Source organism: Oculina patagonica, chromosome 2 (assembly GCF_052425735.1).
Source record: "Oculina patagonica isolate OP01 chromosome 2, crgOcupat, whole genome shotgun sequence".
Lineage (NCBI taxonomy): Eukaryota > Metazoa > Cnidaria > Anthozoa > Scleractinia > Oculinidae > Oculina > Oculina patagonica.
Window position 1 is genome coordinate 32,212,778 of NC_135759.1, and position 71,351 is coordinate 32,284,128.

At 37.9% G+C, this 71,351-nt stretch overlaps 6 protein-coding genes across 8 annotated transcripts in view; 2 read left to right on the top strand and 4 right to left on the bottom strand.

Moving 5' to 3' along the window:
• LOC144644198 (microfibril-associated glycoprotein 4-like) overlaps positions 1-1,149 on the top strand; it is a 3,574-nt gene extending 2,425 nt beyond the window's left edge. Inside the window, exons 2-4 of the mRNA XM_078503625.1 lie at positions 1-34; positions 448-724; positions 836-1,149. The exon at positions 1-34 is cut by the window's left edge and continues 70 nt beyond it. Of these exons, the coding sequence (XP_078359751.1) occupies positions 1-34; positions 448-724; positions 836-1,113 (589 nt within the window). The 3' untranslated portion in view covers positions 1,114-1,149. The remainder of the gene's footprint in view (positions 35-447; positions 725-835) is intronic.
• A 1,614-nt stretch (positions 1,150-2,763) lies between these two features.
• Positions 2,764-17,418, bottom strand: LOC144644231 (sodium- and chloride-dependent GABA transporter 1-like). 2 transcript variants are annotated; one of them, XM_078503674.1, is made up of 15 exons: positions 17,098-17,418; positions 11,938-12,072; positions 11,393-11,543; positions 10,613-10,702; positions 10,024-10,156; positions 9,667-9,801; positions 9,232-9,335; positions 8,651-8,775; positions 8,027-8,139; positions 7,744-7,872; positions 6,728-6,827; positions 5,955-6,055; positions 4,905-5,078; positions 4,109-4,182; positions 2,764-3,642 (listed from the first exon to the last, which is right to left on the bottom strand). In XM_078503674.1, the coding sequence occupies exons 1-15, from the start codon at positions 17,336-17,338 to the stop codon at positions 3,624-3,626; spliced, it is 1,824 nt and encodes a 607-aa protein (XP_078359800.1). In that variant the 5' UTR covers positions 17,339-17,418; the 3' UTR covers positions 2,764-3,623. The 2 variants fall into 2 exon arrangements, with proteins under 2 accessions (XP_078359800.1, XP_078359801.1); XM_078503675.1 differs by lacking the exon at positions 17,098-17,418 and adding an exon at positions 14,125-14,473.
• Positions 17,419-18,332: 914 nt separating this feature from the next.
• On the bottom strand, positions 18,333-28,666 carry LOC144644199 (sodium- and chloride-dependent GABA transporter 1-like). Its single transcript, XM_078503626.1, has 15 exons — positions 28,306-28,666; positions 27,685-27,819; positions 26,918-27,068; positions 26,042-26,140; positions 25,690-25,822; positions 25,417-25,551; positions 24,966-25,069; positions 24,057-24,181; positions 23,284-23,396; positions 22,504-22,632; positions 21,861-21,960; positions 21,236-21,336; positions 20,427-20,597; positions 19,947-20,036; positions 18,333-19,433 (listed from the first exon to the last, which is right to left on the bottom strand). The coding sequence occupies exons 1-15, from the start codon at positions 28,517-28,519 to the stop codon at positions 19,428-19,430; spliced, it is 1,806 nt and encodes a 601-aa protein (XP_078359752.1). The 5' UTR covers positions 28,520-28,666; the 3' UTR covers positions 18,333-19,427.
• A 7,180-nt stretch (positions 28,667-35,846) lies between these two features.
• On the bottom strand, positions 35,847-49,794 carry LOC144644230 (sodium- and chloride-dependent betaine transporter-like). Its single transcript, XM_078503672.1, has 15 exons — positions 49,376-49,794; positions 45,406-45,540; positions 44,935-45,085; positions 44,101-44,193; positions 43,505-43,637; positions 42,931-43,065; positions 42,406-42,509; positions 42,053-42,177; positions 41,600-41,712; positions 41,224-41,355; positions 40,626-40,725; positions 40,051-40,151; positions 39,420-39,593; positions 38,246-38,351; positions 35,847-37,805 (listed from the first exon to the last, which is right to left on the bottom strand). The coding sequence occupies exons 1-14, from the start codon at positions 49,611-49,613 to the stop codon at positions 38,259-38,261; spliced, it is 1,827 nt and encodes a 608-aa protein (XP_078359798.1). The 5' UTR covers positions 49,614-49,794; the 3' UTR covers positions 35,847-37,805; positions 38,246-38,258.
• A 4,077-nt stretch (positions 49,795-53,871) lies between these two features.
• LOC144644204 (octopamine receptor beta-2R-like) lies at positions 53,872-61,497 on the bottom strand. Of its 2 annotated transcripts, none has more exons than XM_078503636.1 (2): positions 61,468-61,497; positions 53,872-55,128 (listed from the first exon to the last, which is right to left on the bottom strand). In XM_078503636.1, the coding sequence occupies exon 2, from the start codon at positions 55,115-55,117 to the stop codon at positions 54,125-54,127; it is 993 nt and encodes a 330-aa protein (XP_078359762.1). In that variant the 5' UTR covers positions 55,118-55,128; positions 61,468-61,497; the 3' UTR covers positions 53,872-54,124. The 2 variants fall into 2 exon arrangements, with proteins under 2 accessions (XP_078359762.1, XP_078359761.1); XM_078503635.1 differs by lacking the exon at positions 61,468-61,497 and adding an exon at positions 57,616-57,820.
• Positions 61,498-66,115: 4,618 nt separating this feature from the next.
• LOC144641996 (adenosine receptor A2a-like) overlaps positions 66,116-71,351 on the top strand; it is a 15,329-nt gene continuing 10,093 nt past the window's right edge. The window contains exon 1 of the mRNA XM_078501003.1: positions 66,116-66,200. The gene's annotated coding sequence lies outside the window, so the exon portion shown is untranslated. The remainder of the gene's footprint in view (positions 66,201-71,351) is intronic.

Here is a 71,351-nt window from a genome sequence, read left to right on the forward strand (position 1 = left end):
TGGCGAAGGTTCCATGGAAGTGTTTTGTGATCAGGTTAGTGTTCCTGTGTTAAAAAAGGCACGTGACCTTTTTTGAAGTCTGTCATTTATACGGCAAGTGAAATTTAAGAGCCTCGCATTGGAATGTCATAAAATGATTGGCAATGACAATTATTATAATTAACATTACAGGAGAGGTAGCCAGGGCCGTAGACGCTTTGAGGCAAACCGAGCCACTTGCCTCAGTCATTTTTTTCGTTTTTTTTTTCGTTTGGAAGGGGAAAGTAAATATCTAGGAAGAGAATTTATCCATGGTCATTGCCTAAGCCATAATTTTTTTTCTGGCTACCGCCCTGGTAACGTTCGTGGTTTGGAACAGAAGAAAAAAACAATGGAATGCCAGAATAAAAGAGCTTTGCTTCTTTAGATTTCATCGTTTCTATTACATTTTTCTCATTGCTTTAACAGGTCACTGACGGTGGTGGCTGGACGGTGTTCCAGCGGAGACTGGACGGCACGGTTGACTTTTTCCGTGAATGGAAGGAGTACAAAGAAGGGTTTGGTACAGCTGGAGGTGAATACTGGTTAGGACTGGAAAACATAAACCGGCTAACCAATCAGGGACGAATGATGTTACGAGTGGATTTAAGTGGAAAGATGCTGCAGTCCGCGCATGCTCTGTACAGGGATTTCACGGTCTCCAATGAAAAGCTGAATTACACTCTGGGGTTGAGTTCTTATACAGGTGACTGACGGTTTGAATGAGCGTGTGTGGTTGTTTTGGGGGGGGCCCCCTTTTGTTAAGAACGATAACATTAAAACTTCCTCTTAAAAAATAATAATTATTCGTCTTCAGGAACTGCAGGTGACTCTCTGACCTGGCACAATGGGATGCAGTTCACAACACGTGACAAGGACCACGACAAGTCCGCTGACGGAAACTGCGCGCAGTTCTACAAAGGGGCGTGGTGGTACAACGCCTGCCTGTCATCAAACCTGAATGGCGTCTATTACCGCAATCAACAGACATCCTACGCTGATGGGGTGAACTGGAAGACCTGGGGCGGACTTTACTACTCTGCATCTCGAGCTGAAATGAAGCTGCGACCGATGGGATTCAAGGGAAGGCTGTGATGGAAAGCAATCTTAACAAGAGACTGTTTTCAATTGTTTTTTTTGTACCAGTCTGTGTAGGTTGTTTGCAGTGACTTAAACACCTTTGTTTTGCTTGCTTTAAAATCGCACTAACTTCTATATTGTTTCAACTAGTAAGTAGGGATGTAGAATTGTTAAAAAAACAACCTTCGCAAAAATTTTATGACGCCAAATGCCAACTACCAGGTGTGTTATGTATGGTTTTGGTCTTTATAAAAAATAGTTTAGAAAACGTATTGTGTGAACTTGATGTGTTTGTTAATAAAGGATACTCCCAGGAGGTAAATCAACCTTCAATAAGCATTATGAGCGTAACTTCTTGTGCAGCCATTGTAAAGCAACGCTGTTAGGCTTACTCACTGGCATTCAAAGAAGTTAAGTCACAAAGTCTTCTAATAAAAAAGCTATTTAATCCCATTTTTATTTGCCATTCAATTACATGATTAATGAGAAAAGCTGCATTACCTTATTATACAATTACAATATCTACTGTTTCTGTTTTATCGGTTCCCTATCTTTGATAATTATTAAGCCATGTTATACTCAGGCGATCAAAATTTAGTTTGGTTGGTTTCGTTTTCAGCAAAGCCCGCGGGGACAACCTACTACATCGCCATTTGTTTCTGTGTGAACAAGAGAAAAAATATGGCTTCTTTCACAGGCAAAACAGCAATACAAACTCTCTCAGTGCGACTATTTTTTTAGCTTTACAATCGTTTACCTGATCTTCTTCTTTATTTCTGGGAAAAGTTTTTCTGTTGCTTAATTTGAATGTCATGCATACTTTAAATTCTGGAGTTCAAACAGGAAACACATCAAAACTCTTTTAGACTCGAGGGAGCAGTTAGTCCCAATAGAACACGACAACTGTGAAGTACTCAAAAGAGCTAGAAATAATAATCTACAAACAAGACGTACTTACAAAACGTGAAATTTCTACACGCTTTGAACAGCATCTAATAACTTGTTATCAGCGTGACGTCAAATAAGAACAAAATTAACTGATTTCCAATTCACACCAATAAAAACGTTTGTAACATTTGAAATTGTGGTTGACTGACCAACTTCTAAGATCTTTTTGAATATGTTCCACCTTGCACAGACGTTTTCTTCTTGAAAGAGAGCTCTTTATTCGGTTACAATTGGTCTTTGAAAAGAGAAATAATTTTCGTCGCTAGCTGCATGTCGTTGAGTTTTTTGGTGTAAGTGGAAAACAACCCTCATATACCTTACGTTACAGAAAAATTTTACAAAATACAACAAAAATAAGATTTACACGAAGAATTTGGGCAAAATTATTGTCTTCACTGTACACGCTTGTGGTTTCAAACCACCAAAATCACTCGTCAATTTGGCAGTGTAGCATAGCATTGTACAATCAGTTTAGTGAACGTAGATGATACTCGTGATCAGATCGTTACTTTGTAACATCGCACTATGTATAATTTGTTTTGTACTATACAACAGTGTTTAAATTTTTATTTTAGAGTGATTTCAGTTAACCCGTGAAATAGTTATTACACTTTTAGATATTATTAGAGACTAATTCCATTGTTTTCTTTTATTTAGTTTTCACTATTACATACAAACTGGTAAATATTGTTTCACGGGTTAATTGAAATCACTCTTACAACGTAACGCAACAAAAACTTACACTGCGAATAATAAGCTTTTTCGTTTAACAACTTTGAAATCTGACATTACAAAGAAGCGGTATATTAAACGGGTTGCACGCCGCCACAAAACTTATTCCCGGTAGTGAATGCACAGCCCCAAAACGAAATCAAGGAAAATTTTGATGACACAGCTCAGACTAAAAAAAGTACAGTAATACTTATGGCCCACTGCGGCAGAAGAAGGAGATCAGGTGAAGACAGACAGGCGGACGCAACATTTTCAATTTCCATATTGTAAAAAAAAAAATAATGCTGAGTAGGTGTTATGCCTCACCTGTCCCCTTATGGTTAATTGACTAACAAATCATAAAGACAAATATTTTTAGAAGCTTATGCCCTATTCACGCCAACAAACCGTTTTAGTTAAACAGGTTAAGAAATTTGACATAATCCACGACACACTAAAAGGCACTGGTGTTTACATACAACTTATGTTCGATGGTTTTATAGATATTGCACACGGATATTTTATAAGTTTCGTATGTTTTTTCGGGACCAACCAGGACGAACGAGTAATCTGTTCTGGCAAATCATCAAATAATTTGTTTATTATCCCACTTAGGCGAAATTTGTCTTGTAAGTTAACTTCACAGTCGAATTCTCGTGTTCTCTTGACCCTTTATGGACAAATAACGTAATAGATTAATAAATGTAGCTACACTTTTAGCAAAAGCAATCATCATTTAAAGTTTACGATTGAAATCCATGTTAAACCTTTGGCGGGAATACGGCATAAGCAAGCAAGTTTAAAGGTAGCGATATGATAATATTGTAAGAGATTTCCTTCTGATTATAGCATCTGCAGTCACCACTTCACATGACGTACTTGTACCTACCAAAAAATTCAAGGGATCGGAGCAAGTCAGAAAAATTCCAAAATATAAATAAAGGGACAAAAACTTATCAAACAAACAAATAAACAATCAATCAAACAAACAAACAAAGTCAATTCAGGTTATCTAGTAGGGTGAAAAAAGGCAAAAAAGAGAGTAAAACGAGAAACTTTTCAGTTTGAAAAATTTTATTTCCTGGTCTGCTTCTTTGCTTCTAAACAGATATTATCCTCATAGACCTCGTGTGATCCTCGAATGATTGTAGTAAAAATTAATATTTTAATGTTATTGATAAAGTCACTTAAGTCCAGTAAATCTTTTAGTCGTTGTTTCGCTTACACCGGAAACAAGCAAGCAAGCAAACACACAAAAACAAACAAACAAGCAAAAAGATAGACAAGCAACAAAAAACAAACAAACATGTCTGGGTGTGGGGTGAGTATAAATTAAAACGCAATAATTTACCTCGGTTTAATGCCTTCCTTTTCCTCGATCTTGTCTATTATCGCTTTGTCAGGCATTAAGATTGTGTGGAAACGCTGAAAAACCAAACAGAGAAATACCTCTTTTTACAAATTTCTTAATTCTTTTTCCAAATGGTAAAGAGGAAGACGATCAATGATGACGAAGATGTTTTTGTTATTGATTTAGATGGGCATGGCCAAGTAAACAGTGGTAACTATTTGGAGGAACATCATTCACTTTAACACACATCTTAAGCGTTTTGGAGCATTCCTAATTGTGCTGAGTTAAAGGCTGACTACAGTTTCATGCTCTGTTCAGTGAACAGGGATGTTGATTTGGAAAAACAATCTTACGTACAACTCATTGTGCAGTCGCATATTCCTTATGCTGATTGTCCATCAGTTCTCTTGTCGTGGGAAAATTGCTAAATCGCTTGGGAATATAGAATCATGTTGAAACATTTTTGACGAGCAATAGAACAAAACAGAAACCAAACAACTCACCACTAGCCATTTTGGACAATTAAGATGAGCAGGGACAACTGTTTCGTTCCAGTTCTTTTTCGTTTTAATTTGTAATCCGAGGGCCGCTAGTTTGGCAGTATTTAATGTTTGTCGTAACCCTCTTTTATATAAAGTTGATTGTTGATTCTTGTTGTTGTTGTTGTTGTTGTTGTTGTTGTTGTTATTATTATTCAGGAGTCCTTCTGTAAAAATGCTGTCTTTTAAATATATAATTAATGCAGTATAGTCCCCATGCAGCCCTCTCAGAAAACTGGTGATTCTTTGAACGTTACCTCATAAGGGGTCAGGCTTGAGTCCAGCTGTAGATATCGATGAATGGCATACCCTGGAACGCAGAGGATGGCGGATATACACAGCATCCATCCCAGGAACTCAGCCCATCCGGGATATTGGAAATCGCCATACGATATGCCTGCCCAGTCCACACAGAACCAGATGAATATCACCTGGAATAATAATAATGGAAACTGTCCTTAGCCTGCCTTTACTTTTCTAAGTTTGACAAAAAACTGGGAGCAAGATTTGATTATGTATATCAACAAATGAAACTACTTACAAGAATTAGAAATCAGAACGTTACCAAGTTTGGTTATAATTCGGTCGATAGTTACTTATCACGCAGAGACCTATGAAAAATTTTGTGGAGATCCTTGGTACGAGAAGTTCAGTCTGAGAGAGGTGTCCGTCTTATATGGAGTTTAGTTACAGTAAAATGACTTAAAAACAGCAGGAACGGCACCAACACCAGGTGTCCGTCTTATGGAGGTGTCTGTCTTATAGAGGTATCCGTTAAGAGAGAGTTGACTGTATAGTGTTATTGGGCGAAAACACTTTACTCTCATTCTTATACCGCTCTTTAGCTTTCCATCCAGTTGAATTGCTTTGGCAACCACAAAAATGCTGAGGTATATCCAATTGCTGGGAAGTTGCCTGTAATCATCATGTTTTTTTTTTACCCTCGGATTTCAGAGAAGCTTGTACAGCTAATATCTCCGAGCATTTCAACAATCCACAGCACGACGGGCAAAGACTAGACCGCAACACCGGGAACTCCATGCCCTACTCTTTACGATAAGTGTGTGGGTTCTTTGACGTCCTCTGCTAACCATAACACTGACGATGCAGGAGACGGGGCGTACGGTTTATCGCCCTTATCCGAGAAATGGACCATCATCCTATCCAGGAGGGAGAAGCAGTGCTCCCAGCTTATAATGATGAACATTATTGCGTATTAGCTCTCACACTTCTTTCCTACTTATATCCTTCTGAAAACCGTTTTACTACATACACTGTTAGGAACGCAATAAAAAGAACATGCTTACGCCGATGATGGCGGGTGAAATGTACTTCCAGCACAGACGGTAGTACAAATTAGGACGGTGTCCGATCATGTTCTCGATATCTGTGCAGAATTTCTCAGTTCCTGTAAAGCAAAACAAAGCTGTTAACAAGGAAGCTTCATATCTAAATCTCTTTAGCTCCATTCGAGATAAAGGACAGAAAGAGGAGAGGACTTTGCTGGGCGAATAAGAGCTAAAAATGGGTTGGAGGGGAGTGGGGTAAAGAAGTCATAATAATAATGACAAAAGCAGCACGATAACGGTATATTTTTATTGATCATCTACACAGGTTCACATGTACGTTTAGTTTCTGGTATTCTTTAATATGGACTGTTTTCCATTAGGAGCTCTTAATACTGTATAAACCGTTAAAGTGGTACAGCAGGTAACACTAAGAAAGCGTACAAGATTACTTAACATGCAGCCTTTGTGAAAGAATAATAAATGCAGGGCCGTAACCAGACCTTTGCCGTAGACGAGGTAAGATCTTGCTAAGGGGTTCTGGGGGCATGCCCTTAAAAAAATTGAAATCTAGACTCTCTGTAACTCTTTCAGAGACATTTTTGATGACGCACTTCTTTGGAAAAATCAATCGTGTTCAACCGGGGATTATTTCCCCAACCAAACATATTTTGTTTTTAATTTTGGACAAAAATCTAGACGAGGCAAGTTCCTCGTTTGCTTCTTGTTAGTAACGGCCCTGATAAATGTATTTTTGCGATATCTCTTTTTAAGCATTAGCGTAAGTTTCTCACCGTAGAACCATCCAATACCCACAGCCTCCAGGAACGCTATCAAAACAAGTGATATTCCTCCTGCTTGGTAATCAAACATCTGAAACACGTACATTCCACCCTGAAGAAGAAGAAAATAACACAAATCATCACCAAGAAGTTAGAAAATCTGTCTACTTCTTAAGCATAGCGTCAAAATACACCAAATTGAAGAAACGTCGACCCTGTGAAAAGCATAAACCATGAACTATAAGACCAAATGGGAATCTGGGTAGACAGCATTGGTAATTTAGTGATACCGTAAAATTCCGGCTCATCCTCGGTGTAAGAACCTGTGAATCTCACCGGTGACGTAAAACAAAGAACGAACAAAGCAACAAAGAGCGTCAAAAACAATACAGAGCAGGAAAACAATAGCTCCAAAACAGAGAAAAATATCACAGGTTCTTACACCGAGGTAAACCCAAAATTCCGGTTATAAAGACCTCCCCCCCCGCTTAAAAGCCCCCCCTGGTTATAGGCCTCTCTACCTGGAAACAAATAATAACCCAGGGCTTATAACCGGAGTTTTACGGTATTCCAATAATTTACCATCAAGATTTAGTGCCCTACTATTCTGTGATTGGTCTATTGCAGATTTCGGTGTTTCAGAAAACGACATATACGAGTTCCTCAACCGCGGTGTTTTCATTCGCCACTATGTAGACTGCTCTAGCAGAGATGTACCATGTAGTAGCGGAACCAGAAGTAGGAGGAGGAGGAGAGGGGGGGAGACGCCCATGCCATATTAGGGGAAGGGGGGAGGAGGGCGCTCATGCCATATTAGGGGAATAATAAAGCCTTGTAGACTCTCACATTATAATAGGGTTGTTTCCAATCTGACCCCCACCTTTTTACCCATGGCCATCACCTCGTATGAAAGACTAAACCAGCCAATTCATGTGGTTTATTTTGGTCAACGATGAAATTATTTTTGGTTTATCAAGTTTTAGAGGGACGCCAACGCATTTTCTCCCCGAGCAGTTTATGTAGCTTACCTGAGTTACGTGAGCAAGTCCAAGGAGGTAGCTCACGACACAGAAACCCAATGTAATGTAGGCCTTGTAGCGACGGAAGCCTGGTCTCCAGTCTGCTAGTACTGTAGTGACCGTCTCCACACCCACAAACTGTATTGTAGTTAAAAGACAAAAAAAAAAAAAAACAGTAAATAAATAAATAAACGTTAAAGCAAGTACGCGAAAATCAACGACAATAGCAACAGCAAAAGCTAATGCGATCATGTTTGTAATCGAAACAAACAGGTTAGATTAAATCGTTGACCTGACTGTCCAATCCAAGGTTGAACAACATGAAGAAGAAAATGAATGCCCAGAATGGTGAGGCGGGCATTTGTTTGATTCCTTCGGGGTAAGCTATGAACGCCAAACCAGGCCCTGTAAAACAGAATATTGGAGAGTCATTGGTTTATTCAAATAACAGAGGCATATTTAAACACTGAACAATCGGTTCAAAAGCAGGACAGAAGCTATTGGCTTCATGTATCACCTGATATACAGTTCTTCATTTGACTAATGAAGAAGATACTTCTCATCGCATTTTTGAAATTACTTTTTTGAAACGTCAGTTAATCATATGTTAGCAAAAGAACCTTCAAATGGACGATCACACGAGATGAAGTTCTGATTTCCCTGTGTTCCATTTGTTAAACATTACAGTCCAAGTAAAAAAATTATTATTTCGCCAACGTTGTAGAATTGGCATTGCATAGGATCGGGGTTTGTTGCAAGTAGATTCATTAGAATTTGGATTCCACGCTGGCGCAATAAACTTTATGCAACTCTGTGTTGTGTTCGTAGACAAAATCAAAGGGTTGGCCACTTTTGCAGCCATCAGGTCATCGAAGTACATGAATACTACAGCTATACACTTCTTTATCATTCTTACCTCCTTTCACAACGTCAGGCACTCCGACTTGAAGCACGTGACTCATGTAACCCATCATGGTAAATATGACAAAGCCGGCGAAGATGCTCGTGCCACAATTAATAAGGGAAACAATCAGCGTATCTCTATGGAGGAAACAATTATTCAGAAATTAACTGGAATTGCGGAGGTTTTTAAAGACCATTCTATACTAATCATGAAATGACCAGAGAAGACCATAATTGAAAGCTTACGAAAACATCTATAAGCAGTCAAGTGCTGAAGCGAAAACTGGGGTCTAACTGGGCCACACTGTGAGGTGACCCTGTCACCAATATCAGGCTCAGAGGTGGAGCCAGCAGGTCAGAGACGAGAAACGGATGATGGAAGCGGGCTTGACATTGAGCCGTTTAGAACGAAAAACGCATGAGAGAAGGTGAAAGAAGGATTTGTAAAGACTTACGTGCCTTTTGGCGCACAAGGGTGATTGAACGACTTACCCATAAAGATATCAAAGTTTTAACCATAATACTAACTTAAAAGTTTGTTTTGAAAACTTTAAAGTTTTCAGCTGTTACATAGCAAATATTAGGTTCACTTACTTTTCACAGTTGTTGTGAAATTTGTTGTAGCTACCATAGGTTATGAGCCCGCCAAATCCAACGCTGAGCGAGAAGAAGATCTGACCAGCGGCCTGCACCCACACCTATGAGAAGCAAAACATATCTGGTCACAAAAAATGACAAAAAGACGTGATCCAGTTTAAAAAAAATATATAGAATAGAATATCAGCAATACACAGTTTTCGCATGATGTCTATAGAAAAATGGATTATTGATCTTATTTATAGATTTCATGATTATGTTAGGTTCGTTCTTTTATAACATCCACAATTTTTGCAGTAAATATGTTCGGGTTGGACAAGTATTATTGTAAAAGAAAATTAGGTAAGCGATCTAGGTCAGACTGTTTTTGTTTTCTTACAAAATGAATAGCTTATCATATTGAGGCGACACCTGTTAAAAGGAAATTATTACCTGCGGATTTTTTATTTTGTCGAAATCAGGTTTCAGGTAGAAGAGAACTCCCTCTCCTGCTCCTTCTAGGGTGGCCCCTCGAATCAACAGAATAAACAGAACCAAATATGGAAAGGTAGCTGTGAAGTAAACAACCTGAAATAAAGAAAAAAAATGGGGGGACTGAAATAAATGTAATTTATTTAATTCGTTGTTTATCCTTAAAACTATCAGGTATATACGTTTTTATTTTTTAGATATTAGGTAAATACGGTCTATATCGGTTCTTTCACAGCGATTAAAAAAAAATTTATAATCAAGCAATTTACTTAGTACTTTCCGGGAACAGGCGAATTGAAAGATAAAAAAATAAAATACCTTGCCAGCAGATTTAATTCCCTTCCACACACAGAAGTAAACAATAATCCATCCCAGCAGAAGACACATGGCGAGTTCAAACCTCACTTCACCCGCCTCACCAATACCAGGAGTTATCTGAAGCACCGCGCGGCTAAAAGAGAGGCAAGAATTTATTTAGAGGAGCTTCGACATCACGAAATTATCCTGAAATTAAACGAAGCCTTGCTAGAAATAGTATGACAATTAAGAGTGGAGAGAATGGGCTGAAAAAAGTGACTGAAGTCTCGAGTTTGTATATTTTTTCACTGAATCTTGGAAAGCTAAATTAAAATAGCTAATGGGGAGGGGCAATGTTCCCTCGTTCCCAACAAAATTTCCCTCGTGTTCCCTAAAAGTATTTCTTCCCAGTTTTTTCCTTTTGTTCCCATGTTCCCAAAAAGTTAATGGCTATGTTCCCTTGTTCTCTGAAACCCCTGGGAGAGCCTCATTCAAGTGACTGTATTGCGCACAATAAGTACCAGTGGGTCTGTGCTGAGCGCCAACAATATAACGCACTCCTTTCCACTTAAACAACACTACTAATTTGGAATGCACCACTTCGACTTACTTGAAATATTCTTCTTCTGGAGAGACCCACTTGCAGTCGGCTTTACCCAAAAGAACTGTGCAGTTGGGGGCAGATGGACCGCGCTCTGTCCTAAAATACAATGTAAAGTGCAATTCAGTTGGTATAGTCAGTCGTTCGACATTTAACTTCTTCGGCTTACGAAATAAATATATTTATATTCAGAAGTCAGGTGAAGAAAATAAAGACAAGCATCTACCTATGCACTCTGAGGCTGCCACAATATTCGTGAGGGTGGCACAGGTATTTTTTTGTGATTCGTGAAAAGCCTTTATTCCTCGTGAGTTGTGAAATTTTGCCTCATTAGTATACAACTTTGTGTGGAGAAGGCATCCTGCTTTAAACTCCAGAAGTTTCAAGAGCATATGAAACTTAATAATCGGTGAAATTTTCAGCTCTATACGTGTAATATTGAAGGAGATATTAGCTTTCAAAAACTGCAAAATTTCTGGGTGGCAAATGCACTAAGGAGCCCATACATTCTTTGTAAAATTTTGTGTTTTCAAACCCGCGTCAAAGGAAAAGTATTTAAAACATCAGGCTCAAATTTATAGCAGAAGTTAATCGCGTCATGTTCTATCAATAGTCATATCTGATATTTTTGTAGCTCGATCAGAAACTGAAGCGCTTATGCTAATGAGCCAAATATTGTAAACAAAGATTCCCAGAAATTACAGCTGAGTAACACATGTAGGTCAAGGTTTTCCAGAGGTCTATTTATCTAGCGCATGTATAGTGTAGATGAAGACATGTTTCACGTACAGGCACAAATCTGTATTCCAATCCTTATCACATGACTCCCAAGGCAGGTTCTTCTGGAACGATGCAAACAGGTAGTAGAAAGTCCATGCCATGATAACATTGTAGTAAACACTGCAGAGGAAGGTGATAATCACCATACCAAGACCAATACCTGTTAAAAGTAGCACAATAGTCAATGCATTCGTAACTTCGGTTCTGGTTAAGATACTCCGGGCGTAAAAAAAAAAAAAAAAAAAAAAAAGGAAAAAAGAAAAAAAAAAAAAAAAAAAAAAAAAAACAACTTCCAATTAAACCAGTCAGCCAGCCATTCAGCCGGCGTGATCGGGAAGTGTGTTTTTAAAGGTTTATATCATCTTTTTGAGCTTTTCAGTATTTGGCTTATCTTCGGTGTAAAAAAACAAAAACGAAAACAAAAAACAATGTCTTGAAACAATGAAGAACAGGAGAACAATACTTCCAAACAAAGAGAACTTCACAGGTTTTTACACTGAAGTAAATCCTCTTAATTGATTTACACAGACCGAACACTCTTACAGCTATCTCACCTCCCAGAAGGGGACAGTACGTTGCCCAGGCACCGACCACACCCTGTTGAGTGTACTGACCAAGAGCTACCTCAAGGTAGAAGATTGGGATCCCACAAAACACCAGGCAGATCACATATGGAATCAGAAACGAAGCTGAAAGAGACAAACAAAGTGACGCAACAAAGAACTGTTAGTAATGGTAAAACTCTATTGATATGCTACTCTGTTTTCATATTTCCATAGCCATCATGTTTGTTTCATCAAATTCGTGCAGGTGCATTTCCACTGCAATGGACAGTAGATGTTGTTTTTAATGCCAATTTTAAAAAAGGTTCGTTTTACTGCTTGTTTTTGAGACAATTTCGCCAACAAAGAACCGACCAAAGTATACTTTGTTTTTAATAGTATCCACGATCCGAGCTTCCTTAAATGAGGAGTCCGGAATCCGCGCTAAAATTCTTAGCCAATCCGAGATCCGCTGTATTTTTGAAGTCCTGGTATTCTCTTAATTTATTGCAAGACACCCGCAATCCGGGCGTGTTTTAGGCCACATGTCAGGATCTGTCGACCGTGAACCTATTCCCCTCACCCTCAGTTAACTTTTGTCAATTGAAAGACTGGCCGTTTGTCTGCTGTCTGTTAGATGGAGTAGTGTACAAATGAAATTTTCTTCAGCAAATATCTTAGGCCATTTGTAGGACGTATTTAATAGTGAGTAAATTTATAGATTTGTTCATGTCATGTGGTCAGTGTTTAATGAAAAAAATAGTAATATCGTATTTCACAAAATTGAATAGAATTAATAAAAAAGCGTAAACATTAAAAAAGAATTAGGAGGTTTTAAAAATCCACGAAGTGCGAAATGCTGTATTTTGTTGGCCGCTCTTCCTGCCATTTTAAAACATCATTTTTCCAAACCAAATTAAATCAAATCGTCGTTGCCTTTTTCGAACAATCCTTTTCGGACCATTTCAAACTCCTTGCTTTTCAAACAATGCTATATAACAAAAAAATAAATGGGTCTTTGTGTAGACAAGATAAGAGACCTTGTAAGTACAACATTTAAATAACAAAAGGCGCTTTCTTCGATAATTTTGATTTGATATGCTATTGCACAACACAACTTGTATCGTGACTTCTTATTGCGTTATAGTTAAAAAAATACCGGACTTATCCGACTTTTTGGCGCAATACCTAAAATAATATTTTTGAGATCAAACTTGTAGCTTATTATACATGACATATCTGTCTGTTTTACTATGCCGAATATATGTTGTACGTGATGATTCGGTTTTCAATAGCCTCATTGCTCTCAAAGTATTTCTCTCTAACTAGTATTTTAATAGCTTCATCTCTCAAAGATAAACATGACCGTGTTTTCAACACGTTTGAGGCGAATACCATTTCAAAAGAAAAACAAAAAACCTTAGATAAGATGTTAAAAGTTTTCTGTTACAGACACGACGTTCAAAACTCTCTCAGGGCCTCCTACACCTTGAACAAAGATTGAAAGAGTTAATTGGGAATCAAAACAATACAAAGCGCCGATCTATAAACGGCACTGACTTTAATTTACGAACCTGAAGTGTCATCTTCACATTCTAGATTAATGTATGTTTCCAGTTTGTCTGAGTGGATAAACGGCTGGCTGGTTGCGAATAAAATGTAGGTGACCTTATGCAGCAATTCTGTGTTCCAAACTTTTTACGACTTTCACAGCCGGTATTTCAATTAGTATGCAAATTAGGAGTCGCCAAGTGCTCGCATCGTATTTGTATTTTCTGTGTTGTTCATATTAAGCCTAATACTTCGCTACACATTATTTGACCTTATTTCTTATAGGCAGAAGCCACAATCTTTAAACATGAGCAGATTTAACTTTTTATTTCCTCAACGGGCGGGCGACACGACACAAATAGTTCAAGTGATTGGATATCCAACAGCCATAATATCAAATCGAGTCACGCTATTTTCTCCCGCGCAGATTTGTTGCGCTGTATACGATACATGAGAAAATTTATAAGTTGATGATTGTTAGTAAAATCTCCTTTTGAAACTAACGACGGTATTTTCTCGACTTCTCAATCGAAGATAAGTAATTTATTTTACGAAGTTATCAAGTAGTTGTGAAGTATCTCTGCTCATGCAAAATAATCACAGCTTATTCTATAACACGATAATTTTCAAGATAAGGCAATGATTTACCTCCGCCGTTGTTGTAGCAAAGATAAGGGAATCGCCAGACATTTCCCAAGCCGACGGCATATCCAATACAGGAGAGCAGAAAATCCATTTTTCGGCCCCATTTTTCGCGTTCTTCCACTTGGACTGTGGGTTCGCTCGGAGGCCCAAAGCTTGCCTTGCTTTCCCTAATTTCTGAATCGGCCAGTCCAGCTTGGCTGTTATAGCCGACTGGGTATAACTCCATTCCTTTGGTGGCCATTCTTAACCCGCTCTGAGTTTAGATTTACCGCTGTTTTCAGCCCTACAAAGCGTTGCTAGTTTTGGCGTGCCTGATATTGCGGATCACTGAACTCAAATAGCTCGAGTTTGGAAACTGCATAATAATTTAACCACCAAACAAAAGGCTTCATAGTAAGGTCATTATTTAACACATTCCATTCATATCATTGCGAAATGTGCGGGCTCCCTTAGCGAAGTTGGCTTTTTAGTTACTTCGCGTCTTTTGTTGCGTATTTCATTACAACTGCTAAATGTATTACACAATTCAATTTTTTATTAATGAAAAATCTTGAACAATCTCAGCATACCACTTAGTCAAAGAGCACTTAGATAATAGCATATTAATATGAGTGAAACATCTCCGGTGAAGGTTGTAAACCTTGTTCACAACTTTCGTATCCTCAAAGGTTACTAGGTTCTGCCTTTGCCGTCTACAGGATATATGAAAATTTTTTGGAAAAATTAAATAAAATATCAAGAGTGGTTCACAAAAGGTCGCTCGAGTGACCAAAACGAAGTTAATGTCCCTCGGATCGTGATTGGTTGAGCGGTTATCACTTTAACGTTATGAGCGACAAACATTTCCCGCACTGGGTAATAAGCTAATGACGTTCACCGCAATGTCATGAGGTGATACAAAGTGATTCTCCTAAAGTTAGGCCTTTGGACTGCATCCTCCATTTAGAGTCCTTAAAACAAAGACCTTTCTAAAACTGCAACAGTATATGTATAAGATAAAAAGACACAGGACACACTGCGTCAAATCTGCTTGACTGTTCTGTTGTTGTTGTTCATTTCACATGTAGATGCATGCTGGGATAAGTTTCCGGGATCCATATAAACAACCTGAATCTGGTTTCTGATGGCTTGGACCGCCAGTTTTTTTAAGCACTTTACGGATTTACGAAACGGAAAGATTAATCCTAAACCAGGTTTAGCTGTCTGACACCAATCCGAAAGATCACCTTCTTACTAGTTTTATAGCCTGCGAGCTTTTATCAAATTTTAAAAAACCTGGACCTGACTTTCAAAGCAGCTTAGAACTTGAAGCACGCCGTTTGTATGATTGTGCACGTGTGTTTGAGGTCACCGTTTTTGATCTTCTCCAAATTTGAGCAGATTCTCTGTTATTGAAAGTGGTCAAAGATTCTTTTAATACAGTGGCATCCCGATTTCTGAAGATGAAGCCCTCGGTTTTCTCGAAACTCCCGATTTCTTAAATCAAGTTTCGTTTCCCTTGGATACTACTTCTCGGTATTTTTATCCCCATTTTCTCGAAGCAATTTTCTATTTCCCCTGGAGGCTCGAGAAATCGGGATTCAACTGTAACTTTCGGTTAGGTTTATAAATCCTAAGTAGGGCGTAATAGCCACTGTTTTCGCAACATTTTGTTGCGATTAAAAAAAAACTATATCTGGATTATTTCGAGTTTTTGAAATAAGCAGAAGCAGCATGAATTTCATTGCCGGTTTACACTGGTTCCTGGTCGTCCTCCATCAGGAATAACGTTTCAGGAGAGTAGCGTGACTTTGTCAGCAATAGTGATGAAAGTTTTGTTTACCTTAAAATTGTTTGAATATTTGATGAAACTGAGACGAACTGATACGCGCTTTCACACTTCCGTGTCCGGGTCACGCAACTTCCATTCTTTAATATCACCTCCCTTGGTAATATATTGTATTTGAAGAAACAAGTAATAAAAATAGAAAATGTTTCTGAAGCCATAGTTGCACTACGAAAATCCTGGCGTATTCAAGCGGTTTATATCAGACTTCACGACAAATAAACTACGCGCATCATTATTTAAACGCCTGTGAGGTTTATCCCTAATGTCCGGTGACTCTTCAAAAGGCGTCGCGTTTGTTTTGACTCTTTTTTCAACATAAACAACGCAAATAATTTCTGTATTATCACAGGAAATAATTGAACCTGGATCCGGGGATGGAAAATACTTGTACAATTGAGAATTTTACAGCACCTAATTTAATTATGAATCAGTAAGACGCTGCTGATTTTGCCTTTCCAGTCGTTTTTTATCACAAAGATTAACTTTTTCGCGCCTCATATTCTGGCACGAAACGTTTCGCAGCGCTGCCCGACTCCGAGCAACATTCTATACATTGAGGTTATAGCGCAATTTCTTGCGGAAATTACCTGAAAAGTCAAAGTATAGATCAAACTGATATTAAATTATGTTGATAAGTTGGTTATAAAAAATCGCTTGTTTTCAGCTGTATTGTATCTTCTTTCTCCTATGCTTGTTTAAAATCATAAACAAGGCTTGAAAGATGTTTAAAAACAATCGCTTTCCGTGGCACTTTGCATTGCGGTTTTGATGCTGACTCTATCCCGGGGCATTTGCCTTGAGAAATGTGAGATTCCTTGTGGGCGGGAAACTCGTTGACAACTTTTCAAGCGTCCCGTTTGTGGATGAGACTAAGGACATAACGAGTTATAGTTTATTGTGTGGAAAAACTGAAATAAATATGGCGTTAGCAGTAGAAACTTAAGGAGGGGCAGCGGATGTCCAAATTGAAAAAAAATCATAGTCATTCAGTGATCTACAAACTGTATGCTTGTCAACGCATTTCAGTGTGTTGAGAGCGCTTTTGTTGAAGTCAGCGTCGTGTTTTCGTAAATTTATATAATAATACACGTTTAACTGATGAAAATGATTACAGTTTTTCAATACAGTCAAACGAATTCAAAGCATACCTCCACCGTTGTTGTAACATAAGTAAGGAAAGCGCCACACATTGCCAAGCCCGACAGCATACCCAACGCACGACAGGATGAAATCCATTTTGCTTCCCCATACTTCTCGGACCATTACACTCTCCTTATCTGCCACTGCAGGACTTTCATCTTCAGTTACCTCGCCTCTGGTGAGCGTGATGTTACTTGGGGTAGCAACAGGATACAGCTCTAAGTTGGTTTTGCTGTCTGGTGCCGCCATTTGTGAACGATTTTCTTCCCACGAATTGCTTGAAGCTGCAAGACGCGATGCGTCGTTGTTGTTTTTGGTATGTCTGATTTGATGTGCCAAGTGGTCTCAGAGGTCAAGATTAGGACCAATAGTAAATTAAAGAAATGCCGGTTAATACAGGAAAAAATTTCAGTCTTGTCATTACCCCCTTGAAAAAATTTAATCTGTTTTTCGCGTGTTATGCGTGCGACAGATCGCGCGAGAGAACCAGACGGACGCGAAATGGACACGTTTTATATTATTAGCTTAAAAAATTTGTGTCATAAGTATTTTTTTTAAATTGCCAGCCCTCTCATTCGTAGCCTGCGAGAGCAGACGCATTTCCGGCCGTCGCTTCTGCTCTCGCAGGCTATCTCATTCGTGACTCACACGTAGCTTGGATTCCATTTCCGTTACATCTTATGTGGCTATTAAGCTGAGAAGGGAGCCAACAGGATGAACGAGGGACACACTGGACATCGGACCACCAAGCAATTTTGCATTCGATGCAGCGAAAAAGCCTTTTGTATTGACCACTAAGATTACTGTTACTTTGCTCTCTATGTTATCAGGATTAGATATCTCGTATGTAAAGACTCGAAGGAAAGTTGGAGATTTTTCCTGAACGGTCACTTTAATTTTTAATTTATTCACATTACACCATTACATGACCGATATATATGTACCGTTAGACTTACTACGAATACAATAACTCAGGCAAAATACAGTAAAATTCAGGAACTACTCTTTTTTTAGTTCTCGATCCATTTTACATTTACAGTTGCTGTCATATAATTTGATCTCACCAACTTAACATAGTGTAATACATATGTAGATGTAGATGTAAAATCAAACAAGAATTGCCTTCTCTAACAGCCTCAATTGCGACGACTATTGAATGCCGCTCTTTTAAATGTAATAGCTAGACGAATCATTGTTGTTGTCACTTCGCCGGCACGCCGAGTGACAACAGTCCGTCTCCCTCATTTTATCGAAGTTGAAGGTTTCTCTTCCAGTTACCTGGTTTATTCCTTACCAGTCCACTCATCCAGCTTTATTTTAGTGTTATTGTGTTATTTTATCCATTTCAAAATATTTTCGGCATTTTAAGACTTCCGTCTATTAATATCCTGATATAAATTAATGCGGTTAATGGAGCAACTAAACGATATTTTAATTCATTTTTCTGATTACTTTAAAATCGTAGGAAACCTCAAAATGATAGTTTTCTAACCTGGAAAAACAACAAAGGAGTAATAAGAAACCGAAAATAATTATATAAACAAGGATGGTTTCGACTGACGAAGATTAAGAAAACTACGAATGAAAAACTTCAAAAATACTTGTGAATTTTTTCAAGATGCGTTGTACGTGACGTTACTCCTTTAAGTTTATCCTTCCGTTAAAGTTAATTAGATATCACGGTTTTGACCCTGTTTTAGAAAAAATGCCTCGGACTCTATAATATGGACTTGAAATACACAAGTAGACTATTTCCTATAGTACTTTTGTTAAACCGTACGCTGGGAAGTGTCTCCTTCGCCACATATAAACGCCAAGTGGGTAACGTCGCGAATGACAAGCCGGCTGCGCGCGATGGGTTTGGTTCTGCATCGTGATTGGTTGAGTGGTTGGCGCGAGTTTTAACCCTTGTACCCGCCTCGATTAGTTGTTTTTTTAATGGCGGGGCAAGCAATGTTGTAAACCAAATGTACCAAAAACAAAATAAAAAGTTCAAGTTGAAGTTTTTAAAACCAATCACAGAGCGTATAGTTTAGCAAAAAATAATACTGCTCTAACATCTTTAGGCATTCTTATAGTTTGTTCAATCTTGCCAAATATCGTAATATTCTCTGACATTTTCTAGCCTAGTGTTGACATGATTTGAGGCTTATTTAAATTAATGTTAAATTACATAGATTAAAGTGCTACAATGATCAAATTTCCACCCCTTACAACTTTAGGCGTATTAAAGAGAATTCAACGAAAAATTCAAATGGCGTTTTCCGTTTTCAAATAACTGAGCAAATCCAAGTTCCATGTTTTGATAATTCCATTCTAATGGCAGAGGACTTTGCCTTTAAATCTGAAACAAATTAATATAAAAAATGTCTGTAGAGAATAGTTGTTTGGTAATCATGAAGTATTCTGGTATGCAACTCATTAATTAAATAGACACGAATTGAAGATACTGTTCCTCGTTATTCGGCTTAGGTGCTTATTTGACGTTTTCTCTTGTCCACTTTTACGATTCTACCAGCTTTAATTTTGTGTCTAAAACCAGCAGAAATGTCTCCTTTGCTCACTTCATGCCTTCATTTTCACTGCTTTTAAGGGGAAGAAGTGGGGTTTTAATCAGTTCACATTTCATTATTTTAATGGGGTGCGCTTGTTAGAAGCGGCGCTTAATCGAGGAAATGCGGTCATCTTATGGTAGCTATTTGTAGGAGCAGCCTTAATCATGAATATGCTGGCTACGGAGTGCCTAAGCTCTTGGTTTCTCGGCTCGCTATCTTTTTCCAGCTGCTGAACATTTTAAAACTGTGAAGGTTGTACAAGTTAAAAAGGGTTTAATTAAATATTCCTTTGCAAAACTCACCAGAGCAAATTCTGCTTGCGTAGGAAGTCCGTTTTCTTGTTCAATCTTTCGCATAATTTCTTCATCAGGTTTCAGCAGGCTCAAGAATCGCTAAAACAAGACGAAGTATTTAAAAGAGAGAATCAAAGTGTGATCAAACATTGTTGAATGAAAAAAAAAATTCTATAAAATTTTTTCAGTGAACTGCGCTATTGAGCTTATCCGTCGTAAAATGCCTCGCAAACGTATGTTGTCTACATTCTCCAGAGGTACTAATGTACGTTTTCTACCCATAAGACCCCAAAATATGCATTAATTCTTCAATAAAAGACCCGTTATCCCAATTTCGTTACTTGTGTGGACTTGTGTGCCTCTTAGTGTCTGTTTCATTTTTAACCGTCGTTTTGTTATAAGAATTAAGAACGCTATTCCTGTTTACTCTTAACTCGCTAGCAGCTTCATTGACATAATTTTATGCAACTGAGAAGTGGACGGGCCTACCTCCTTGAAAGGACGGGAACTGTCACTGAAAAGCCTGTAAAAGGCATATCCGGGAACACAAAGAATGGACGAGAGGCAAAGGCCCCACCCCACAAGCTCGGCCCAGACCGGATATTTATAATCGCCAAGCGAGAGTCCGGACCAGTCCACGCACTGCCAGACAAAGATCACCTGGTGGGAGGAGATGAAAGATAACAATGTCCTTAAGGTATTTCACGTGAAATAGAACTGCTCATAGATTTCCAACCAAACTTTGTCGGTTGGTTGTTTACCTAAAGGGAACTTTTAAAAATTTTGAAATAAAAAAGGGGGGTCACCGTATTCGTTTAGGAGAGGAAGACCTGAAACCACATAATTCCTTAATAATTCCTTTGCTAGTACTGGGAAAGTACATGTTTTTGTTGATAATGTATTATTCTGCCTTAGAAATTGATCTGTATTCATTTTACAGAAAGAATGTGATCACTACCCTCAAGCTAAGAGAAAAAAATGATAGGTCACCGTATTCATTTACGAGAAAACCATGATTTATCTCTCTCGCGAGCCAAGCCGCAAAGAAAAAAGCGGCCATTTTCAGTGTTTGTGTGCGCGCGCTAATTACGCGTAAAATTCTGCGCAGTAAGGATGCGCAATGCAATACTAGAGAATCACCTTAAAATGTCGTAATGATGATGTTTTTTTTTGGATAAGCCCTACGTATGGCTGTGTGAATATTAATGTGTTAGTTCAGACTGTTAAAAACGTTGTTACGGTTGGGGCACTTCATCCAAATCAACTCAAGTTGGTAGCGTTTATAATTCGTTCCTTACCAGAATAATGACTGGGCAGAAGAATTTCCAGCACAACCTGAAATACAGGTTTGGTCGATGTCCTATCATGTCCTGGATGTTCTTGCAAAAGTTTTCAGTCCCTGGTAAAAATAAAAGCCTTGAGCTCTTCTTTGGTATTATTTATTGAGCCCAAACTAGATTTTTACACGTAGTAATTTTGTAAAGTGAAATTAGACTATAATCAATGTATAATCACTGACAGAAAGGTAAATCCTTTTTTTTAAAAAGATATTTGTTGGGCTTCCGTATATTGCAAGACTATAACTTTTCATATAAATTGTCTCATTACAGTTAACGGCAGCTAGCTACTGCAGGGAAGGTACACAATCAACTGTGATGCTTATTCCTTCTTAGCACTTAATGACTGGCACGTAGTGAAACAGCGATTTTTTCCCCCGAGTTATATCATGTAACTGAAAAAAAAATCGGTCTGGCTCCGAAGTTTATTCAACACTATTCTGGTTGACGCGACGCGGTCACAAGTTCTCCACAGTCTCAAGACAAACAGCCTTGAGGGGTTATACTAATTCAGGCATTCATTTTTCTGACACGATTGAGTATGAACGGGATATGGTTCTGACGGGATACAAACTCTTTTTCTTACCATAGACCCATCCAATTGCAATTGATTCAAGAAGCGCGATAAGAACCAATGAAATTCCGCCGCTCTGAATGTCAAACATTTCGAACACATACAATCCACCCTATAAGAAAGACGAATTAAGACAACGGTTTAACTGGAAAATATGTAATTTAACCTGACAAGGTAAGTTCGTATATAGTAAATAGTTTGAACCCAGGAGTATCAGTATTTGACAAGGTAAGGCAACCACCATTTCGTCGGGGTGAACGCCGAAATGCCCGTTGTTTAATTAATGTACATTAATAAATGCAATTTAATTTAATTGTTTAATTAAATAACATAAATAGACTGTAACCCGCCTCCCCGAACAAATCAGCGCACACCTGACAATCAATAATATGTTGATTTTGTGTATGTTCATTTTCCTCTAATTTATCTTTCTTGTACTTAGCTGCGCTGTGACTGCTGTTATCTCAGATCATTTTTAAACTTCGTTTTCATAATACTAATTATCCATTTCCGTAACCTGACTGTAGATCCAGTACAGAGACAATACTATGGCATCGAGGGGCTAGGGCTCTATAAAAGCCTATGCGAATGCCGCTGTTAAGAAATGGAAAAGCAAGCCAATTCTAATCTAGCTATTATTAATGTTTAATAATACCTGAGTCACGTGTGCCAGGCCAATGACGTAGCAGATAATACAAAAGCCAAGGGAGATGACAGACTTGTATTTACGCATGCGTGGCGAGTAGTCACTGATAACTGTGGTACAAGTCTCAACGCCCACAAACTAAAAAATAATTACGAGACAAACAACAAAATATTGTAAAAAGTGTTTTTCTTTAACACACTAAACATTGTCGGTTTACTTTCTTATCATTATTAGCAACTTTTCTCGTGGTTTTGAACTAGTAGCTAATTATTACCAGTAAAGTTTGAACGAAAGAGCACAATTTAACTCACTTTAATTCAAGCAAGGTGATATTGTTTATTAGATAATTATTAATGATTTTGTTGCAAACAGACTCATCTGTATTAGGTTTATCAACCTTGTTTATTTTTCTCTTGTTGGATATATTGCTCCCTGATAAATGTTTCTTTTTGGCTTGTCCGTAATAAATTTTTCTTTGTAGCTTAGAAACAAAATAGTTGCACATGAATGGGTTTTTCCCAGGAATTGTTAACTCTGACAGCCATAGAGTCTTCAGTAGGGATAGAGAGTCCAGCTTTCAAACGTAATCAGATTGCGTAGGTGCTATGGAAAATTAAGTAAAGTAATGCAGCGAAACAGTAATTATTATTTCGAAGGGAATGTTTGCCTTTTATTCACATTTACAGTGACTACGGTACCACAATAGCAAAAACGTAGCCGCAAGTTATATTGTTCGCATTATTTAAAAAATCTTTTGACAATGGACCTCGAAGGTTGACACTTACTAACCTGGCTGTCCAGACCAAGATTAAACAACATGAAGAAAAACAGAAATGCCCAGAGTTGTGAAACAGGCAGCTGTTTGATTCCTTCTGGAAACGCCATGAACACCAGTCCTGGTCCTACATATTGAGATAATATTGTTAGTGAGTACCGCTCAGATTGGGAGCACTGTGGTGTGATGGTTAGCACGTCGAGCTATAACATTACTCTATTACATGTATGTGTTCTCAGCCAGGTGAACCCTTTGTCCTTGCAGTGTCACTTTTTACCAAGTTGAATAATTAGATACCTACCGATACAGCCGCCATGTTCAGTGTTTTGACCTGGCATGCAAGATGGCGGCGTAGTTACGGTTGCTACGGGATCACGTGACGAGTGTAAAACCTCTATCCCGTTGGGAAACTTCATAAAGTACCGGCAGATAACCTGGAATAGACTTGCATTCCATTCAAGAGAAGACGGAGTCATCACATGCCGCTAATCAAGGTCTTTGACAACAATAAAAAAATTGAGAAAAAATTTTTTATTTTAAAAAATTTTTTTTTTGGTTTTGGGGGGGACCCCCCCTTTTTTTTTTATAAAAACCCAAAAAAAAAAAAAAAAAAAAAAAAAAAAAAAAAAAAAAAAAAACCAAAAAACCGTGTCTACAAGTTGGCTTGACTACAGTTTATTTACAAGAAGGAATCGACTGACCATTGGACAATTGACAAATTTGGCGCAATTCTTTATGGTGGTGTGTGAAATATAGGTTTAAGTTATAAAAGACACCAGAGGATTACCTCCTTTAACTGCATTGCCAACTTCAGTTTTGAGTAAGTGTGCCATGAAGCCCATCATTGTAAACACGGTAAAGCCCGCGAAAAAACTGGTCATACAATTGACCAATGACACCACCACGCTGTCTCTAGAAATAAGAGATCAGGGAATTAGTAAGGCGGAAAAGCAAAAAACCCACAAGACTAATTGTTTACAGGAAATAATCATGTATGTGACCTAGAGAGAAAATAGTGTAGACATGATCACCTTATTTGTGAAAATACTGAAGCAGTTGCAGTTATTTGACCTTTTTTAATTTCTTAACAGAGTCACTGCCCTAGTTACCCCCATGTCAACTTCGAAGCGGAATTATGACGCCTGAACTTCATCCGTGACAAAATAGAAGTGCCAGATCCTCTCACGTAGAGGATCTAATCAGCTATAACTAAATAACCAAAAAAAAAAAATAAGGGATATGAAATAAGAAACAAATTTTACGAAAGTCACAGTTTTTTTTCTTTTGCAGAGTGCTGTGAAAGTTAATAGGATATCCATGGAAATTTGCAACATACACAGACAACACACAGGAAATATTATTTTTTTTTGCCGTTTTCTTAGTTGCTTTATTCGTTAACACTAGCCTTTCTGGAAAAGTCTTAAGCGGCGTTCACACGACAAACTAAAGTTGGCAAACTCAAGTTGGTGTGTGTGAACGACACATTAACAGTTGGCAAACAAGTTGGCAAACTGTTGGTGAGAATAGTGACAAATTCTATTTTGTCCCCAACAGTTGGCTAACTTCAGGTTTGCTGTTGTTGCGTCGTTATTCACACATACCAACTTGAGTTGCCAACACAAGTTGGCCAATAGTTTGTCGTGTGAAGGCCGTTTTAAAAAGGCAAAACAAATGGACAGTTATAAGGCTCCCTTACTTTTCACAGTTGTTGTTAAACTTGTTAAAGCTGCTGTAGGTAAGGAGTCCTCCCATGCCGATACTGAGTGAGTAAAATATTTGACCAGCGGCTTGCACCCACACCTGCAGAAATCAGGAATTTTTTTTGTTCTTAGGTTAAATATCACGCACAGAGACAAGAAATTCAACAAAATGTGACCTTTAAGTCAATTAAAGAATTACATTCTCGATAGATTAGAAAATCTTCTCATGTAATACAGATTGAATGACATGAGATTTAAATTTTGTCATGCATTCATTCTCATCATCAGTTTTTCGAAAAAAAAGTGAATTTATTCGTTCAAGGTCCTTTAAGGAAGAAATAAACTAGTAAATTTTACGATATCTTTCCAGGCAGAGATACCAAGAGCTTTAACTTCCAAGGAGCCTGTACACATGTCTACCGTGCTGTATGGCACATACACTCTTACCTGGGGATCTTTCAGTCTTGAGAAATCAGGCTTCAAGTAGAAGAGAACCCCATCACCAGCTCCCTCCAGGGTGGCACCACGAACGAGAAGAATAAACAACACCAAATATGGAAACAACGCAGTGAAGTAGACAACCTGGAAAGTATCAGTACCAGCTTTTTATTTTTTATTTTTCTCATTGGTCAACATACATCATTACGCTTACTTTGTTTCTCAATTCACTGAGCAACAACAACAACAATAAGGAAGGAAAGTGACCTTGATATTACGTACCTTTCCAACTGATTTCACTCCTTTCCACACACAGAAGTAAACGCAGATCCATGCCACGAGAAGGCAAATAGCAAGCTCCCAACGGATTTCTCCTGGTTGATCAATTCCATCGGACAGCTTGAGTACATGACCACTAAACGTAAAATAAGTTGAAAAATAATCTTAATTAGCCAAAATAACTGATACAAAAAAGTATCGGGGATTACAAAAAGCCTGTGGGGGCCATAGTTTTTCTGAAAAAAGACCAATGTTTCGAGGGTGAAGTCTTGTTTAATAAATTGTTTCATAAAAAAGAAGTGAAATTACACAACTATAGCTATATGCTATAGCAAAAGCTAGGTTTATATCTTACTTGAAATATTCTTCCTCAGGGGAGATATATTTTCCAGTGCAATTTAATGGAAGACCAATAGCTGTGCAGTTCACCGTTGCATCCATTACGCGGTCCTTCCTGAAAGAAAAGGAAGACATGGGTGGGTGGGCGTCTATGTGACTAACAACGTGTTTCTTTTTGCGAACTAATATCATAAAAATTTAATATAAAAAAACCAATTATTCTAGGAAAGTGGTTTGTACACTCTTAAATGTTCATGAAAACGAGTATGCTCGTGGTCAAATACTTTATTTTACAAGCAAACAGGTATGAGCCACGCTAAATTTTTGGCATCTTTTGTTAAATAGAGGATATTACATGGTTGCGCGGAGATATGAAATTTATCTTCGAGTGTTCAAATCGATATCTCACGAGTGAGCGCAGCGTGAGATATCGATTTGAACACTCGAAGATAAATTTCATGTCTCCGCGCAACCATGTAATATTCTGTTTATTATATAAACCTACTAATTACGATGTTTTTGACGATTTTCCGAAGATTGCCGACCATTTTCCGAAGATTTCCGAAGATTTGCAAAATGTTGTCGGAAGGTCGTACGGATGTTTCCGAACATTTTCCGAACTTTTCCGAAGATATCCGAAGAATTCCGAAGATTGTCGAGGAAGATCCGAAGATGTTTCGACTTAATATCGATTTACTTTGGCTCATTCAGCATTGAAACAGGGCAAACTTGTCAGAAAATGTTTCGAAATCGATATCTTCACATGTGAAAATAACATGTTATTTTCACATGTGAAGATATGATTTTTTCGTGCAAAGATTTCCTGGTATTTCACTGATGTTTATATAATAAAACATATTTATCCTTCAGTATTATTATTTCCATCACTTACTTGCAGTAGTTGGAATTCCATTCATTTCCACATTCACCCCAAGGCAGAGTTTTACGAAACGTCACAAATAAGTAATATAGAGTCCAAGCGATGATGACGTTGTAATAGACACTGATAAGGAAGGTGATCAACAGCATGGCGTAACCAAGGCCTGGAATTTAAAGACAAGCACGTGTTTAGATGTGGTCATTTGTGCTTACTGTTATGTGTATTGATTAGTTCACCCTTGTCACGTAATGTGCCGTGGCTCTGGTGCTTGAAACCCCCCCCCCCCCCCCCCAAAATTGCTTCTACATTTAGCTAGTACAGTTGATTCCCGATCACTCGAACCGTCAACAACTCGAATCTTCCGCTCTCTCGAACCCTTTTCCATTCCCCTACAGGTCATTTTCTTACTAAATTTACCCTCCTCGATAACTCGAACCCCCGATAATTCGAACCTTTTTTTCGATTCAGTCCTTGAAGGTTCGAGTTATCGGGATTCAGCTGTAAATAATACAATTTATATGGGTGAGTTTAAGCACGTACGCAAAAGAAAGGGCTCTCGGGTTTGTGTAACAGAAACGAGTACCTGGTAAGTCGGAATAACGCTCTCGGTTTTTTTTAGGAGAACTTGCTAAGGAACACGATGTCTTCTTATGGCGTCATACTAATATGACTTTTGGCGGGTTTTAAGTTCTCTTTAAATCGTTTTACAAAGATTGTTTTGGTATTCAGTTCCCTGTTTTCCTAAAGATTCGACTTCAGATGAATCATGTACAACATACCTCCAAACAGAGGACAAATAGCCGCCCAAGACTTGACAACACCCTTTCCAACATACTGACCAAGAGCAACTTCAAGGTAGAAGATGGGAATTCCACAGAACACCAGGCAGACCACATATGGAATCAGGAACGAGGCTGTAAAAAATAAAGTAGTACCATTTATAAACTAACCTTCTGGTCGGATAAGTTATGTGTATATCTGAATATCTCACCAGTGTCATAGTTTATCAAATACTGATCTAACCGCGATCTCAGGGTCTATAAATCCACCAGTCTTGCTTCAACATTAAAAATCTGTCATTCTCTGATCAAGAAAAAATATGGTTACTAGAAAATAGCCTGAGAACAAGATCAGAAACATGTCATTTTTCTCGCCTTTTGCGGCCGTTATTTCGCGAGTGAAGATAAAAAATACACGCTCGTGCTATTGTGATAGACAACTGAACATTTTTTCAAAACATTTTCAAACAAATATTTGGTGATGTAGGACGGAATTCTCAGAATTAATCTCGAAATAATTGGAATTGGAAATTGGTAAGAGGAATTCATAGTCGAGCATGACAGTGTTTGAAGTGAAATTATTTTAAAGTAGAATACCAGCACAAATAGCAGATATCTCACCTCCTCCATTGATGTAGCACAGGTAAGGAAAACGCCACACGTTACCGAGTCCCACGGCATAACCAACGCACGATAAAATAAAATCGAGTTTTCTTGTCCACTGCTCTCGCTTTTCTTCTCGCTCTGTACCTTTGTTTTTCCTGGCTAGCGAAGCTTCTCCGCTTAATGACGTGAGGGGGTTTAGAGGTTCGGAATCGTTGTCAGTTTTCTCCATAGCTGCAAAGTGTTGCGTGTGTACCGAGATATTAACTGAATTGGAAAATTCTATGCGAACGCGGGCTTATAAACAGTTTGCAATGCGTCTGGTAAGCGTAACTGCTAGATCACGCACGTACACTATTCAGTTCCTGTCTGGCTGATCGTCTGCCGCGCCGGGCTGAATTGATAAACATAACGAAGGAATGCTGCCAATAGTTATTTTTTGTTTATCAGATGCTTCATTAATTTTTCGGACTAAAAATGGACACTTCAAGAAATCGATGGATTTGGACTCACAGTGTTTTCCATCGATATGAATTCTTACACATTTAAAATAGTGCGAGGATGATTTAGGAATGTCGAACACGTGCGTACGTATCCAGACTGAGGTGAAACAAGACGTACACGGAAGTACCAGAGCAACAGAAAAATAAGCATCAAAGGAAGTGAGAAATGAAAGTGAACGTGACGGGCTTGGGAATACTTAGAACTTTCGAGTTTGAGATGCTAATTTTAATTGGTCTACTTATCTCTTTCTAAATAATCGGGTTACGGGTCACGTCGGTCGATGTCGATAAGCATAATTTATTGACTTCACGAAAACAACAATTCGTCGCCCTGAATAAAAGAATTGTTTGAAACTTTGAAAGAACGTGTCTGCAAGAGTTTATCCCGAAATCCATTTTAAAACGTACTTAGCTTGATAATTAAGTTTATTTTGCTAAATTCAGATGAAAGAACTGCATTTGATCAGTGTAAGTTCGACTGAAATAGGTGAGGAGCATTTTGCAACATTAACTTTATTTTCCACAAACGTTCAGTCCGATAGGAAGTTTAGCTGTTCAGCTCACGTCTCCTGGGCAATCGCTGAACACACTGTCATGTCTTGCCCGGTAAATAACTCTCGCTATGCGCCCGGCTTCTCGCAGCTTGACTTACAGGTTGTCTGTCCAATGTAACCAACGGGCTTGCATAAACTTTGGAGTGATTAACTCATCTGATCGAAAAAAATAACCAATAAATTTTGATTGATTCATTTCTTTTCTTGAGCTCAACTAGTCTTAATTTTAGATATCTTCCGTTCATCCAGGGTTAAGGGTTTGTACGACGGTCCCTTGTCCTTTCTAGATTATATTTTATAGCATATATTTTTTGTTCCTTTTCAGTCGACGTCCTTTGTAGCTGATTATCGAGTCACGTTTAGAAGGGTGCGATTAGAATAATTAATTAGATTTCGGTCACCGGTTATCTCTACCTCAACTTTATTTATTTTTTACTTCCTTTAATGCTGATTGGGAACCCGCGTACCTCACGTGCGAGGGAGCGGGAAACTTGTTTGCCAATGGCACTGACTCGCTGTAATTTTATCAGACATTTTCTTGTACACGCCAATCGAACGAAATGAGGAAATGGAAAGGAAGAAAAAGATACAACCAAAACGTCCTCGAGACTACAAAACAATTCCCCTTGTCATCTTCCTTCAAGTAAGCAAGCAGAAGCGCCGAATAATTGCGAGGCGAAGCCTGCGTGAAGACGAGTTCTATTTGCAGTCGACACTTCCGCATTCTGATTGTCAGAATAAGTAAAATGCAAAGCAAAGAAGCTAAAAGGCACTGAGAACACAAGCAGATCACAGATTGATCTAATCAAAATAGCTCGTGAATGGGAAATAAAATTTGCTAACTATTTGAGCTACCTTTTCGGAAAACCTGAAGCCCAGTATGACTAAATACACGTCAAAGTAAAGGTATAAAAGCAGAGAATATGCCCAATGAATAATAACTAAATAACTACCTTATTGTTCCTTATTTTCGCGGGACTTAATTTTCTCGATTTAAAAAAAAAAAGACCTTCGAAAATTCATTTTTAATGTTTTTTATAGTATTTTTTACGTTAATTACGTATTTTTGGCCAGGTAAATTGAACTGCCCATGAAAAATAGAAGTTAAACGGACTATCAATAGACCCTTTGTACGTATTCCCCTGTTGGAGGTTCAGTCCCTGCATTTTGGCTGTCACACGAAAAAAAAAATCTATCAATAAAATAGAAAACAGTGAAAGACAGATAACGAGATTAAACAAAACTAATTTTTTCCAAAAAAGTTCCAACTGAGTCGAGGTTCTTATATGGGAGGCGAGATGGTCTAATGGTTAGTGCGCTAGACTTCGGCTCGAGCTGTCCAGGTTTGAGCCCTGGCTTGGGCACTGTGTTGTGTTCTTGGGCAAGACACTTTACTCTCATAGTGCCTTTCTCCACCCAGGAGTATATATGGGAACCTGCAAATTTAATGCTGGGGGAAATCCTGCCATGGACAAGCATCCCATCCAGGGGGAGTAGAAATACTCCTAGTGTCTTAATGTTAGGGAAACCGGGATAAACCTGATGGACCACAAGGCTCGAACGCAGACTCAACCTACCTGGCGATGAGGTTCTTATAAAGTCTAAGGAAGGAAAAAAAAGGATGTCGTGGATAGAGAGTGGCCAGGTTGGCCAAGAATGGTGCTGACGAGCTTGGATACCCCTGAGAGTGGCGATGTCCAGAGAAACGTAAAGGGTTAAGGGCCCACTGACGGATTTCTCGCGCGTTGCTAAGGTGCTAAAAGAGCGCGCGCTGTATTGCGTGTACGGGTTACTCACGCTATCTGTACGCGCCAGATGTGCAAAAAAAATTTCCTTTCGAGCACTTCTTCAAACTCGCCAAATAAGATGAAACAATAAGAACTACCGAAAAACTTCCTGACTAATAGCTGACTTCACATCTGAGAATCAGTCAGATTAAATTGAACCAGGAAAAGCAGTTTTTTTACACATGCAAATAATCTCAAAAGCGTACGCGTACAACTAGCGCGCGCACTGTTCTCTTGTCAGATGAATTACGCATGCGTTAACAAAATGATTTCCGGTTTGCAGAAAAATCTAAATACTTGGCAGTATTTAATTTGATTCACTTTTTTTCGACGTTATATTTTTCCGACCTGGGTCGGGAACATAACTAAGTATTCATTTGCTTAAATCATTTTTAATAAAAATTTTATGGACAAATCAATATTTTAAATCTCTCTAAAAAATTATTTTCCATAATGAAATGAAACCCATACTTACCAAGATACAAAAACAAATAAAGATCATGACACCATGAATGATTTTCTGATAACATGGAAAAAAATTAAAAATGTTAGACTTTTTCTTTATTGGTCACGTGATCATGGGCGTGGCCCGATGACGTCATATTCACGTTAAGGACTGAGTAAAAGATTTAACCATAACTAAACAAGAAAAATTGCTAAAACTATATAACCGTGAATGTCCCTAGCAACGGGTCCAAATATATACGTCAGTGGGCCCTTAATTAATGTGACTTATTTTTGAGTGATTTGGAAAAAAAATATTTTCAAGTTCCGTAGTGAGCTAGACTGCAAGCGAACAGCGAATGTTTCAGAGCACTTCGCTCTACTTGTAGTCCAGTAGTAAACCAGCTTTTCGACCTGCGAGCTAAATTCGTAAGGTTTTATTTAAAGCCCCGGCTAAACGATCAAACATTTTCGTCCAACATCGTGTTTGTAGCACACAATCAAAGGTCTCTATGAGACTACGACTATTTTGCTATGGTCTATCTGTTGGCTGTCAATTGTGGTATGGAGTAGTGTTTTGCTAAAGGGTGAAAGACGCTTTTCATGTTGTTTAGGAGTGGAAGTCTTGAAAATAACTTAGCTTACCTGAATACTTTACACTTCCACATCACATTCTAAATTAAAACTGAAACCTAGAAGTCAACAACGCGCTGTTTACAAAACTCAACCGCAAATTAAGGAGCCAAAGAAAACCCAATCGAAAACACATTGAATATACTGTAGTACTCGTGTCGCGTATACGCTTATTCCGGCCTACTAAAGCAAACAAACAGTTCAGCGGTTCAATACATTCTTCATATATACCCACACCCCCGGCCCACACCGAAAAGAAATCCCTAGAATTGAGAACGCGAATAAATGATTATTTACTCGTGTTTAGCGAGACTAACGCAAGCGATTGTGTCGGGAGTGTATTCGACGAATAGTTTGTGAAAGAAAAGATAATTTGGCGGTGCTTCCGATCGGATTCGGTAAGAGCGTGATCTATCACCAGTGGTGTCGAAGAGTATTACATCACAGGCGGCCCAAGCGCACTATGTGAATTATTCATAAAGTTTTAGCACTTTTTTAACACTTCGTTAAAAGTGGAACACCACCAGCCAGCGCTAACTCACCGAAAACGCTTCAAAATGGCCTGAGCAGCGGACAAACAACAAAGAATACAACAAGGCAATAAGGTTAGTCGATTTTATTAGCGAAACATTACATATTATTCTTTTTGAAAGAAAATCGTTGAGTTCCCATACAAACCCTTATAAATCGCATCTTTGTAACACAACACCGCTCAAAGGCAAGGGTCACGTTCGCTAAAACTTTATGAATAATTCACATAGTGCGCTTGGGCGGCCTGTGATTACATCACACCACCAAAGACGCCAGACGATCGTGCCAGTGACGAAAACTACGACCTTTAAATGTGACTGACCTGAGCCTCACACAAAATCAGCCTTTGCAGAAATCAAATTTTAAAAACCATCCGATCAGCTCGTAATGTGAGTCTTATGCGTATTTTTCTCGTCTTTTGCCCGATAAAATGTGCGAAACATTCATTTTTCCGTGCTACGGCGGAATTTTAAAATAAATAAATATTATCGCTGAAAAGGGTTTCTTGAAAGTTGGGACAAGCATGTTGCCTCATCCTCGGTGTAAGAAGAACGCGAATAAATGATTATTTACTCGTGTTTAGCGAGACTAACGCAATCGATTGTCGCGAATGTGAAAGACTTGTAAAAGTACAAATTTGCATTCTTAATCGTTTTAGGTTAAATATTAGCGCTCCTTTAGTGTGTTAGACGCTTGTACCAGTCCAAACTTGCGTTCTTACGTTCTTGGTTACATATTAGCGTCGCTTTAGTCTGTGAAAGACTTATACATTGCCTTCAAGTGTTGGCTGACGCTTTGTTCACCCACACCGAAAAGAAATCCCTTGAATTGAGAACGCGAATGATTATTTACTCTTGTTTAGCGTGACTAACGCAATCGAGTGTCGCGAAAACAAATCCTTTAGGTTAAATATTAGCGCGACTTATACGTTGCCTTCAAGTGTTGACTGACGCATTGTTCACCCACACCGAAAAGAAATCCCTTGAATTGAGAACGCGAATAAATGATTATTCACTCGTGTTAAGCGTGACTAACGCAATTGATTGTCGCGAAAACAAATCCTTAGTTGTGTCATATCGGATTTGAGATACTCACGCATAAAAATAATTGTTATATAACGTTTATACATGTGACAAGTCACGTTTTTAACACGAGATAGCAATGCAAGTGTTGACGCAATACTAATGAGATACCCTTTAAGTCGCGCTAATATTTAACCTAAAGGATTTGTTTTCGCGACAATCGATTGCGTTAGTCACGCTAATCACGAGTAAATAATCATTCGCGTTCTCAATTCAAGGGAGTTCTTTTCGGTGTGGGTGAACAAAGCGTCAGCCAACACTTGAAGGCAATGTATAAGTCTTTCACAGACTAAAGCGACGCTAATATGTAACCAAGAACGTAAGAACGCAAGTTTGGACTGGTACAAGCGTCTAACACACTAAAGGAGCGCTAATATTTAACCTAAAACGATTAAGAATGCAAATTTGTACTTTTACAAGTCTTTCACATTCGCGACAATCGATTGCGTTAGTCTCGCTAAACACGAGTAAACCACTCACATTCTCGATTAGTTGTGTCATATCTCATTTGAGATACTCACGCATAAAAATAACTGTTATATAACGTTTATACATGTGACAAGTCACGTTTTTAACACGAGATCGCAATTGTTTACGCAATACTAATGAGAGACCCTTTCATCACCTACAGCGGAATATGTGACAAGTCACGTCTTTAACACGAGATCGAAAGTGTTGACGCAATAATAATAAGAGACCCTTTCATCGCCCACTAAGCGGAAAGAACTCCCTTGAGAAATTGAAACAGTCCCTTGAGAAATTAAAAAAGTCCCTTGAGAGTAGACAAGAATGTTCCAAATTTTGCCCACATCACTCCTAATCTCCTATTTGCTTGTAAACAAGCAAAATAGTCGAAAAAAGGAGCGGCTAAACGGCAAACGATGTTTGATCATACATCTACCAAAGTGAGCTCACATAACGCTTTGTGTGTATTACCGCTGAAATTTTGGCGCGACGTCACATAGATTCGGCCCGGGGGGCGGGGGGGGGGGGGGGGGGTGGGCGTACTCCCAATAATGGCCTATACGGGGAGGCTCCGCCCGGGTACCTTTTTCAGGCTTCAGGTATATAAAAGGGTAGGGACTTCACAAGTTTAGGTATACGAAAGGGTATGGAAATCTTTCTTTTAGGTTTTTTGAAAGGTCCTTTAATTAAAATATTTCGAACAGATGCAATTTATAGCTGTATTATTTCAATTTATTAAGCGCTACTTGAAAATGACAAGAAAACGTCATGTTTTTAAGTCTATACCATGACTTTCAGGTATATCAAAGGGGTACCTTTTTTCATTAAAAGGTATACAAACGGGGTACAATTTCTGGCAAAATGGTTTATAAAAGGGTAAGGGGTAAGAGTATGGGGCGGAGCCTCCCCATTCAAAACTTTTTTGGGTACCCCCCCCCCCCCGGGAGATTCGGTTTCTGATTGGTTGCTTTTTCCCGCTTTAGCTTGCTTTGTTTGCAGAGGTGGCTACACGATCAAACATTTGCGCGTGAAGCAAAATGTTGGATAAAAATGTTTGATCTAGATCAAACATGGGAAACCATAGCCAGCAAGAATTTCTCTTTGCCTAAAATATTCTTCACGAAGAGCAACAACTTCTCGAAAACATGGAAATTTAGGTTATACCCTTCAAAACTGGCTGATTCATTAGTTTACAGTTTCACTGAATACCAAATGAATGTACTTCAACATTTCTATCTAAACTCGAGCCAGATGGAAAGATGAAAAAAAAAAAAAATGAGGATGATAATGATGATGATTGTGGTCTCTTCTTCTTCCCTTCCCATGATACCCCGAATCTTAGCACTTTTTTAAGATACAGCTCAGGGCGTGTCACCCCAAGGCTTTAATTTTTAAATAAAATTTTATAATATCCGGCAAAGATGCTGCGCGCTCTGATTGGTCAATGTCTGTTGAGTATTGTTCAGGTAATAAACCAAGATAAGCGTTGGAATCACTGGGATGATTCTGTTAGTGGTTGTGCTATAATCATTAGACATGAGTGGCAGTAATAAGGCAACATTATTTGTTTTTGCCCAAAAACAAAGTTCATTTTATTCAATAAAAATGTAAATACAGAGCCCCTAATACAAGATTCAAGATAACCTTACTTTAGGAACTAAATTGACACGTAATTATAGCGGTTTTCAAATGAGTTTCAAAATTAATTATGGATTGGCTTTACGTCGCCTGATGTTAGTCAAGTAAACCTTACGGCGTGCTCAACATGTAAATACAAATAAATGTCATCAATCAATCGGCTGCAGAAGCAAACAGTTTTGGTCTCCACGTTTTAATAGGTTTTGTATATAACTCGATGCAGCAATGGCGGTGATTATCTGACATTAAGGTTGCTGAAATTCATTTGAACACCGCTCTTAAGCACTACAAATAAAGCATACTTGAAAGCACTTGAATTATTTATTTCCGCAATTCATTAAAAGCTATTACAATGCGTCCGTCGAATTTAAGTGTTAACAAAAGTTCATTTTCCACGACTGATGAAAATACCATTGTTTTCATTTTTCATTGATATCTAAACGAAAATTAACTACAAAAGTCAACTATTTTGCTACAAGTTGCATTCAATAACGACGAGATTATTGCAAAAGAGTAAAAAGGGCATTAAGATACATCGATAAAAATAAAAACCAAACCAGTAAAGGGAAAGGTTATTGGTTATGCGTTAGTTTTGATCCTACAGATAATAGGAGAATACCACTCCATTAAGAAAAAACAAAAACAAATTCTATTATAAAAGGAATGACTCTAACATTTCATGCCCGTTTCGGGTGGAAAATAGAACTACAAACCGCTATCATATATGGCCTGTTATCAGGGCTTTCAATAAACACGCTTTGGCAAAATGTCATACAACCAATTATCACACCAGAAATAGGATAAAAATATTACTGCATGTCCACATGCAGTTCCTTGACGTAAAAATGCAAGCAATTCGTTTAAAAATCAAAAATAATAATGATTTTCAATAACTTAAGCAAGATGAATAATAGAGCTGATAATAATGGTAACATGGCTAAGCGGAGTAAAATATTGCCTGTGATCATACTCGTGATTAACAAATCAGACGCCCTTTCGAGGTCGTCTGATTTTGTTAATTACTTGAGGCAAACTGGTGTTACTAATTCATCATAACTATAACAAAATTTGAGGAAAAAACATTTGTTAACATTTGGAGAATAAAAATACGGCAAAGGACAAAACAGTCGTTTTTGTTTATTAACGGTTCCATTAAAGTGCGCGTAAAAACTGTCCAATCGCAGGGGAATGACGCGTAAACTACCCTGTTAGTGCTCAAATCAAACCTGCTGATAACCAATCAGATTCAAGAATTTTGTTATAGCTTTGATTAATATAAAATAACTAATGTACGAAGTTTATAATAATAATGATGAATATGATATGATGTTTATAATTATGATGTTACAATAATCATAATAAAGAAGTTATCAATGTCTCAGACACGATATCATCAAATAATAAAAGCTTGTATTCTCGCCATTGTACTTAACCTCATTCAATAATTGTTTAGTCGACAATATTCTTGAAATCGTTAACTTTCCATCATTATGTTTCCAAATATCATAAGTACTACGAGGTCTTATGGATACAATTGGAATTTATAGATCAGTTATTATTAACACGTCTGTTTAAGAAAAAAAAATCCGCTCTGAAATAAAATATAACGTGATAAAATATAGCGTTATCCCAATAAAGTGAGAAAACTGTCTCGTTTCAAGACAAAAACAGAACAGTAGCAGAATGATAACTGCTGTTTGCATCTAACAGTGTCTTTCACAGAAATAGTATAAAAGTTACCCTGTTGTTTTTTCAAACAGTTTACTTGGATGGAGGGACTTCAGTTCCATTGTCTTGAGCTCATCAGCAAAAATCGGCCATTTATTACAGGAAGTCCACTCACTTTATATTACAAGTGTACAGAATCCGAAGAGATGCATGCTAAAGAATAAACAAAAAAACAGTTTGAGTACGAAGTAATCAACGCCAATAACCAAAATAAAACAGGCCCCAGGACCAACAACAACAACAACAACAACAACCTACGTAACCGAAGACAATATCTGATGTAAAATAAATTCTTTTCGTCAAAATATGTCATTCTTAACTCTGGATTACTTCTGCAATGTTTATCTAAAACATATAAGATGTATGGACCCACAAAAGGCACAGGATATAGCTATAAGTAGCACTTTAGCGAAAGTTGTGATCCAAAGGAAGTCAAGGCGATTGTTACTATCGAAATTTGATACAAATAAATTCACAGTAAAATGATAAAACGAGAATTTTTCGCTGTGAGGCGGGACGGGGAGATATTTAGACTTCAACAATGCAGCCGGTAATATGCCCTTGGTATAAAAAAGTAAAAAAAAAAATTCTACCTGATGATCGGGTTTACTTGATGACCAGCTTCTTGCGAGAAATTCCTTCTCTTTCTTCAACCTCGTTAAACGCGTTCTCATCGGGTACCAGCAATGACCTCAGTCTCTGCCATGGAACAATACAAAAGCTTAGAGAATAATGATGATAATAATGATGCATGTCTTAGTTAGGTAGTATTTACATTGCACCTGTAAAAAGAATTATGGCTAAAGTAGAATCATTGCGAGGTTCTAGCCATTTTCAAATAAAAAATGATTGTAAATTCCCAGGCTGTCTATAACAGCTTGTCTTTCCCAGGCTCTCTATAACAGTTTGCCTTGATTAAAGGAGCTATATCACGATTCTTTTAGTTATTTTTCTAATGTACTAATTTTTATTTTTAAATTGCCAAATTTTTTCGCGTTGCACCGTTCGTGACATAGCTCCCTTGAAGCTGATTTCCAGTCCGTACTGCGCAGACTCAGGGTTTGTTTTCATTTTTGTTTTGAATTCGTTGAAAGAGGGTCTGAATGGGAGGGGTCCACATGTCGGTAGTCAGTTAAAATTTTATTACGTTGTCGTTTGTCGGTTATATTTTTCGCGCTTTGTCGCTAGTCGGGTATGAATTGGAGGGTCCTCATGTCGGTAGTCAGTTAAAATTTAATTATTTTGTCGTTTGTCGGTTATATTTTTCGCCTTTTGTCGGTAGTCGGTTAACCCCATTCAGACCCTTTTGAAACGTTACACTTCGTTGATAGCGTACATGAAGTTTCTTAGTTCGCCAATACGGATCGTTTCGTTCAAGAATTCACGATGAGCTAAAACGTCCGTTTGAAATACCGTCGAGCTTCTTTTACTCGTTATTATTGTTTTGCAAGGATATCTGGCGTTAATAATGAAGAAAAAGGTAAGTTTTGTCCCGGAATTTTTATTTTTGCTAGTAAACATTCTTCTGTTTGTGAGACTCACAAACATTGCAGGCGGAGATTGCGCAGTACGGACTGGAAATCATCTTTAAGGTCGACGTTTCCTCAACTATATGTACAACGTGGTTGCGTAAGATTGAAATACTTGTGAGCCATATTTCTTTTAGCAAGCTTACATCTCACTCATAATTGCTCTTACACGATTCAGTCACAAAGATAAAAATGACTTTTGCTGTTAATACACCGACAAAAAATATCGAAAACTTACGTCAGCCACCGTGGATCCTTTGGAGGTGTAGAAGTACTGGATAATTGCAAATGTTGGGACCATTATCATAGAAGCAAGTGCAAGCATCCATCCAATGAATTCGGCCCAGGGAGGGTACTCAATTTTGTTGTATGATATGCCGGCCCACTGAGCCAAGCTCGCCAGAATGATTACCTACCAGGAAGGACAGAAAAGACAGTAAAAACACGCGAGTAAGGACCTAACATTTGGAAACAGGTTCTTATTTTCTAAAATTGAATACAAATGTTTACTTCTGGGAAAATAAGTTTGGACAAAGTATGCATTACCGTGCATGAATTTTATGTTCCATTTTGAATGATTAGAACTTCATTTTTACATAAACACTTTTGTTTTATATATGTTCAAATTTTATACGAGGAATGGGAACTAATACCACTTAAAGTTCTATTAGCAACAATGTAATTTTTTCTTCAGAAAATAATAACCTCTTAAGAACCTAGAAAGCTTAAACTTGTGTTAACTACCATTTATGTACGAACCTGTTTAGGCTAACCTAGAATAATTAAGTTCTTAGTCGCGGGTTTTTACTGTAGTCAATATTACAGCTCCTGTGATGACTGAAATTATGTGGGAAATAAATGAAACGTACCAGAGTTGCGAGTGGCGATATGTATTTCCAACAAATGAGGAAAAAGATATTTGGGCGCTTGCCAATCATCTTTTCAATCATGTCAGCAAGTGTCTCAGTGCCTGAAAACGACAATAAGACAAAAGCAATTCATTCAAGAGATGAAAGCAGCTGAGCACAGAAGACAAAATACAACTTTAAAACAAGAGCGATTGATTAAGGAGATATAGGAGACCGTAAGTCGCTGTTACATTACTGACGTGCAACATTCTCCGGTTCACCTGCATGAGTCTAAACTATCACATTCCAATTACAACTTACAAAGATGACGATAATAACGAAATATTCGCAACTCATAAAATCCTGCTAATAACTACCAAATTAAAAAAGAACCTAGCAGTGAAAAAACTTTATGAGAGGGTTTCAGTGATTCCCGACCCCCCTTTTCTACACGTGGCATGCGCATGCCTTCTGAATTGCTGGATAATTAAACTTGAGAAGAGGTGGAACCTCCCTTGCAAAAGGCTGGGTACGCGAATCGCCCCTTTAGTTTGAGACTAACCGGGTAAAAACTTCTTTTCATAAAGAGAACTCACCAACTCCCCAGCCAATGACGGCCGCTTCACAAAATCCAATGAAAAGAAGTGAGATGCCACCTGATTGAATGTCGAATAGGTTGAATATGTACATGCCTCCCTGACAACAAACGAACAAACAAACAAGCATAAGTACAGTCTGTTAAACGCGCCATAAAACACAACATCACCCAGCAGAACTTGTCATGATTGATTAACAGCTTCGCCCTTTTCCTAAGTCCAAAGAGCTCAGAAAAACTGGACCTCACAAGCTTTAGGCGTAAGGAGTTCTGCTGAATGGTTTTGGGAGGGTATCAAGATGGCATCTTTTGTAGGTTGAAGTGCTTATCCCCCAAAAGAAAACAACAATACAACCAACAAATAAACGACATTGGAAATTAATGAATTATTGTTTCCTCGGCCGTTGTTAGACACGTTCAGTATGACGAGCCTAGGAGTGCTCCCAAACTGAATTTCTGGACTGTTATTTTGTTAGAGTGGTAGTCAGTGTTATGCTTCACTTGGATTTTTGTAGTATATAGATACCACGGGACGAAAAAAGAAAAAGAACGTAATAGCTCAATCTTTATAACCACTGTAACAGGTGACTGGCTCCTACCTGAGCACACATGGGGATTGCGAGGAGGAACATTACAATGCAAGCACCGACAAGAAAGAAAGGCTTGTAGCGTCGGAGGTATTTGGGATACTCATCTGAAAGACCTGTTACGACACACTCCACCATAGCAAACTGTGAATAGATAAAACGTACACGTTTAACCAAGAGATATGAGTTTTCTTTTTCATTTCCAATCAATCAATCAATCAATCAATCAATCAATCAATCGCGATCGATCACTTGATCAATCGCGAACGAATGAACGAACGAGCAAACGACCGAGCGTCCGAACAAACTTACAAACAAAAAATAAGCAAAAAACAAAAGAAAAGAAACAAAAAACAACCGTACTAGTAAATTAAAGTGATAAATTTACCTGACTGTCCAACCCAAGAGTTAGCAGCATGAAAAAGAACAAAATAGCCCACAAGGTGCTTAGAGGCATCTGTGAAATGGCTTCTGGGTAACCCACAAAGGCAAGACCAGGACCTAATACATATTGGAAAAGAAAGACAGTCAAAAAATTTGCAAATGAAAAACGCTTGAGATAACGCTTCTAATTCTTAAGTCGTGGTCACTTAAGGCTGATAGAATAGACCTCTTTAGCTTCGTTTGTTTGTTGTCCCATTGTAGACCACGTGATGCTACCCTTGAGAATTATTTCAAATTGTCAAAAAAATTGTACTTGGAAGGGGTTCAAATTAGCTAATGACAGTCAGCATACACTGTAGCTATTAGAGGAGACCTACTTTGCAGTCACTGATTATAACTGCTTAATTTCCTTGCATAGAAAGAAGAAATTTTGCAAATCCGAAGACTAAGAGCTTACCCGATGTAACCACTTCTCCGACTGGAACCTGAAGTGTCTTGGCCATAAAGCCTAACACACTGAACACAACAAACCCCGCGAAGAAACTTGTGCCACAGTTTATGAAACTTACTATGATGGCGTCTCTGTTGATGACAAAAAATGTAGATATTAAATCTGCCTATATATGGTGTAGTGAGATTATTAGTGTTAACAGGCTTGTGATTAGAAGATAAACAATTTTCAGGCTAGTGTTAGTCGTAACAACCTTATTTGTTTTCAAGCCGATTGCCCAACAAGACGCGTGGGGTGGAGAAAGGGATGGCCTCTCGACATTGTCTCGAAAAACAGAGTTGATACTCATGCAGTCTTACTTTTCGCAATTGTTGTTGAACTTGTTGTAGCTTCCGAAGGTAATCAATGATCCAAATCCTACTCCAAGGGAGTAAAAGATCTGCGACGCAGCTCGGACCCAAACCTTTAAACAAACACACGTTAACGTTAGATGTGAACAAAAACGGAAAGTTTTTTACTCTCCAAACCTTAATCTTTAGACAACATTTTAGAATTGATACCTGAATGCATGCACGAAATACCGAAAAACGTTCCTCACCTAAATCTCAAGTTTTCTGGTCAGACACCCAAATATTCTGAAGGAATAGTTAAGTGAATTTTATTGGAGGCTCCTCGCGCTCGTGCCTCGTGCTAAAACTCCCCTTATCCCTCATCATTTGAACGCCGACTACGCAAGTAAGTGTTCGTTTGAATTGCCCGTTGGGTTTCCGGTTGCCCTGCAGACGTTTTTTAGAATCTTTGGCGAACACCAACTTTCCCCTTGGTCTGTTGCAGAAAAATGTTTACGAAAAGAATTTGAAAAATTAATTTTTAAAGTCTTGTACCTGGGGATCTTTAAGCTTCTGAATATCTGGGTTAAGGTAAAATAACACTCCATCTAACGAGCCGTCTAGGGTGGCACCACGAATCATCAGGATAAACAGAACGACGTACGGAAAAGTAGCAGTAAAGTACACAACCTGCAAAATAAAGTGATTCATCCTTCACACAGTTAAAAAGACAGCGTGGCCTAGTGGTTAGGGCGCTTGTGAAGCCCCCTGGTTCATTACATGGATTTGTGTTCAGCGGTTCCGAATTCAATTATTCCACTTCTTGTTAATAGCGAAGTGGTCAGCTTCCAACCAGTTGGCATTTTTAACAAGTTTCCGCGGCTCTATTTACAATATCTGTTTTTTCTATATAAAGTGTCCTTAAGTGATTAATATAAGCGATTTAGATACGCGAATTAGGTAATATGCTACGTGCAAAATTGGTCTGACAATCTATTAAGAATTCTTAAAAAAAGGTTTAAAGAATGGACCCGGTGCTCAAAATTGGAAGAGACTGAAGCGAACTGCACTGACGTATATTTGAGGTAAAATACAGAGACAGTGTCTGGACTGCGGTGCCTTGACTTACTTTTCCGGACGAAGCCACTCCTTTTATGAGACACAGGTAAACTATGACCCAAGAAAGAACCAGACAAAGTACAATTTGCCAACTCACATCACCCATTTCACCTATACCTCCGGATATTTTCAGTATGTGGTGGCTGTTAAAAAAAGATGTGATTAACAGTTTAAAATAGGTCACTGAGTCACACATTCAAGACAAACTTTCAACAAATTCTTAAGATAAATTTACCAGTGACGACAAAGTTAGCCAAGTGAGTCAATGCAATGTGGAAAAAAGTTAAACTTAATATCCTTTATGCGAAATTCCTAATTGTTGCCGTCAAGAAAAAAATGTTTATTTGCGAGTTAATCGGTCCTTGCTTCATACATTTTCCTTTTGTGAATGGCACGACAGGATAAAAAGAAACAAGAGGGCATAAACTGCTTGAAGTTTTCGGAATGCACAATGATATTGCCGCACGTGTTACATAGTTTACTGAGCCTTTTAAACCAAGACAAACAAAACAAACAAACAAACAATCAAACAAGCAAGCAAGCAAACAAACAAACAAGCGAACAGGCTAAGACAGAGAAATACAACAGACGATTAATAATACTTACTCGAAAAACTCCTCAGACGGGTTGGTACTCTTACATCCGGCAGCAGCGCCCAGTGCGGTACAATTGACTGCCGATGCGTTGGTTCGTGTTACGCTGAAAAATTATCAAGCAAACAAAGACGAGTCACGAGCGTGGGACTAAGAAAAAAATCTGATCCCCAGACGGGATCCGAACCCATGTCTTCTTATACACCGGGCGGGAGATTAACCCTTAAGCTGAAATTACACCAATTTTACACCAAAAACTGATGACCGTTTTTTCGATAAGCTCTGCTGACGTGTAAATTGGTAACGACATAAGTGGTCAAATGGCCATTCCTCCAAATCCCGGAAAAATCCTGGTTTAGCACATTAAGGTTTAAAATTTCACAAAATTTTCCACCTTTCTTTATTTATCAGACATAAGGACAAGTAGATAGCCATTCATATAGACCGGTAGACGGAGGGACAGAAAGACAGATAAACGACGGACAGACGGAGAGACAGACAATCAGATAGATAAATACGTAGATAGATTGGTAGATAGATAAAATAATTTTCTTTTTTAAGAACTGACAACGCGCACATGATTGTGTTTGTAAAAGTGAATAGTCAGCAATGAGGGAACCAATCAGATCTATGGATTTTCAGTAGTGTCACCGAGTGTCTACTATAGAGGGGGAGATCATCCACTCATACCTAGTGATCTGAATGAGTGGGGAGTAGTCAAGAAAAAGAAAAGAAATTCAATTAGAAAAGTCTAAGTGATGTGGAAACACTCCTGATGTTGTGCAAACTCTAAAAATCAATTCTAAAGAACATGTTTTTAAGACATAACTTAGTCTACAATACTTACGTGCAAAGTTTGGTGTTCCATACATTGTCGCATGTTTTCCATGGCACATCCTTTCTGAAGGACTGGAACATGTACAGAAGACACCAGGCGATAATCATATTGTAATAAATGGACACCAGAAAAGAAACTATGATCATGCCAAATCCAATTCCTGAGAAAAAAAAAAAAAAAACAACAAAGAAAAACGGATTTTTAAAAGAATAATTAAAAGAAATTTTATTCCGTGCCAACACCACCACCAACAACAACAGCAAAACTTGCTACAAATTCACGACCCGCCATATGGATTTTATGGCGTCACATGGCTAAATGGAAAAGGGCAAGATACAGTTTTTTAATTCGATAGAGTTGCGAAGATTAGCCGAAGAAGACTGTCAATCCCAATTTAAGTATATACGTAATTGAACCTGTTTGCAGTGTGTTTGCTGAAATAATCGAATACAGTTGGAACCAATCAGTGCGACCCCTTACCTCTTGCCAAGGGACAGATAGCTGTCCAGGCTCCCACGGTTCCAAGGCTAAGATACTGACCAACGGCAAGTTCCATGTAGAACAGAGGAAGTCCGTTGATTGCAAGCATTATAAAGTATGGTATCAAAAACGTTGCTGCCAAAGTAAACCAATGTGATTAATAGACTTGAACAGGTAAAAAAAAAACTGAAACTAAAATACAATACGAGAAAACGCGTACAACCTATCGAAACCTAAGGGATTAAGAACGAACTCAATGTGCCATTACCGCGCACTTACTATTACAAAAGTAGCTTTACCTATAACGGCGCGAGTATGGAACAGTCTTGGAGTTCCTTCTAACGTAAGACAAGCAGAGTCCCTTGGGCAATTTAAAGGTTTACTAAAACAAGTACTCAAAAACACAGCATTCGTGGAAAGCAGCTTTTTCTATATAATAGCTTATCATTAGAATTTTAGTACTTATGTAAGGATAATTAACCGCGTGAAAAACCGCGTGAAAATAAAGATTATCCATCCAGAAAATTCATTGCCTATTGATACCCTTTTTAAGGCACAAAACCGAAAAATGACACCCTATTCAAGGGGAAGAGAAGCGTTCCGTGACGACCCAAATAACGGCTAAAAGCGCACGGCAAAAAAATCTTTTTAAAATCGCTTTACTAATACTTCAATGGATAGTACAGTTTTAAGATACATTTTCATTTAGATGGGCGTTTATTTTAGCTGATAGAACTTAGGTACCCTATCTGAGGATCACATCGGGAACACAATGCCAAAAGGAGCAAAAGCGATACCCTAAGGTCCTACCCTAAGGACCGAAAACCTAACTGAAACATACCCTACACTGTATAGCGCATATATGGGAATAACCCCCCCCCCCCCACCGCCTCCAGAGAGCAACAGGCTACAAAACCGTAAAGTTGTGAAAGGGACGATCCCGCAAAAATAATGAACTTCCAAAAGAAGTGATGAAATTTAACAGAAGTTAGCAAATCCTGATTGTAGCTACCCTCCAAGGATATAGGTGTAAAGCCCTGAACAAACGACAACGCAAGTAGACGCAAGTTGAAAGTATGCGTCCACTTGCGTCTCCGTTTGGCCAGGACTTGCGTGCACTTGCGTCGACTTGCGTTCACTTTGGTCGAGATCAAATTTGCACTTACGTTAACGTAGCATTTTAAATGACTTTTTGCAAACTTGAGTGCACTTGCAATTAACCTTGCGTGTCCGTTTGGCCAGCCAACGCCAGGTTGTACGCAAGTTAAACTTGCGACTAGTTGCGTTCATTTGCGTTACCGTTTGGCCAGGGCTTAACGAATGAAGCGACCTCAAGAGTAACTTGATTTTAAAAGAAACACTGGCAAATAACTCTGAAGAAAATAACAGATGTGACAACCTGTCAAGAGGGGGGTGAATAGGAAAACGGATCGACGGATTTTGACAATATTTTTGCCCAGATTTCGGATTCAGAGCATATTTTTTAACGAATTTGCGGATCCTGAAATTGAAGCGGATCGCGGTTTCATCCATTTTGTGGGCCCGGATTGTGGATTTTGCTTGCAATAAAGTTCAGATCGCGGATCTCAACGATCCTCAGAATGCTTTGTTTGTTTTCTTTTTGTTTTTTGGTCACTCGCAAGACTTACCGCATGTCACGCAGAGGATTGTAGGATCAACAACCGATTTCTAATAGAGGTAGTTTTTTTAGTTTATCGTTAATATGTAAAATGTTGATGCTTCTTAGCTAACACAAAACAACTCCAGATGCTTTTTTTCACAAATCCTGGCAACAAATAAATGGATTCGAAGTTAGACCCTTTAACGGATCGACGGATTGGGTCATTAAATTATGACGGATCGGCGGATTTGCATACCCCTATTCACCCCCCCCCCCCCTGTCAGTATACTTTTCTCAGGTTCGTTTTAGAACTTTAATTATAAAGGTAGTACATTGTTCTGAATGATGAATATAAATTTTTCAACAAGTTTTATGCTTTTTAGAGAAAAAAACAAACTAAGAACCAGGAAAGTTTTAAGGGTTATTCCGGTATCGCGCCAGTCTCGTGTCATGTAATACCACAGCACCTTGACCTTACTTTAGGCCATAACTAATATACACACAACAAGTTGTTTTACGTAGCGATAAAACGCTATAGAACACCCTTTTTACGGTATTTTGCAGTGTATGCGTTTATTTAGAATTCGACAATTTTTTTTCATTCGGCTTTTGGTCAGTTGTTATTACGGATTTCAAGGTAAAACAATACTGAACTAATTGATTTTTTTCCGTGTCGTTATCATGATACGTCAGGTCGCTCTCAACTCAAGTCTTTTGCGGGATGCTTCGAATGCTTGTAATCAATACGATACGCCAGTTATCGGATTTGGTTTGCGTGTTTCAGTCTGATTTATCGAAAATTTGAGCCGTCGACCCTAAGACTTTTTGATAAAATCTGGTTACTGTCACAGATTTTGTGTCCATTACTGTTCTTCCAAAGTTTGAAACAACAAAAATCGCATTTCTTATATCACTTTCCCATATTAAAGTAGTAAGAAACGATCTCCACTGATCCCATCAATTTTATTTGTTTCTTCTCAACTCCCCCGGTCAAGCATGGCAAAAGCTCGACCTGTTGTTGTATTGCTCTCTTATCCAGTAATCCCTTTCAGTTATTGGGGGAGGTGGTGTACAGGGGGGCGGGAGGAGGGATCAAAACAACAGCGGTGCGCAAACAGTCGGACATTGTTCTCTCGCATTATATTAATTACTGAGGCGTCAGTCCAACCGTGTGCTTGTCTTCCACGCAGACTACCCGCGCAGACTCACAAAAAGACTCTGCAAATCAATCGGAATCTGTCCTGCAGTCGATATTTCATTTCTTTAGCTACGAGCAAGGGCCAAAATTACCATCCGCTGTCACGAGGTTTTTTTTAATACTTGATGCTCAAGAATGGAAAGAACGTGTATGCACCTTTGCCGTGACTGAGCGGGGTCAATAAAACTGTCAATAGTAGCGTTACATGTTTTCAGTGACACACAAACTGGCCGAGAAACTATAAAGAAAGCGATCAACGGATAGTTATTTCTACAAATTAATTCAGTTGAAGTAACTGAAGGGAAAGCTAGAGTTCAAAGAAACATTACAATCGGCTACATTTTCTTTTTCTTCGGATTTTAATATAAGCCCCGGCCCAGAATCAGCAGAATGCAGAGTCCTATGAGAGTCTGGGGGCGTATATTTGCCCGGATCACCGCAGCGAAACGCGATTTGCCACTGCCTGCTTTAATTTGCGACCCTTTCCTGCCGCCTTGTTCAGCTTGATCACGTTTCTACTCTAATTTGCACTGATAACCCTGTCACCCAGAGAGGAAATATGTAAATTCAACTCTTAAAAAAGTTATTCATTCATTAATATACCTGTAACAGAATGGGACCGAGAAAAGCCAATTGTGTTTTCAGCTGCTTGAATTGTTTCTCGAATAATAGAATTATAATACAACGACTGTTTATTTAAATTTAGATATTTTCAACGACGCCGTACAGTAAGTGTCGGGGTCCCTGAAGCGTGGCAGTTTGTTTCGGCGTTTGCCAGTGATTGATTGTTCAAAATTGTCAATTACTTGACAATTTTCGCCCAGTTAGACGCAAGCGTCCCAATTTCATTTTCATTCTGACCGTTTTGCAAGGGTTGCCATAAAGACGAGAAGTTTTGATAACAACTTGCCGTATTTCGATTGTATCCAGTGTGCAAATTAGGCATTGCGCTGGAAGCTTTGCGAAACAAAGCAAATTCAGATGAAAGCTTTTTGAAGTGCGGCCGTATTTTTATGGGTTTCGCCCCTCATATTTATGGATGTAATCTACACACACCTAAGTGAAATCACGCACACCGATTTACTGACACGTTCAAACATAGCATGGATTATTTTCAGTAGCAGCAGTTGACTGCTCGGTTCATTACGTACCTCCGCCGTTTTCGTAGCACAGATAAGGAAACCTCCAAACATTGCCCAGACCCACCGCGTACCCGATGCACGAAAGCATAAAGTCGAGTTTCTTTCCCCACTTCTCTCGGTCATCCTCGATGACGACTCCATCCTCCTCTATCGTCATCTGCTCGACAAGCGCAGCGCGGCTGTCTTCTGGTCTACCTCCTCCTTTCTCGCCGTCCATAAAGACGCCATTCATGTCCTTTTCAGTCATTCTAGAAGCGGTGACGATCGATGAGGTTGAACCTGTGCTGGTTGTTTCTCCGGGTGTGAAAATACACCTTGCTGTTTTGCGAAGTTTTAGATTCGTGACCTACCTCCAACAACGTTGTGATTTCACTGTATATTTTGACCACGAGTCGAATCTCGAATTACGGAAAAGTCACACACACAAATGAAAACAGTATGCAAATGATGGACGACCCCTGAATGAACTGTCAATCAAACCTCTTAATACTTTAAACAATGCACACTAAACCCCGGGTGCATGAAGAACACAACACTTGAACTCTTGAAACCGGCGTCAAAAGACGCACTCGAAATTGTACAAAATAGAAAAAATTGATGTTTCTAGGTGTAACAGATTTGTTAGCGCCGACAGTACGTTGTTTTCATGCATAGAGCTTTAGGTACAAATGCAAATGATTTGTTAGTTTGACTTCATATTAAATGATCATAATGCAAATACAGAAGGCAAAGAAAGAAGAGCTTTAAGGTGGCGCCGCGCCGCCGCGGCAGCGAGGTGAGGAGCAAGCTGAACGACAGAAGCGACAGAGACGACGGGACGATATATGAGAACCAGGCTTAAGAACAATCTGCATATTATTCATATTATTCAAAATCGTCAATGAACTTTTATGAAAAGTGAAAAGAGTACGTGAAAAAAATACTAGCTTAAACTTGAAGGGCTAGAAGATCCTAGAAGACCCCGGCCGGGCAATAAACCTTAACCTTGGTATTGCATACGCGCCAATATCAAATGCAAAGCCCCAGGGCTAAGCCTATAATGTAAACTTAAATAGCAAAGCTTTGTTTGTCATACTGGTTGTGCAGTTTCGAAGTTTCAGCTATGGATCACAAGTGCTTTTCGAAGATCACGCAATTGTTATTGCTTTTGCCAAAGTGAAGCAACTGAAGACAAAAGTTTGTCACAACACACAACTGACTTGGGAAAATATACTGCATGGTGCTTGGCTAACCGCGTTTAATTTCAGTTTATTATGTACAGTGGAACCCCGATATAACGAACTTCGATATAACAATATTCCGGATATAACGATGAATATGTTATGTCCCGGCAATAGTAAAATGTATGGGACGGAACCCAGATATAACGATTCCTCGATATAACGATATAATTTTACTGCCCCCTTGGCATATCGTTATATCGGGGTTCCACTGTAGTTGCATCGAGAATAACACGGTCTATTACATAATCCTGCTTGCACTGGTGTTATATAAACACTGGCCGCTGCCGACAGGAAGCACCTGTTCTGGCAGCGACTGAGGTGCAGCGTCGTGTTGCATGTACCGGATGTTTTGTAATCGGAAGCAATATTTACTCGAAGACAGTATTAGCAAGCTCACGCTTGGGAATACACGCGCGAGTAAAAAAAGTCGCGACGTTTGGGAGTAAACGCGTGGCGAAGTCGCTTCGCTTGCTTACTCGTTCTCGCGGCTTCGGTATTCGCGCGTGTTTTCCCAAAAATGAGCCCGCAAGCATGCGCAGACCCGCGTGCTTAAAAACGGCGCACGTCACAGTAAGGGATAAACGGGTCAGTCCGGCTTGATTTTCGGACGGGAAAATCAGCCTTATTAATTTTTTTCTAATGGTTGTATTTATTTAATTTACTATCTTATATTACTATCTGAAATTTGACAAGCATGTAGCCAAAGTATGCAGAAAAGTCTCTCAGCAAGTTGTCGTACTCAAGCGCATGAAGAAGATACAACGTACTCCCATTTGAAACAAGAAAGAACATCTATTTTGCATTCATTATTCCCCACTTTACCTACTGCTCAGAGACCTGACACTTCTGCAGTAAAAGTGCCACTGCAAATCTGGAAAAAGTTAACGAACGTGCCCTCCGATTCGTTTTTAATGAAAAACAAACGCATTACCATGAATTGCTCAATAAGATAGGATTACCCTCATTGTTAAGTCAAAGACTTGCAAAAATAGTTTGTACGGTTTTTAAAGCAATTAATAACGATCACGCCCCCAAGAGCATTAAAAAGTTATTGGATTTTAGAGACGTCAGATACGATCTGAGAGGAACCGACATCCTGAAACAGCCAAGGGTCAACACCACCACCTACGGCCTCAAATCGTGGCGTTGCCTAGCGCCAAAGCTGTGGAACTTTACTTCCAGATTAGTACAGAACCAACAGATCTCTTAAGGCCTTTAAAAATAGTATAATGAAAATTGACCTTTCGGGCCTTTTAACCTAATTTTTAGTAGTATCGACTCATTTATTGTACAGCATATTGCATATATAATAATTACTTTAGATTTTATCCCGATTTTATCTCATCATCCTGACTTATATAGTTTTATTTATTTATTCACTTATTATCATTATTTTTATTTTTTTCTTAACTAATTTATGTGGAATACCTGTAAACTAGCTGGTGTGACATTTCTGCAATGTCACACCTTATTGCTAAGTGTATGACACATTAAACGACTATTGTATTGTATTGTATTGTATTATACATATTTTAGGACCAGTCCTTATTGGTGTAAGCTAATAGCACTAATACCATCTAAATATTGAGGCACATTACTAAGAATAATTAATTTTTACTTTGCTTTTAAATTTTCTCAAACATGCAACAACAACAACACTGAACAGCTCGAATAAACAACGTATCTACAAGAATGAACACTCACCGTGTCCAGCGTCCAACGCAATAACCATTACTTCATGCCCTAATAATTTTCAAATATTGAGAGGAAGTGACAAACTCTTGCACTATGTCAGACTAAAACGACAGACTCTATTAGCTTATTACAGATTCCATAGGTGCCCTTCCCTATCACTACTTGCGGAGAATTGCAAAGTAATAGAGTGATTTCAGTTAACCCGTGAAATAGTTAGGCACTTTTAGATACTATTAGACACAAATTCCATTGTTTTCTTTTGTTTCCGTTCGACTATTACGCACAAACTGGTAGATATTGTTTCACGGGTTAAATGAAATCAATCCATACTACTTTAAGAATAGGGATAGTCGAAAAATATCTTAAATAATTTCTAGAGTGTACATCTCGTTGTATGTCATTAACATTGAATTTCAAAATTCCGTTAGAGGTTTACTTTAGGAAGACCGACGTTTCTTTTGGGATTTGTTATAAACCGTAAAATTTATCGCTACTTTAGGGAAAAGGCTACTTTCGCGGGATCTTTATTTTGACATGTTCACGTTATGTAGAAATCTCTCAAATGAGTGTTTGTCTCAGTTCTCGATTCAAACAAAATAATTATAGAGCGACTTTATCTGCTAGTTTCGTAAATTTGTTTTCAGCTAGATGTCGATACATTCAGCTCCCTCCGATGTTACTTTCGGCATTCCAGGTCATGTGACATGTCACTGAAAACTTATGCGAGCATGCACTTTTAGTAGGATTAAATTTGAAAGAAACAATTGTCCACCATTTTGAAAGAATCTCTTGATTCTATTCATTATTACGGCTTAATATACAATCTTCGTTCACTGTCCAAAATCCACGCACGCAATTGGTGAAAATAGATCACGTGATTTTGCTTTACCTGTCGTCAGCAAACTCCGACAGTGCAGTATTGACAATAATGCACAAAAATCGTGCATTATTGAAAGTGTCTTCAGCTTCAAGGCTTGCAGAAGTGGCAGAAAAATATATTCCTCAAATAATCAACGATCCAATACCAAACAAAATCGAAGAGGATAACAACTTGAAGTGCTTTAATGTTCAAAGGTAAACTGCAGCTCAATAAATACATTTTTGTGTGCGGTTGCCGGTTGACTTGCTTGTTGCTTGATTGTGAAAGCCATCGACTTGCTTTGAACAAGCTTCTCGCTGACTGTATTTACGAACGACCACAGCTGATGAACTATTTTATGAACCACTGTAAGCTTTATTTCTGTACGGCTTATTTGTAATTTTTATATTATTGATGTAATCCCGTGTAATTAAGCATGCACTACTACACTTCTTTTTTTTAAACATTATTGTTTGAAGTTCGTTAAGTCGATGACCCGATGATTTCTTTCAGTGTACTCAGATTGTATATTAAAAGGGTTAGAGTCTGTCCGTTCGTGTTTTGTTGACAAATACACGCACTTGCTGGCCTCACAATGAACTCGAAATTTTCAATACTGCACTCGGCTACGCCTCGTGCAGTATTGAAAATTTCTCGTTCATTGTGCGGCCAGCGCGTGCGTGTATTTGTCAACAAAACACTCACAACAGTCTCTAACCCATAATTAATCTCTGAACAAGTTTACCTACTCATATATTACATTTATATTGCATAACAACCCTTTTTTCGCTTTTTTCAGTCACGAATGGGCTTGGTAAAATGCATAAATTATGGCTTCAACCGCATAGATAATTATACAAGAGGACCATGGTGTTCATTGCTTTCTCAGTTAACATTTTGTTCTTTCCTGTTCTTTCCCAGCTGTCATATTACATGTCACGGATGCAGGATAAAGCAAGTCCCGGATAATGACGTCAATCTTCACTGCGACAGAACTCTTTCTCGAGAGTTGTTTGAAATGCCGGGCATGTCTGTGCCTGACACAATCTCGGTGATGGATCGGGGATTGCTCTGATTGGTGCAGCAGCATAGGCAGACCGAGACAAGCTGCTTAAAGGCTCGACGGAACTCTGGGATTTTCACAGCGTAGACAATGGGATTGACCGCTGAGTTGCTGTAGTGCATGAACTTCAGAAACAAAAGAATCTCCGTGCGGCTGTAAATTTCCGGCTGACATTTCTCGCAGAACACCAAGAGCAACTGAACAATGAAGAAAGGTAACCAGGCTATCACAAAGAAGCCAATCACAAGCGCAATTGTAATTGCAATGCGCATGTCACGTTTCATCGATCGTGAGCTATCCTGGCTTGGCTGTATTCGATTGCTGGCCGCACGCCATATCATCGCGTAGGTAAATAAAATAACCAGCAAGGGAATGACGAAAAAACCGATGAAAAGAAATAACATGTTGGCCTGCTGGTTTATCTCCTTAACCTTCAGCGCAGCTCCACAAGCTAATGCAGGAATAACCCATACAACTACAAGAAAGATGAAGTACACCTTGGCCGACGTGTTTCGATGTCGAATTGGGTGGACCACGGCGAAGAAGCGTTCTAAGCTGATAGTCACCAGATGTAATATGGAACAGGTGCCCGCAAAGAGGTCAAGGACATAGTAAACATCCTGTAAAGTGCGACCTCCAGATGAATAAAGTAACATTGAGATCCATATCGGGATGGAGACAACGCCAACCAAAACATCAGCCACAGCAAGGCTGACCACAAAATAGTTTGTTATCGTGCGCAGTCGCGAGTGTCGAATAAATGATGCCACGACTAGTCCGTTTCCAAATACTGCTAAGAATGCAATGATGACGTAAAACGTGCACGATACGATAACCGACTCCTTCTTGAAAATTGGATAATCAATCATAGGAGGAGGACGGGCAGCACTCGGGTTTGGTTGACTGGCCATTTCACAAGTTCCTAAAAAGAAGGAATGAAATAATTAAATCATTAACGGGCGCGCAGTTTTGCAACAAATCAATTACTTGTTTCTGATATGGGACTATATGATACTTTTCCTTTGCCATAGTAGGGGTCGAAAAGATTCGTATTATTCTAATTGCTGTATTTGCTGCATGGAATCAGTCGACGAATAACGAGACCAAAACATTAGGTTAAAACAGGAGAAGGCCTAGGAGAATATAATAAAGCTTCTATTAAAGACCCGACGAACCCTTGTCTGTTATTACTTGTCCCGGGTACTTGTAAAAAATATGCCGGTAAACTGATTCTTCGGAAAGAAGAAGAGGTTGAGACAGAAATGAGATATAAATAGACAGTATTCTTGAAACAAAACAAACTTTCTACCACCGCAACAGAAAGACAAACATTATAAATCGAAAGCAGTTCTTGCCATTTGTGACACAGTTAACATAAAACGTCATTGGCCCAACCTGATGAAACTTGATGGTACTTGATACAGAACAAAGGTTCAAAGAGCCAAAATTTATTTCTTTTACAAAGAATAAATGACATGCTTGTTAGTGCAAAAATTTAAACAGGCTTCATCGTACAAAAGGTGCCATTGTTATAAATGGTGTAGTCAGGGCCTTTCATTCTTTGCTACTTCCTACCGTTTCTGACATAACACACTTGAATCTTAAAATGTATACATGCTTCTAGGGTCGTTGTCACAAAACAAATCGTGACCAATGTTGAAACCCCCCAGCTGAGGACAACATGAGAAAATCCCCACAAAGGCATCCTGTCACAGGGACACTGCGGGGGAACTGCTTTCGGTAAAAAGTATTTTGGCAAATTGGTCTTCTCATACATGACATGCACCTAGTACATCAAGATGAAGATATAAAGTAAATTGTTGGTGAAGTAAGTCGGGAGCTATAATAAGAATTTTTAGGTGTTTTTCCAGTCCACGAGGACAAAACTTGAAAGGATCAGCCTGACTTTTTCAAGTTGAGATCTAAAGTTCCTAATGACATCACAAAAATATCACTTGTTTATCGCTTCAGTACACTGGCATAGTGTTTTTTTCACAAAATTGGACCAGTATTCTTAGTTTCCATATGTCTTTAGGCTCTTGAGTTTTTGAAGTAAAACTGGTGACAGTGTCCTTTTAATTCATCATCTTCGTCATCATTTTTTCTTTTTCCTCTTTTTATTCATTTTCATTTTCCTTCTTTGTTGAAGATTATTTTATGTCATCATGTCGTCATTAATTTTTCATCATTAATTTTTCTCCCGTCCTGAATAGCTATGGCAATTGCGAAAGGTGAAAATACACGTAAAATTGAATACTGCGAAATAAAGTTTATTGTTGTTAGCGGCGCATTCCATTTAGTGCTTCTGGTTGATTTAGAAATTCTCGTGAACCTTATTTTACTGCGTCGTTTCAACTGTCGCTTTAACCCCTTCCAAAACAATCGTTGATTTGTAGTAATAATCATAATAATAACGAAGTAAATGTTTCTAATTAAAGAGGCACTGCCAGTAACCACGAGAATTTTGCTGCTGCATTTTTGGTCAAAACGGTGCTAAAATTATGACGAAGCACTTTCGCTCACGGACGAAATGCGTCTAGACACCTAGTTGAAGATGTTAAACGAATTGTTGAATTGCTGACAAAAAATATATTACATTTTTCGATTTGTCTTACTTAAGATAATAAAAATATTCACATTGGTACTTTAACTTCTTTTAAAAAAAATTACGAATCATGGGAGACAAACATGAAAACTTCCGGCCTTTCTTGAAAACATTTTGATCTGTAACTGAAAGATGTCGACTTTTCTTTTTAATTTGGCTTAAAACGTAGACATACAGGAGTGTCGACTGTGGGATGGTCGAATACAAGACTTGCTGAGATGTCAAAACACCCTAATATTCATGGAGCGACCAACACTTTTCGACATTAAGAATTAAGAATTATTTTTTCTTTTAGAAATCCACGCAAAAGAACCACTAACTACTTGTGAAATAACACACACAAAAACGACGGCTAGAGACTTTTATTACTCACTCTGAGGTCGCTTTCTTCACCCGGCAACTTAAAATTTATCTTGTGTATTAAATTCCTCTGTAACTTCGAAATTGGATTGGAGCACAAGCACAGAAACTAAGATATACTAATTAAGTTGTTTGAAATCTTTGCGGAAAACGTGTCTTTACATATTAAGAATAAGAGGCGAGCTTTCATGAAATAATTACATAAAAGGTCCCTCGCTAGTCAGATTAAAGATCTCTAACCTGATGTGTTTACCTAAAATATTTGGAATAAACTCAACAAAGGCGAGAAAAATAAAACTAATCAAAACTCCCAAGGTCGAACTATCTGTTATCGTCCAGAGCTGATAAAGAAAGCCTGATTAAAATTTAGTGATTTTGAATTTGTTTTAAGCGAATACAATCCAGAATAGAAAAACCTCACATCGTTTTAGCTCTTTTGTTTACCTTAGATGGCTGAAATGTCTTCTCGGTATTTCAGTGTTTTTTCTTTTCTGTCTTCTTGACGCTTCGCCAACGTGTCGACCGACGCTTTACTCTTTACTTAGCCACCCGAACGGAGTATGTACAAGTGAAATGTTAAGGACAAACCTTTAGGCAGTGTAAACGTGGTTGCCAAGTGTTTCAAACACGTCGCCGGCGTTTGTTGATTTGCGCCCTCTCTCTCTCTTTGGTTGTATTGAAATTTCATCGAATGTTCTTCCTTTTGACATAACTAATTGAGTTTATAAAGAGAAAAGTAACCTCATGAATATTAAATGAAGTTTGTTGACGAATGTCTGTGTCGCCTACATTAACGTGTTGACACAAGTTGATTTGACGTTTATACTGATACATAATTAATCACCATGTAACTGATGGAACAGAGATAAACTGAAATGAAATTGGATTTAGCAGAGACTTGAAAAATTCATGTGTAGTTCAATTTATTATCACTGACTCTTTCTTGTGACATGATGTAGCTTGTAGATTCTGAACGCCGTTTCCGTGAGAAAACGATTTTATTGCAACGCTAATTAATAGAAATGAATACGTCGTTATGTATAATTGTAATACTCTTGAAACAAAATTAAAATAAAAATGGTTGAAAATTTATCGTTAACAATCTGTCTTAGCTAAGTAGCACCAGTACTATAATAAAAGCTCTTTCCTACACTGATTGCTGTTTATAACAACAGTGCTCTACAAAAATGTCTCGTCTCGTTCTACTTCATTTTACCCACCCACCTATAAATCAAGGTTCCGCGTTTTCCCATACGATCATTCTTTTCATTTGACTTCATGTATAGAACACTATTTTTATATGCAACATTTGTCGTGTTTGGGGTCTTTTGTTAATTGAGTGAGAAAACTAATACCACCGAATTTGAATGGTACTTTCTTGTGATTATGAATGTCATGAATAAGAAATTTTGCAGTTGCATAGCACGCGTGCTGTTCCAGCTTTTACACTCATTTCAAATTAAATGAAAACACTTGCATCAATCATCCTGTCATTTGTCTAAGCAATAGAAGTAGTTTGACTTGATAATGACAGTTTTTCCTCTGAAAAGTAGATAAAAACAGGAAAAAAAATCACTAGTACAGAGGAAGATTAACAGACTGAAACATGTGGTTCAAACTTTTGAATTACACGTGTGGCTATGATATTGTAGATTTTCAATGCCGTTTTCGTGAGAAAACATTTTCATTGCAATCTTTATTACTTGAGATGAATACGTCGTTAATTACAATTACAAACATTTTGAAGCAAAATAAGGAAAATAAAAGTAAAAATGTTATCGTTAGCAATGATGAAAGTGTTTCTTAAACTGATTGCTGTTTATAATATGGGTGCTCTACAGAAAAGTCTTCCGTAGTTTAACTTCACTTTTCCTCCTTCCCACATCATTGGCGACGTTTTTCATTTGACTTGTATAGTACCTTTTACACTATTGTTATATTCAATATTCAGTGTCAAGTTAGGGTCTTTTGTCATTTGAGTGAAAAAAACCAATACTACCGAATTTGAATGGTATTATTTTTGTTATTATAAATAAGAAATTTTGCAGTTGTAGCACGCATGCTGTTCCAGTTTTAACACTTATTAAAATTAAATGAACACTCATGCATCAATCATCCTGTCATGGCCTAAGCAATAGAACAGCCAGAGATTGACTTGATAAGGACAGTTTTTCCTTTAAGAAGAAAAACAGAAAAACAAATCACTAGTGCAGAGATAGATTAACCGACTGAAACATGTGGGTTCAAACTTTCGAATTACGTGTAGCAATGAGATTGAAGACTTTGAATGCCTTTTTCGTAAGAAAACGATTTTCTTGCAATCGTAAATACTTGAAATGAATACGTCGTTATGCATAACTACAGGCCTTTTCGGTAACAAAATATATTAAAGTGAAAATGGGTGGAAATGTTATAATTAACAATCTGTCTTAACTAAGTAGCACTTTTGATGGAAGCGTTTCCTATATTGATTGCTGTTTAAAATAAGGGTGCTATACAGAATCATCTCCCGTAGTTTTACTTCACTTTTCCTCCTTCCCACATTATTGCTGGCGTTTTTTCATTTGACTTATATAATACCTTTTACACAATTTTTATGTTAAACATTTGTCAAGTTAGGGGTCTACTGTTAATTGAGTGATTGAACCAATACTACCGAGTTTGAATGATGTCTTCTTGTGATTATAAACAAGAAATTAACTGTTGTAGCACGCGTACTGTTCCAGCTTTTATACTCAATTCAAATTAAATGAAGATCCATGCATCAAACATCTTGCCATGTACATACATACATACATACATACATACATACTTTATCGTATAGCTCCCCCTTGGGGGCTCTTCCGTCTTAGTAATAGAAGAAGATTGACTTGATAACGACAGTTATCTTCTTTTGAGAAGCAGATAAAAAAAAAAAACACTAGTGCAGATAAAAAGTAGATTAACAGACTGACTGACATGTGGTTCAAACTTTTGAATTACGTGTAGCAATGAGATTGTAGACTTTTAATGCCGTTTTCGTGAGAAAACGATTTTATTGAGGTCTAAATGACTTTAAATGAGTGCGTCGTCATGCTGTTCCAGCTTTTACACTCATTTCAAAGTAAATGGAGACCCATTTATAGAAAAGCATGATACCACATCGCCGACCGCGCCACTCGTGTGATAGACATTTATAAACCAACAGGCTGTCACGTCTTGACAAAAAGTCTTCTTGTTAATTTACTTCCTTAGTATTTGTAATGACATCTCATTCATGAAGATCAAGAGGTCATATTCGACATATTCTCCTGTGGAGATTTATAGCTAGAGAAATGGACACGCAATGTATTTCTTGATCTTTCTTGTGCTCGTCGTTTGAAAAGGGGTACGTTATGAGGTAACTGAATGTCCAAATATCATTATAACATAGCTAGCAGAGCCGCACAATCAAATTCAGTATACGTAAGCGTGCTCAAAATCCCGATGGTGCACGCTGATGACGTAATCGACTTGTGAAAATCTCACTGAGAAAAGCTCACACACTGTGTTTTGCGAAAGCGATAAAATCTTATCTTTGGTTTAAGGAAAGCGAATCTTTTGAAAATTTTTTTTAAGGATACGAGCTTCAAGGTAAGCTGTTATTATAAAACGGAGAGCAAACGGGAAAATATATTCGATTTCGCCGTCAATCTTGTGAGTTGTGTGTGCTTTTCTTCATTCAAACTAACAAACAACAAAAACTAACGCGCGAGTCTCGAAGGACGAAAAACATTTTTTCACGGCCCTAACGTGCATTCAAGAAGAACTCTTACGCTTCTTTCGTGCTCTCCAAACTTCCTGCGTGCTCCATAACTCGATAGCGCACACTAAAGCATGAACCAATTGTTAAATGTTGTCATTCTTGTTGTCATTTAACCATGATATGCCATACTGATTAAAATAAGCTAAAAGGTATTCTGCTTACCCAATGCCTCATTAGTTTTCATGCACTTAAATAAATCGATCACTGAGAAAATCCGTGAAGAATGCAGAATTCTCTGTTGCTGTTGTTTCACTGAATACGAGAAGATCATTTTGCGATTTTCTTTATAAATAAAACCGTGTTACGGTTGTAAGTATAATTTTATACTCTATCATGTTCGGACTTATGATTAATACAGTAAAAAAGCTCTATGCTCCGGAAAGTCTTCTTCAAAGTCAAGTGTTCTTAAAAGACGAGTGATCGAGTTATTACAATTGCCATTCAAATGTCTGTTCTACTTTACATCCAAATATATTCTACTGAAGTATTAGTTCCAATTCAGGGATACTCACCTATTGCTGCACGTGAGAACGAATTTAAAGAGCAACGTGACGCCTTCACTTTCCCAGCGTTAGAAAAACCGATGACTTTGATGATCTCATGGTTTGGCACTATTCAAACCAGTTGAACGCTTGCAGATCCTTAAAACTCCTTATGAAGTACAATATGAAATAATCCTTGTTCAAGAATGCTTTATCTGCGGCGTCAGTTTAATTAGAAATCGCGGCAAGTAGTGATTTCTAAATGGTTTTCACTTCATGATTGAATTCTTAAGGGTGATTAGAAAAATATCTCTCATGCTTGCAATTCTGTAAGTTTGGCAAACAGCTTATGTGCATTTTACATGGTGGTTTTCCTAAAAAAAAGGTCACGACAGAATATTGCAATAATAGTTTTACTTTTCAATGGGACAAACAGGCTGTGTGATCAGTAGAAATTTTTCATCATAGTCGAATTACACCTAACGTGTTCGTTGTATTAAAAGCCGGCTTTAAACATATTTTTTCTTGAAATGCCGACGGAATCTCAATATGCATATGTAAACTGTCGAAAACTCCTTGGTTATTTATCAGTTGTGTGACGTCTAATTATTCCAGCTGAAGAACATGTCATCAGAAAGTCATGTGGGGTCCTTCTCAGAGTTATTTCGAGTCTGCTTTCATTGGTAATGTATTGAGACCCCATTGGTCAATAAAAGATAACAATTTTACCTCTGGCTCTCGATTTGCCTCAACAAAATATAGAAGCTACTGAAGATGCATAGCTTTCAGGGGATTCTCTTCCTTATTCGCACCCAGTAATGCTGGCCTATGAGGACTTTCATCTCTTTACTAAGGCGATTTTCAGGGATATTGGGATTTATTTTGCCTTCTCCACTTTCCAAATAAACTGGCGGCACGCGGGTGCAATAAGTCTATTCAAGCAAACAAGAAGTCAATTGAAACTGATAGTCGGCGCTGTTTGATAGTTGGCCTTCTCTAGCAGATGACTTTGTTATTGTTTTTGTCAAATTAATGGTGGAATGTCGGTATGAGCGTCAGGGCAAAAAAGGGAAAGCAAAAAAGTTCAGACTACTTTTGAAAACGAGGAGCAAGGCAGGCAGTCTGTATTTTGTTCCCTTTTATTTTGAGACGAGAGGAACTACTTTTCTCAAGTGGCTTTTGCTATATATAGTTGGTTTTCCCGGACAGCAATTGCCATTCAAGGGAAACGATTGGTGAAAGGCTACAGAAAGTGATTTAGTATTAAAATACGTCCAAGCTCTTAAAAATTGTTAATTATCCTTGATTGAGCATTCTTTTAATAGATTACAAATTTTTATATACGGATGGCTCTTGTTATTTTATTTCGCCAAAACAGTGCCGCGCCCCGCCGCGCCGGGCCGCGCCGGCGGATGTGTGTTTGGACCAAAACACGCACTGACATGTGTGAAGAGAATTCCGTCATTAAAGCAGCAGATAAACTTCAACAACGAGAAGGAACTTGAATCGGCAAGATTAGAAAGTGTTTGGTAAGTTTTTACATCAATCGTGATCTTAATAGAACGTTATTTACACTATAGTCATGTATAGTACGTTTTGTGTAAGATTAACCTGGATTAACATAATTTGTCTGCCAGTAGATACCACGAGGGGAAGAAGACAGGTAATTAAGTAAAGCCACAATGTGTGCATGCGACGATCGACAGCTTGAATCCTCATAAACCAAATGTTAGTCATGTTATTTTACCCGGCTTATAGTAAGTTTGTAAACGTCAAATAATTCCGGTTACAATAGTGAATTAGTTGAATAATAGCTCGTGTTACAGGGGACATTCACATCAGATAAACTGCTTACCTGAACCGTTTTGCAGCGCAATGTTGTGCGCAATCAATTGCCTGCATGTACTGCTCTTCCCGCTAATATACGTATACTGCGCGGAATGGTTTTGCGAACGTTCACTTGACCTGAGCTTTTCTTATCTTATAAGCTAATGACTGTGTACGACTGTACTAGCCATAATAACCTTGATCATTTCTTCACATGTCATCACTCACTGTTAAATATATATTTAGCAGTGAGTGATTATATGTGAAGATATTTCCTGCACTGCAGTGTATGCGTTTTTCTTCATAATTATTTCTTAATAGTAGGTGTATGGGAGGTGGACTAGAGACTCGATTAGAATGCCTTGACAGCACTGCACGCTTAAGTTTAATTTGGGCACGCGATAATGTTTTTGTTAATCTGCAGAAAATATAATCCATTTAGTTATGACAGCATCGTTCGACATGGAATTAAAATACTGGCTGGCTGCTTTTTGTGCTCCGAAACATAAATTTTTAAACATACGAATTGCTAATGCTTGGTTGTTAAAGAGTAGCACTGACATACAGATTTTTTGAATTAGAGTTCAAACTAAGGGGGCTGTCTTTGTTCAGCAGATCAAGCCTTTTATGTAGTAGAGCAGACTGATATGGCAAGTGTAATACCAAACATAAATAAATCAAAAATATGTTCACTACTACAGCAATTTGTATAGGAAGTTAAAACACCTGTGTGTTTTTTTTAATTTCCTAGACAGGGAAAATTTTAATTTCTCAATAAATATTTAAAAACAGAAACTAATAGGCACAGAATACAGTTGTCGAGAAAACAACACCAACAGCAAAACCATCATTTAGAGGATGTACCTTTAAATTATCAGAGCAAAATTTAAACGGAATAAGAAGGAATGGTTGATAGCAATCTTTTAGGAGAATTAAATTGGGACTTGCAAGGATAAATCTGTACGTAAGAACAACCAATACACCAAGTACCGCTCCTTTGTTAATAATCATGGTAAGAAAATGTCAAACTCTGAATCACTATAACAGTTCCAAAAATTGTTTCAAGAAACATAACGGAAATAGTGTCACTTTACCTTCATCCTAATGTTGTCTTTTGCGATGATTTTCTTGTGTATTCCAAGGTCGTGTGAAATCAATTATTCTTATTTTCTTCTTATATTATCCTTGGTTCGTTCACATCATAGGATGATCGATGGAATTTGAATTGAAAAGGAAGAAAGATATAATATAACCTTATCTTCCACGATTCGATAACTGTTAACTTTAACGATAAAAATGATGACTGCAAGCAATAAGTAATAATTTCAAGGCACCGAGAAAGGTTTCTTTCTTTGTTCAGTTGTGTTAATTTTAGTCTTTCCTAATTAGCATATCTGAGGAATGACTCAATATACAACACGCTCGTCACGTATAAAGACATGGAGACTACACATTGTGTATATTTTACAGAGCAAGGCAGTGTTACTTTCACCTCAGCGCCATAGATATTTTGTAAGGTTTGCATGCCTTGCTGTGTCGCAGTGCCAAACTGTAAATTATCGACTTGTCTAGTATAAATAATTCATTGCCTTCATGATTGTGTTTCAGTGATTTTCTAAACCTCTCCTCAATGTCTTCCCTCAATGTCAGCTGAGATTTTGAGAACGAAACGAAACGATTTTGAGAAGTTCCACCTCTAATCCTTCGTTCTCGAAAACCCAGGCATAATCTCTTATTTTAGAATATCCCGTCTGAAATTTATTTTCATCATTATTTATCCGAAAAAAAAAATACTAACTTCAATCTTGTCTATGTGATTTCCTATAAAATATTAACGTTTTAATTGTTTCTCCATGGTGTACAATTTAGGAGCCCGTGGATTTAAAATTTATAAGGTTGTACTATTATCTGAAATAGTGTTTGATGCTCCATACGATGTCACTGTGATAGCCCAATGTAGAAGCAGATTTTACTTAATAAAGTGATGTCTGAAACCATAACACTTCCACACGTTACTAAGTGCTCAGCCATAATTTTCCTCTTCAGAGAATTTTCTTTTGGTAAAGCAAATTGAAGAGATAACTTATGATTGGTTAAAATTTAATAAAAAGTAAGCAAAAGACATCTCTGTTTTTATTTCTTTTGTGTCAGGCTTTTTTCTTTCAAATTTACTTTGTGCTACTGTGTACATTAAATTACTTTTAAGGTGACGCGTATCCAAAAAACACACAATACCAATTTATTTGCATTTGAGCCATTCTGTACCTTTGCTGTTTTTAATACATCATCTAGTATTTCACTCAGTTTTATAATTGAAGTTATCGATATAGCTAACAGCAACGAAAAAATAAGATTGTCTCCTCACGATCCCACTGAAGAAACTTTCTACTCGAGGTATAAGTGTTAGTTTTTTGTTCTAAAGTAGTTTTCATTAGCTTGCTAAAGTATATAAGGATTTAATATTTTCTCCTGTTTGGTCTAAACCTAAAACAAATAATTCATAGACGAGTCGTGTAGAGATCTAACCGTTCGTAAATCTTTCCTCAAAACAGGCTTTCCCGGCTGTGCTCAAAGAAAGTTGACGTACGATATTTTTCATCGGTTTTCATGGATGAATTTCTAATCAGGTGCGTTGAATACTTGAAAAATTTTTGGCACGAAAAATATAAAAAAAACTTTCAACCATAGAGGAAAGTTAAGGTGCCAAAGACACAGGTTGTACTGTTGCAAAAAATTTGAATATTGCTAGCCAGCTTCATTGTGATAGTTAATGGCTCATAATTGTGTCAACACCACACTGATAATGTCAGTCAGTTATAATCACCTGCTTGTCAACCAACTCAGTTCGACTATAATTACTTTTGTTGGTTCCTCGCCTCATTTACTCTCCTTGTTTTGTTTGGAAGTTGTATGAAAGGAAGAAATTCAAATTCAAGGTAGGTTGACTGTATTTAATTTTTGTGTTTTTATGTGTGGAAAGGATAACACAGTGGGTATCAAAAAGCTGAATGTCTTGGGGACTCATCTACAACTACTAGTATAAAATTAAGCGGCGCCAAATTCCGGACACATATCCACACTTGAAATGCAAGGGATTTTTTCCATGACAACACATTTTCATTCGCTTTTAAAAAAGATAAATGTACACGATTTATTCTCCCATAACAAGTTATAATAACTCGTTCGTTGATTTCCTTATTTTTGCGTGCTGTTTTCAGGAACGTATGCCAGTGTAAGACTAGTGTGTACTGCTAAGTCCAATATTAATTCTTGGTTGTTTTTCAAAAGTGCTATAATTTGCAACGACAACAGAATTGTATCAGGGCAAACTTATGACGTCGAAGAGCAATATTTTCATTGGTGCATATGGTGGCTCGATTTTCTAAAAGTGTAATGCAGCTTTTAAGAAGGATTTATAAAAGGATTTAATTTAAGCTCATCTGATACCTGCCATTAAGACTTTAATAATGTAATTCACAATTCATTTCAGTGAAATAATAAGTGTGCCAAACTCTGTAATATTTTTTTGTTCATGTTACACGAAAATAATGTTTTCAAACTAACCACTGTTTTCCATAGGTTGTAATTGAAGTAGGCCTAATGATATTCAATGTGCAATTCGACAAGGGTCCAGTTTTCGATTTCTCTAATGAAAGTATGACGCTTGGGACCTTAAACGATCCTATGAAAGGCAGCCCGTAAGAGAAATTCGATCAAGTATAATTATCTATTTTTAGGGTATATTTAACAAAAAATTAAAATAAGAACTTCTTAAGTAAAAATTGAAGCAAGTTCATTGCCAGTCCAGACAATGTAGTAAAACCAAAATAAGCCAACATAATACATGCTAAACAAATAATACAATACAAACAAGGCCAAACTATGAATTTTCGATCATGTAACATGTATTCTTACATAATTTATTTCCAAGGAATATTATGCAAGTAACTTCCAGACTGGGCCGCGTGTAGCCGCGTATTATATGCATGAGGCCAGTTTCCAGTTTTCTCTTATGAGTTCGAGTGCATTTAGTAAATTTATGAGTTCGAGTTGAAATTTCGAGTTAAAGTAAGAATATAGAGTAAGAGCCAAAATTTTGTTCTTTTTTAGAAGTTCTGTTTTTGACGATAACTCTGAAATAGTGTTATTTACCCTAACCTGCATGTGAAAGCTAACTCTAGATTAACAACTCTAACTCTAACCCTAATTAAACTAATCGGACTGCTAGGGCTAACCGGAGTGCTAATCGGGCTAACTGGAGTGCTAATCGGGCTAGCCGTGGTGCAAAAAAGGCTAACCGGAGTGCTACTCATCTTAACCGAAGTGCTATTCAGGCTAACCGGAGTGCTAAATAGGCTAACTGGAATTCTTCTGAGGTTAATTAACCTGGAGTGTTTTTTCAGGCTAGAAATAGTAACTCGGCGAACACGATATTTCCAACTCGGACTCATGAAATGGACAGACCGTATTTCAGTTCGTTGCAGTAAATGTTCTTTGAGACTGTCACGCATCATGAATATAATTCCGTTATACTGAACCACCTGCCTGTCAGTCAACTCAGTTCGATAATAATTACTTTAGTTGGTTCCTTGCCTCATATTCTATACCTCTCAGGAATTACCTGGAAATTCAAGGTAGGTTTTCAGTGTTTTTTTTTTCTTGTGCGTGATGAACAAAAGAACAAAGAATCGAAAACCTGGATTTTTTTGCCATAATCAAACTCTATACATCTGCAAAAAATATATTCCGTTAAATTACGTTTTTTCAAATGTACACGCATCCACATTTGAAAAAAATTGCAATGACGTATTTCCATCCGCTTTATAAGAACAGAGTTTGTGTCTCGTAGATTAAGCGAGACAATTCATAGTTAGGAAACAAGCCAAAACCATACTTGCCAAATAACTTAAATCCGTACCAAACGCTGTCATTTCTTTTTTGTCTATTCTACACGAAAAGCCAGGGGCACCCATCGAGAATATAGTTCAAAACCACTTAAAGATAGCACCGTTGAACGTATTTTAGTATTTAAACGGTAGATATAGGCATATTTTTATCCCCTAAAATTTTTTTATCTGTTCGGATTTCCTAGCTGAAAGTCTAGTGATCCGAAAGTTATAGGGATCAAAACTTACCTTTTCGAAAATTCCAGCCAGAGAAAGGCTCCCGAAAATTCTAGGTGACCTTTTTAGAGTAAAAAATCCGTTAAAAATGAACAATTATACCATTTTTTAGATATTCGAAAATCTTAGGAAAGGCAGGCAAGCAAAAAAATTTACAATGAATGTTCCGAAAATTCTAGATCTCAAATCGTCTTCCGAACAGATATTTTAACGAAATATTCCGTTGGGTGCCCCTGAAAAGCTATCTAAGGTTTTCTTATAATCATTGAAAAGTGCTGTGGAAAACGCGTTTAATTGCAGAGAATATTTTACTGATTACAATTGGACGATTCACTCATAAAATAAATAATAAATAAATAAATAAAATAAATCAACTTTGTTTTACGAGGGTTGCACTTAACAGTCTTTCGACTGACAAACCTGTGGCCCTCGGATTCCCGATCGAATTGGAATTTAGAGGTGTTGATTTTTGTGGAGGCAGGAAAACCGGAGAACCCGGAGAAAAACCCTCAGAGCAAGGACAAGAACCAACAACAAACTCAACCCACATATGACGCCGGGTCCGGGAATCGAACCCGGGCCACATTGGTGGGAGGCGAGCGCTCTCACCACTGCGCCATCCCTCATAAACAAGTAAGATATCGTCATTTTTTTCCTTTTCTACACGAGGTCCATTTCATTGCAGTGAATATTTAAACCTTGGAACACAATGCAAAGATGTGATGAATAAGTTAATTTCGTATGTATAGCGAGGCGCAGAAGTTACCCATTAGACATCAACAGGATTAGCGTTGTCGCAAATTAAACAATTGCATTATTTTTGACAAATCCGAAGTCCATTTTCACAACTGTGTCTTAATGGAAGTAGCAATCAGCGAAAATCAGACAGATGCAAAATTTAGAGTCTAATAAGGTTCGTTTTTTAAAAAGCATGAAGACTTTAAGCCCTGTGATAATAATGATAATGCTTTTATTTCGCTTAACTTTTATGGGCTTTTGTTCAAAATGCACTTTCTGATGTCAGCTGAGAATACGATAGGATGTCAGAAATGATAGATCATGATGACGTACCTCTGTAGCCGCCGTTATCAGTCTATTCGATCTTCATCGAATTCTAAGTGGTCCTCTAGCCACTAGCCTGTTCCAGGCGTTCGGTTAGTTGGTAAGCAGCGCGAAGGACAGCGAGGTAATCTTCTTGACGCTTAATAGGAGCTGAGGGAAGCTTTTGTTTCTGTTTCCCTGAAATGAGGCTGTTTGAGTCATGAGACAAACAAACCAGTCAGATTTGTCAGAGATCCAGTCACAAATGAATTTGCAGGTAACGGTCACATAATTTTTTATTCCCTGGTTATGACTTTGTTTAACATTATTCTAGCGTTGCCAAACTGTTGTTGCTTGTCAAATCTATCTTTACTGACATTTTTTTTTTATTGAAGAGAATTCAGTAGACTTTACAATATTAAGTATTAAAAAAGAAGACGAACAAAAAAAAATACAATATTGATAATACAAAGAAAAATTTACACAATCTCACTACATGTACATATAAGTACAAGTACAAAGTTGGTTTACAACATAATGTTCTAAATACAATTTTTAGTGGAAACAAGGGAAAAAAGGAAGAAAGTAGGAAAAAAGGCGGGTGGCACATTCTAAGTGGAAACATTTTGAGGCGGTAGAGCGCTTAATGTTGTCCATTTTGATCTAAAATTTCGACAAGGTGTTGTTTTTAAAAGTGATTCTGCTTTCACAAAGGATTTTGTCTTTGAGAACGAGATAAAAAATTTTAAAGCTTGGGGAGCTGTTATCCAACCAAGCTTGGAAGATGTGATATTTTCCGATGATTTATTAGAACATGGTTTAAGGCGTAAAACTTAGTACAGTCTGGTTTATAGCCGTACAGAATATCTGTCACGTTTAAAGAACAATTCTCCGATCGTTTCTCGTTCCACCAAATAACAATTTCACGTCAAAAATTTTGCGTAATGGGGCATTCATACAAAAGATGAGCTAAAGTTTCGTCGGGAAAATTGCAGCGCTCGCAGCGAGGTGAGGTGACGCTGTAATAAAGCCGAAATATTTTTATTCTTAACACCATAACCTTGTAAGAGAACAAACTCGATTTTTTCATAATTTTCATATTCCGACTAACCTTTTTAGTCTTATATCCACAATTGTCAAGTGGCTTACGATGCTGGGTTTACATGGTATCTTTCGTTTACGAAGAAAATAATTAATTTAATAGGTAATATTTTGCGCAGTTGATGTACACTTCCTGACTACAACCATTGTCCTACAGAAACGTATTTTGGGTAGTGGCTGTTCGAAGTTAGTTCACTGTATTTCAGCGGGATGGCAGGAGAAACAATGATTTGAGAAATTTAAAGAAACTTTGTCGGATTGAAGCGTTGAGTCTTCTTGATTAGACCTAACAGTAGTGTTAGTATTGATTAGAGTTTTGATTATCGGTGAAAACAAAAATTTACAAGGTTTTATTTTTCATATGGTGCATTTGCTTCGTGTTTTGAAAAATTCTTCTAATTTTAATTGCTTTTTGCACTTGCTTTAATTTTTGGGAGGTTAAAAATGTCAGTCACGTTGGCATTTTTTAAAGTAAGTTTTCAACTTAGGTAATTGCATTTCTAGCTTTCTGATTGGCTCACAAATTCCGGTTTTCAGCGCATTACGGACGTTTTGCCTTATATGGAAAATGGATGGGCGATTTGCCGTTTACAATTTTGTTCGTGGCGACAACACAACTTCTTACAAAGCATTGGATATACAGATCATTTGTCTGTCAAAATCAAACAAAATGTCACAAGTCAATACAGTGACTATTACACAAAGTTTGAAACAAAACATTCAACAGAAAATGTAAATGTATAACAAAAGTGATTAAAAGTGGCTTAAAGTGGAAAGCAGCATAATTCTGAAAACCAACATTACTTCGTTCAGAAAGTGAAA

Bases quoted from the DNA above. Each gene is read 5' to 3' on its own strand.
- LOC144644231 (XM_078503674.1), bottom strand. From the start codon at position 17,338: ATGGCGGCACCAGACAGCAAAACCAACTTAGAGCTGTATCCTGTTGCT. The intron at 10,703-11,392 runs GTACGTGAAACA...ATTGTATTTTAG, and splicing joins TGGAATACAGATTTGTGCCT to GACAGAGCGCGGTCCATCTG. The intron at 6,056-6,727 runs GTGAGAAACTTA...TTTGCTTTACAG, and splicing joins GGGTATTGGATGGTTCTACG to GAACTGAGAAATTCTGCACA.
- LOC144644230 (XM_078503672.1), bottom strand. From the start codon at position 49,613: ATGACTGAAAAGGACATGAATGGCGTCTTTATGGACGGCGAGAAAGGA. The intron at 45,541-49,375 runs GTACGTAATGAA...TTACTTTGGCAG, and splicing joins GTGCTACGAAAACGGCGGAG to CAACGTTTTTGATACCATAC. The intron at 41,713-42,052 runs GTAAGCTCTTAG...AATATGTATTAG, and splicing joins CGGAGAAGTGGTTACATCGG to GTCCTGGTCTTGCCTTTGTG.
- LOC144644204 (XM_078503636.1), bottom strand. From the start codon at position 55,117: ATGGCCAGTCAACCAAACCCGAGTGCTGCCCGTCCTCCTCCTATGATT.
- LOC144644199 (XM_078503626.1), bottom strand. From the start codon at position 28,519: ATGGAGAAAACTGACAACGATTCCGAACCTCTAAACCCCCTCACGTCA. The intron at 20,598-21,235 runs GTAAGGAACGAA...TCCTCCCACCAG, and splicing joins TCTGCCCAGTCATTATTCTG to GTGATCTTTGTCTGGCAGTG. The intron at 20,037-20,426 runs GTAGGCCCGTCC...GTCTTGTTTTAG, and splicing joins GTTCCCGTCCTTTCAAGGAG to CGATTCTTGAGCCTGCTGAA.